The 72,089-nt window shown below is 44.3% G+C and overlaps 1 long non-coding RNA gene across 1 annotated transcript; it reads right to left on the minus strand.

Moving 5' to 3' along the window:
* Positions 1–25,261: 25,261 nt before the first annotated feature.
* Positions 25,262–46,558, minus strand: LOC117347861. The gene is made up of 3 exons (XR_004536858.1): positions 46,510–46,558; positions 27,134–27,229; positions 25,262–25,602 (listed from the first exon to the last, which is right to left on the minus strand). It is a non-coding gene; the product is annotated as an uncharacterized LOC117347861 (long non-coding RNA).
* Positions 46,559–72,089: the final 25,531 nt, after the last annotated feature.

A 72,089-nucleotide genomic window follows, 5' to 3' on the forward strand; every position in this document is an offset into this window, starting at 1 on the left:
AAAGCGTCTTTAAAAAGATAGGTTTTTAAGGATTTTTTAAAGGAAGTAATGTCCTTTTCTTCTCTAATGTATTGAGGTAATGAGTTCCACAGGAAGGGATAGTTAAGAGATTTTGAGAGGTCGACCCCTCCAGCCTACCTCAGGTGCGACCATCCATTGTTTAAGCAACCTAGTAGAGGGGTAGGATTGCAGGAAAGAGTGCTAGTGTCACCTCCCCATCAATTTATGTGCATTTCAGCTGACCTGGGAACAAATTGGAACATCTAGCCTCGCCTCAAACCCTCATCATTAGGAAGTGGGAGCTGCCTATGTCTCGGGTGGCCAGATTTCCTGTTTAAAAAAGAGAGGACACCTGGCTCCACCCTGTTCCGCATTCAGTGCTGCCCCACTCCGCCCCCCACACAAACCTCCGGTCTCCTTCCCCGAGCTCGGGCCCGCGCCTGGAGGGCCTCTGCGCAAGCGTCGATGCCACAATGTCATGCTTATGCGTGCGTGCACATGGTGTCATCGCGTCAACATCCGTGCGTGCGGAGAGGGCCTCATGACTCGGCCCCGAGCTTAGGGATTTCCAAAACCCAGACAAACTGCCGGGTTTTGGAAATCCCTCTGGGCACCTGGACCGTCCTCTAAAAGGAGGCCATGTCCGGGTTTTCCTGGACGCCTGGTAACCCTACCTATGTCCCTTGGGTAATACATTTGTTTTTGAGAAGCAGAGAGGAATGTGGTAGGAGAGAGGATATTGAGCAAGTCCTCGTTTCTTCCTACAGCAAAAGGTTTATAAGCACTGGATCATTAACTCCAGTAATTGTCTACTCCCTCCTCCGACTACCCTGGCCATATGTCTGTTTAACACTCCAGAGAGCCAAGGTTCTTTAACACTAACGAGATCAATGAGAACCTAAGGAAAACTAATGCGGCCCTCTGCTTAATAGTGTTTTTGGAGAAGCAGTTTATGCAGATTATCGTCAACAGGGATGTGAAGATGTTAGATTTTCTCTGGTGATATGCGTCACAGATTTCTTGTGCATGTAAGCTTGGATTTCCAGCTCTATGTATTACAGAGTCAGAGTCAGAGAGATCACAGTCTCTTGACTAAGGGAGTCCTAATTGTTGCTCAGCAGCAACACCTAGTGGCTCAGTTTAGGGCTGCCAATGAAAAGGCATGAGCGGAATATAAATAAATTTTAAAATGGCTGACTGCAATGACTGGGCTGAGTGAGTTGGGAGGGGATATAATCGGATGAAAAAAAATAACCTGGATAGTCATGAATGTGGGTACACAGTGCTGTAGCAGAGTAGAGGCCAGTTCTAATTGAGCTGGAAATCAAAAGGAAAAGGAGAAAATTGCCAGGTTAAAAAAAATATATATATATATTTTTATTGAACCACCAAGTAAGTAGCTTGATCTTTATAAGATAAACATAGAAACATAAAGTATGACGGCAGAAAAGGGCCGACGACCCAACAAGTCTGCCCACTCAAGAACTCTCCCTCCTCAAGAATCCATCTTTTAAGCATTCCTCTGGAGCGACCCCACCAGACAGTCCCATCGTCCCTTGAAGTCGAGCGTGGTACTGGCCTCAACTAGTGACGTGGAAGACCATTCCATCGATCAATTACCCATTCGGTGAAGAAGTATTTCCTGGTGTCCCCATGAAATTTTCCCTTCTGAGTTTTAGCGAGTGCCCTCTTGTCGCCGTGGGACCCGTAGGATAACAGATTTCTTCCTCCACCTCAATGTGGCCCGTGACGTATTTGAATGTTTCTATCATGTCCCCCCTTTCTCTGCGCTCTTCGAGAGAATATAAGCGTAGCCTGTTCAGACGTTCTTTATATGGGAGATCCTTGAGTCCTGAAACCATCCTAGTGGCCATTCGCTGAATCGACTCCATTCTATTCACATCCTTTTGATAATGTGGCCTCCAAAACTGAACACAGTACTCCAGGTGAGGTCTCACCAGGGATCTGTATAACGGCAGTATAACTTCAGGCTTTCAGCTGATAAAGCTTCTTCTAATGCATCCCAGCATTTGTCTAGCCTTTGCTGACGCTTCCTCCACCTGATTGGCAACTTCCATATCAAGATGGCCCCTGTTTTGGCTGTATGGTAGCAGGGAGTGAAAAGAACAAAATCAGCCTTGCCACCAGAAGAGGTAATGCGTCTAGCAGGTTAACAAAAGGCATAAGACGTGGAGTTTTGCTTTGGGATACTATACAGCAGGGGTGTGTAGCCTTCAATTTTTCATTTTGTTTGATGTCCCCTGTTTTTTTATTTTTTTTTTTCAGTCACGTGTATTCTTCTAAATGTGAATGCACTTTTGAGAAATAGAGAACGCTATTTATAACACATTAGCCAATACAAAATTTCAGGTTTTTATGACAGGAAAAAGACATGGGAAATGTTTCAAATGAATCACATCCTATTATGCAGACATTGGTCTCCTTTTCCAAAGCCGCAGTAGCGGGTTTAATACGTGCGACTTTTCATCACGTGCTAACCCCTGCACTGGCCAAAAACTACCGCCTGCTCAAGAGGAGGCGGTAGTGGCTAGCAGAGCCGGCGGTTTAGCGTGCGCTATTACACGCATTAAACCGCTAGCGCGGCTTTGTAAAAGGAGCCCATTGTCTGTCTTGACTAGATGGTAAGCTCTTTTGAGCAGGGACTGTCTCTATGTTTTGATGTTGTACAATGCCGCATATGTCTAGTAGCACTATAGAAATGCTTAGTAGTAAACTGTTCCATTGGGTTTCCTTCAGATATTTGGGTTTTTTATTTGTCTTTTAGAAATTGACTTCATTATCTCCAGGAAGATTTATTTACTTAAAATTATTTATAACTCCACAAATCTAGGCGAATAACAGAATAACATACACAAAATTAAAAACAAACACCACATAATAAAACACCACATATTAAACAGCAGAAATTAAACAACCTTAAAACTGGGACCAAAGAAACGTTCGTACAATAGAGTCTTTAACCCTTTTCTAAACTGCAAGAGGATCTTTAGTTTGACGCAAAAATGAAGGAAGCGCATTGCACAGCATTGGGCCTTGGACTGAAAACATTGACTTGCGATTACAAGGCGCACCACCGCCATTGAGGGAACTTCCAAAGAAATTTTGTCAGAAGACCGCAACTCACGGGAAGGACGATACCAGTGTAACAAAGAGCGGACACTCAATGGACAGCTAAACTGAAGCACTTTGAAGATCAGAGAACTTTAAACTCAACCCATATGTCAATTATCAGAGTATCAGAGTAACATGTTAACCAGAGACATAGCCACGGATGGGCCATGCCCCCACCACCACCACCACCACCATAGACCTGCCAAGTCTCCCACTTATAGGCGTTGGAACATGGAAGGCCACAGGGGCCATGGCCACTCCAAAAACTGGTGCCTGCCTGCCCTCCCGACTCCCAGGGTGTAACTTAAAATGATCGGGCAGCCGCCGCCACGCAAACTTCAAGGACCAAGCCTTCAAGGAGAAGTAGAATGAAGACTTCCGGCGCCAGGCCCTCTTCTTGATGCTGCGCGGCAGCTGCCAGATCATTTAAAATTGAAGCTGCCGCACGATTTCACCGGGGCTAGGGCGGAGCACCTTGGCCCTCCCCCCAAACAAGGCAGCATTCCGCTGCCCCTGCTCCCACTTATAGTGGGAGACTCCCACTTTTCCCACGCACCCGCCGATAAACAGCTATCTCTTGCCGAGTTGTCTCCTGTGCCATGGCAGCAGAAAAGACCTTCTCCTATGACAGCAGGAGATGACCTTTTATGAAGATCTTTCCTGCTGCTGCATCACGGGGTTTTCCTTATGCCTCTGGCTGCCAACTGGCTGTGCCAGGGAAGGAGCAAGGGGCCAAGAAGGGCAGAATAATGAGCCAGGCTGAGCAGAGCGATGGTTGGGGCAGGGCAGGCTCAGGGCGGACCCTGAATCTTCTACTGAGCGGGTCAGCCCCCCCCCCTTGGCAGCTCGGCCACCACTATCTTGGAGTCAGGCAGTAGAATAGACCATTGAAAGTAGAACCAGAGGTGGCATCAACATCTGAACGGCCTAGACCCCACCGAAAAACCCTTCCTGGCTACACTACTGTTGTTAACGCATACTGCTGGCCTGCTGATATGGCTTTCCCTTTCTACAAGAGAAAGGGGTTGTTAGCCAGTTTCTATGCCGATATATATGGTTTCTGCTTATTCTATTTGCATCGAGGACTACAGATACCAAAATGCACCAGAGCAGAAAGGGGTTGGGGATGTCAAAAAGCCAGCATTGACGTATTTATCATTATTTTAATAATTTATATTTTGCATATCCTACAATTCTATGCGGATTACAAATTATTCAGGTAGTCAAGCATTATTCCCTAACTGTCCCAGTGGGCTCCCACTCTATCTAATTGTACCTAGGGCAATGGGGATTAAGTAACTTGCCCAGGGTCACAAGGAGCAGTGCGGGATTTGAACCCACAACCTCAGGGTGCCAAGGCTGTAGCTCTAGCCACTGCACCACACACTCCCAGAAGCTGGTGTGATATCCCTACTACAAAATGATCGAAGAACAGTCATTCAAGCAGTAAACCGTAAGTGGAAGGAGTAGAAGAGACCCAGGCTGGCAAAAACATTAAACATTAATAGCTCCTGAGGAATGAATTACAAATAAGAACAAAACAGAGAGGATCTTTAATTATTCTGTTTGTTGCAAGAGCTGACCGAATTATTTCAAAGGTAGTTTTGTTAGTGTAAATGTTAAATGGAAAGCAATAAAGAGTTATTGTACTTTAAGTAAAGCCTGACCCCAGGGCTCCGGATCAAATCCCGAGGAGAGGGAAAGGTGGAGAAAAAGCCTTTGTTGTAAACAAATCAGACGCAGGGCGCATGTCCTTTGCGGAATCTGCTCAGAAGTGAATGCATCACAAGAAAGATTTAAAGCTGAATTAATGAGCTTTCTACAGAGTTATATTTGCTTATTGTGAATGAGCCACACACCAGTAAAGCTCTGACTCCCCCATGTATAAGCAGTCTGCTGCATAGGAAAGCGATTTATTTTTCTAGATGGTTTTCGTCTGCTAGGCAAGGATTTTCAAGTGGGATCTAGCTACTTAGTTCGACCTGTCAAATCTCGGAAGGGGGGGGGGGAGAGGAAAGGGAAGAATCCATATTGAAAATGGATTGCCCAAGCTAGTTTGGGGAAAATACATGACGAGGATGGCCAAAGAGAGCCTCCGTACTCTAAGGACAGATGGTTATTACATCCTGCTGGAATTATGATGCATGGCACTGAGCTTCCTGGCACATTCATCAAAACCATGGCAATATTTTCTTATAACATACATTACTTCCTTGACAAAGGACATTATAAAAGGCTATAAAAAAAGAAGGTTTGTGAGGAGAGGAGTCAATTAGTTGACTTCAAGTTCAAGTTTTCAAGTTTGTTTATTTTTGATGTACCGTCTATCAAAACAAATGTCTAAACAGTGTACAATATAAAAAAAAAAATGAAGAAAACTCTTAAAATGAGTAAATAAAAACAATATTTTGTCATATATTAAAATACTAGGCAAATTCACATTAACGTACATGAGACAAAAGGGAAGTTGGGAAAGGAGAAGCTGTTTAAAATACATCGAAGTAAAATTAATAAAAAAAAGGGGAGATAAAAGGGGAGTGGCAAGACATTAGGGAGAAGAAGCGTTTGATGTTTCAGAGCTTCACGGAAATGAGAAGATCTTTGCTGGCAACAGGGCTGCCTTTCCCAGTGGAAAAAGGAGGCAACTAGTTCAGGCCAAGCTTAACCGAGGGCCTGTAAATAAAAGCGGCCCTAAGTATAGGGCCTGTTCTAGTCCAGTATCTTCCATTCCTCTCTTCTTCTCCCGGGGAGGGGGAGGGAAGCAGCATAAAAGCACAGAGCCATGGTCAGTCTGTGTTGCTGAGGGGGTCTACTAGTTCTGCCCCTCAGAAACAAGGTCAAGTTAGAAGGTGTGGGAACAGCAGAGCCCTCGGTGGCAGTGACTGACTGTGGCTGCTTTTTTTCTTTGAGAAGTAGCTTGCCTGGTAAGGAGATAAGTTGCACTGCTGGGTTAGGTGGCAAGGGAGAAGAGTGCTACTGGACCATAGGGGGCACCCGTCCACTGATGATTGTCCGGGGGCAACATGGGTCGTTAATGCGTCCCTGGCTGGGAAAGTGTGTGGACACTTAAATTTAGCTGAGGTCAGACATAATCAGGTGAAATATCAGGGCGGTCACCAGGGATGAAATGTGACAAGATGTGCCACATGGAGCCCTAAAATGAGTCCAGCTCCGGGCTGGCAGGACAAGTGCACATATACACCGCAGAGAGAAATCCTGGTCCCTCTGCCCTGTGGCAGTCTGGAAGGCGGTAGGTGGAGCCCCCCCCATGCAGCCCAATCTCTACTTATTCTCCCCAAGGACTGGGAGCAGGGATCAACCAGAGGGTGCCGTCAATGATGTCATCTCAGATAGGGTTGCCATCCAGATAGGGCCCTGCCCATTTCTACCCTGCCCCGTCCAAGTCCCGCCCCATTCTGTCCCAGCCTCCCCCCTCGACCTGTTCTCGTGCTTGGAGCCGCGTCGGGAGGGCATGCGCAGGTGTGACGCGATGATGTCACACTCATGCGTGCGCACGTGTGGCATTACCACGATGGCATCTATGTACGCGCAGATGCCCTCCCAAAGCGGTCCCGAGCTGGAAGTTTTTCGAAAACCCGGACAAAGTGCTGGGTTTTGAAAAGCCATCCGGAGGTGGCGGAGACAGAGGCTGTGTCTGAATTCAAGAAAGCCTGGGATGCCATTATGTTTCTGTGTTTCTAAATACCAATTTGTGACATTAATCCTGGAAGTTCACCTGTTCTATAAACTGGAGTTTGCAACTGGTGCCTGGATTTAGGTATGCTTTATTGAATCGCCCTTATAGGTTTTTGGATGGCAAGTTGTTTTTTAACTGAAGGTGGCTTTTATTATTTTATAGTCTTGAATTGTTTACTTGATATCTTTTTAATCGACCTTGAGCCAGCAGAGTTACGTTGGAATATAAATGCCCATATTAAATTAAATTTAACTTAATTTAATCAGCACTCAGCCTTCTTATTACTAAGGGCATGCAGCACTTCCAAAACTATTGCAAGAGATGGAAGAAAAATGTGATTTAATCAGAGGTCACACATTTATACTTGTTTTCTGCAGAGGATTTAATTTGTACACAAAAGAGAAATGGAACTGTTGGGGGAGGGGGGACAGATATAATCTCCTTTCACCTCCCTCACACGCACTCAAAATTAGTCATTTTTCCTCCATGTCTTCTTTGCACATTCATTTTCTCTCCATCTCCAAAGTGGATAGAAAATGAATGTTCTGAGGAGAGAGTGTGGAAATAGAAAATGAGTGGGGTGTTTCCCCTCCTCCATACCCAGGCGCACACAATTTTCTCCACATCCCTTCTTTCTCCCCACTCCCCATGCTACAGTACTTTTCTCTCCATTTCCCCCTCCCCCCAACCCGAACACTCATTTTCTCTCCATTTCACTTTTCTCTTCCCTCATCCACGTACAGTATACTCATTTTATCTCCATTTTCCTTTTCTCTCTCCTCTACCCACCCACTTCTATCTGTTTCTACCAGTCATGCTGGCATGCTATTGTGATTCATAGTGTCAAAAGCTGCTGAGAAATCCAGCAGTAGTAACATCGAGGCAAATCCCCTGTCACGGTTTCTGTGGAGTTTGTCTAGCAGGGATACAAATATTGTCTCTATTCCATGACGGGGTCCAGAATCCACATTGATATGGATCCATCCAATTATTGTCTTCTCCACCAGACCCGCCCAAAGATATAAACGATCCTTCCCCTCTCTACGCGGTATTCTCTATGCAGGTAAACTGGGAAAATCTCTTCTCTTCAAAATCACAGGTCTTTGGAACGACCTTACTATCCCGCTGCGGAACCTGGGCTCTCTCCAACTTTTCCACAAGCAACTGAAAACTTGGCTCTTCTCCAATATGTAATTCTATTTCCCCCCTTACTCTTCCATTCTATATATCAGCTCATGTAAACCTTTTCCTTTCTCTTCTTATATTTTAAGTTCTTGTAAACCGTGCCGAGCTCCACTTCCGTGGAGAGGATGCGGTATATAAACTTAAGGTTTAGTTTAGTTTAGTTTAGCCAGTCACTGAGCTGAATGCAGATGGTTTGTTCTCTGAATGCAGAAAAAGGATGTTAGATCAGAGGCCCACCCAATTTCGGCTCAGGCCCAGGGCAGGATTAATTCATTGAGGGCTCCCTAGGCACACAAGTACACTGGGCCCCCTGCCCCGCCCCACCCCACCATGCGCCCAGGCGGAAACAGGAAGCTGCATCAGAGGGAAGCTTTGGGCAAGCAGCACCGCTTGCACAATTACAGTTCCCGTTGCCTTTCTTACCCTCGTTACTTGCTTGTCTTACTTTCCGTCGATGGGGGGAGGGGGCCGCGCTGCCAATCGATGCCGGAAGGGCCCATCGCCGTTTGGAAAAAAAAACAATGTTGATACCCTCCTTCATTGGGCCCCCCTGACCATTTCGGGCCCTAGGCACGTGCCTACTTGGCCTATTGGTTAATCCTGCCCTGCTCAGGCCCACCCAGTTTCTCTCGCCGCCAATCTTGCACAGCCACAGTCAGTCTCAGCCACGTGCAAGGCAGCCTTGATTTTAGCAGGCATGGCAGCACCGCGGAGCGAGCACATAGTACTCGGCAATGTCGGGCTTTTGCTGGAGCTGGAGTCGCTCACTCCTGATGCTGACACAGCTACAGTACTCCCTGTGGTTGTTAGCATTTAGCAGGACTCCCCGCAGCCCAGCGCCGGCGGAGCACTCCCCATGGCTAATTTCAATTTTCTGCTTCAGCAGAAGGGCAGTTAACAAAAAAGTGCCCACCCAGCTTTCTCCACTGAGTTGGAGTTGGACTCCGGCTGTGTCCCACCCCCACCAGGCATATGAAGGAGCCAGCTTGGACCACAAGTACACTGCACAGCAGGGCCCACTAACCTTTTTAGACTGAGAAGCAAGCACAGGTTAAAAAAAAATTGTGTAATGCGGATAGGCTTTGGTGGAGATGGACTCTGGACTACCCAGATTAAAAAAAAAAAAAGTTTATATTTAATGTTGGTGGGTTTCTGGGTAGGGGTGGGGCTCTACAGTGCACAAGATGGTTTAAAAAAAAACAAAACATTTTTATATTTAATGCTGGTGTGTTTCTGTGTGTGGTGGGGGCCTGATGCTAAGGGGAGGGAGATGGCATGGCTGACGCTAGGCTACAGGGAGGGGTGGAGGAGTGGAGAAAGGAAAGACTGTTCCTGGGCTACAGGAATGAATGGGAGGTAGGAAGGGAAGGGTATGTACGAATGTTGTTTATATAGATCAGTGGTTCCCAAACCTGTCCCGGGGGACCCCCAGCCAGTCAGGTTTTCAAGATATCCCTAATGAATTTGCATGAGAGAGATTTGCATACCTGTCATTTCCATTATATGCAAATCTCTCTCATGCATATTCATTAGGGATATCTTGAAAACCTGACTGGCTGGGGGTCCCCCGGGACAGGTTTGGGAACCACTGATATAGATGCAGGACAGCTGTTGGGCACTCAACAACCGCACTCTAAGGCGTTATTTAATAGCATACCGAGAAACGCTACTCATACCTTACACCAGGGGTAGGGAACTCCGGTCCTCGAGAGCCGTATTCCAGTCGGGTTTACAGGATTTCCCCAATGAATATGCATGAGATCTATTTGCATGCACTGCTTTCGATGCATATTCGTTGGGGAAATCCTGAAAACTAAGACTGGAATACGGCTCTCGAGGACCGGAGTTCCCTACCCCTTCCCTACACCATTGGCCAAAATTGTGGAAACACTTTGAGTTTTTCTAGATCGCAGAACTTTATTCAACTGTTGCTCCAGTTACTTATTTAATCCTGCAACGTATATTTACAAACATTCTTTCATTGTTTATAAACATTACTGGTAATATTTCTGTAGCGATTTTTGGCTTTTAGTGATTTGACATCAAATAGAGAAGCAATCGGTCGTGTTTCTTTTGATATGTATTGCTTAGATTTTGAACGCATACGGTGGAGTTTTGTTTCGATGCTCTGACGTTGTCACAGCTTGTGGGTGTTGTTGAAAGGCCCGCTGTGCAGTACGAAAAAATTTGAATTGCTGTTTTTCATTCATTGTGATTTAATTAAAGTAAATGAATTTAATTGTCTAAATACGCTAAAATTACAGCTGTATGCTAAATTTTGCAGAAGAGACATGACTGGTCTTCTAAAAAGAGAGCAAAAGCCATAATCTTAAGAAAAGAAGGCTACAATTAGGGGAAGGGGTAAAACGCGGACCTCGCGGATCTAAACCCGCACGTCCTTAAAAATCTGAGGTCCGTGCCGCTTGTAGGTAGTTTCTGGCTCTGACAGACCTCAGTGACAATTTAGCTCTGACGGATCCATCTCAGCATAGGGAGAGAAAAGTATTAGGATCCGTCAGCGCTAAAATGTCACCGAGGTCTGTCAGAGCCAGAGACTAGTTCTGGAACGGCTCTAAAACGAATCCTTTAAACTGGTTTCCTGCAGCCCCAGTAAATTAAAAAATCTGAGGTCCGCGGCTCTAACAGACCTCGGTGACATTGTAGCGCTGACGGATCCTAATACTTTTCCCTCTCTATGCTGAGACGGATTCGTCAGCGCTAAATTGTCACCCAGGTCTGTCAGAGCCAGAAACTAACTACAAGCGGCACGGGCCTCAGATTTTTAAGGACGTGCGGGTTTAGATCCGCGAGGTCCGTCAGGTCCGTGAGGTCCGCGTTTTACCCCTTCCCTACAATTACTGAGAAACCTCAGCCAAAATTGTTGTCACTGAAACTGCAAACACTTTGAAGAGACTAGAAGCATCAAAAACAAGGCCGGAAGGAGCCAGAAAAGGTTACAACACCTCAGACTGATAGAAGGATAATGAGAATGACTCTACAGAATCGGAAATCAATAAGAATCGGAATCAATAAGTCATTGGCCAAAAGAGGGGTGTTGGTATCAGGCCAGATAGAACATAAGAACATAAGAACATAAGAAGTTGCCTCCGCTGAGTCAGACCATAGGTCCATCCTGCCCAGCGGTCCGCTCCCGCGGCAGCCCATCAGGCCCATCGCCTGAGTAGTGGTCTATACCTATCTATACCCTTCAATCCCTTTTTCTTCTAGGAATCTATCCAAACCTTCTTTGAAACCATTTAATGTTTTGTTGTCTACAACAGCCTCTGGAAGCGCGTTCCATGTATCCACCACCCTCTGAGTGAAAAAGAACTTCCTAGCGTTTGTTCTAAACCTGTCCCCTTTCAATTTCTCCAAGTGCCCCCTTGTGCTTGTGGTGCCCCTTAATTTGAAAAATCTGTCCCTGTCTACTTTTTCTATGCCCTTCAGGATCTTGAAGGTTTCTATCATGTCTCCTCTAAGTCTCCGCTTTTCTAGTGAGAAAAGTCCCAACTGCTTCAATCTGTCAGTATATGGCAGATTTTCCATTCCCTTTATCAGTTTAGTTGCTCTTCTCTGTACTCCCTCAAGTACTGCCATGTCCTTCTTGAGGTACGGCGACCAGTACTGGACACAGTACTCCAGATGCGGCCGCACCATTGCACGATACAGCGGCATGATGACTTCCTTCGTCCTGGTCGTAATACCCTTCTTAATGATACCCAACATTCTGTTTGCTTTCTTTGAGGCTGTGGTGCACTGCGCCGATGCCTTCAGTGTTGCGTCTACCATCACTGATAGTTCACCGGAGACAGGTGAAAGCAGGCCTGTGAGCAAGAATTTCCAGGAATAGCCCTTCCTCAACGCAGTTCAACATCATAAACGTTTGAACTGGGCTAAATAGCATGCCAGCTGGAACACAGAGCAGTGGAAGAAGGTGTTGTGGAGCGATGAGACCCAAATCTCCATATTTGGCAATGACAGTGAATTCTGTGTTCATTGGCAACCAGGCAAGGGCTGCTTACCAGAGTGTACTACTGCCACCATGAAGCATCCTCCGAGTGTGAAGGTGTGGGTTTGCATATCCAGAGATGTTGTGGGTCGATTGCAGGTGCTTGAAAGAGTGATAAATGCCGACAAATACAATAGTTGGAACCTAAGAACAGTACCGGACAGAGCTTTAGATTTTTGCCCAGAAATAGCTAAGGAGAAGAAGAAAAAAAACAACAACCAACCAACAAATTTTTAGATTGAATCAGGTTGGGCAGACTAGACCAGTGTTCTTCAACCACCAGTCCACGGACCGGGGCCGGTCTACAGAAATTTCTTGCCGATCCACATGCATCAGGCCCAAAACAGTGTTTATCAACTGCCGGTCCACAGTGCGATCGATGCGGTGTTATCTTTGAGCCAGCTCCCTCTTCCTAACTGATTCGGTGCACAAAGCCACGGGCAGTGGCTCCTATGGGCATCCTGTGCCTGAACCAGAAGCCTTGTTTCTGACGTTGCATCGTCAGAAGGAAGGCTTCCAGATGAGGCACGGGACGTGCAAGGTGCAATTAGTACTATTATGGGGGCGGGGTCTGGGATGGAGATAGGTTAGAGATGGGCGGGGTCTGGCCCACGACTTGGCCCAGTGTTCTTCAACCGCCGGTCCACGGACCGATGCCGGTCCACAGAATAATTTCTGCCGGTCCATAGGTGTAAAAAGGTTGAAAAACACTGGACTAGACCATTCGGCTCTTTATCTGTCGTCATCTACTATGTTACTATAAAGGAGGTCTTTCAGCCCAAGTTCTTGCCCTCAGCCAGAGACATCTTTGGGGTCAGTCAACCATTCATTTTTCAACAGGATGGCCCCCATGTCACACAGGAGGAAAAAAAGTGCCTCACCTGGTTCAAAGAGAACAAAGTTGAGTTGCTGGACTGACCAGGAAACGGCCCAGATCTCAACCCATTGAGAACTCTCGGCCAGATTAAAGAAAGCAGTAGCAGCAAAGTGACTGTCCAACAAATATGAGCTGATAGCAGCAATAATCAACTCTTGTATCCACATAATAACACCTATTGATCTCCAAAGACTTGTGGAAAGCATGCCAAGAAAATATGAGACAGCAATCAAGGCCAAGGGATAGCAAATGCACTACTTGGGAGACTGATGAAATCACCGGATAACTAGACAAATTATCTTTATCAGTTTGGGTAGCTTATGAACACCGTTATTTTTGTGAAGTGTGTCAAATATTATGCTGGTCTTGGTAAGTAATTACAGAGTTTCTGTTATTAGTCGAAAATGTATCCATTAAATACAATTATATGAAAAGGCTGTTTACTTCCTTAGAAATCTGGTCAATAAAGTTAGAATTGTTTCTAAGGTATTTGGCTGTTTGTCTTTCAAATCCAACATCTAGGTTAATTGAGTGATCATAATGTTTGGAAAGCACTTCTTTTTTGTTTTTTCATAAGACCTCAGAACCACCACTCCTCCATCCCACCAAAGAGGTCTACCCACTACCGCGTCTTTGGTGGTCAGTTTCAGTTACAGACTGCTATAGCCTGGCCTTTAAGGTCTCAAGGCAGGTATGCGATGGTTCGAGAACAGTATGGTTTTTACTGCTCTCCCGAAATGTAGCAGGCTATATCTATGGCTCGAAAGTCCGGGGGGAAACTGGTTCCACGGTTTTGTCACACTGTGGGAGAAGGATCGTTTTCGAGCAGTTTCTAGTAGGAGCTGATGAGCCTGTGGGATACATAGTTGGCGTTCCAGCTGCGATCTGAGCGGTCTGGTCGGGTGATAGATGGGGAGTTTTTCTGCCATATAGTCATGTCGTGGAAGCATCCTCTCTGCAAGAAACTCCCCAACCCTTATATGTCCTAAGAACATAAGAACATAAGCAATGCCTCTGCTGGGTCAGACCTGAGATCCATTGTGCCCAGCAGTCCGCTCATGCAGCAGCCCAACAGGTCCAGGACCTGTGCAGTAATCCTCTATCTATACCCCTCTATCCCCTTTTCCAGCAGGAAATTGTCCAATCTTTTCTTGAACCCCAGTACCATACTCTGCCCTATTACACTCTCTGGAAGCGCATTCCAGGTGTCCACCATACGTTGGGTAAAGAAGAACTTCCTAGCATTTATTCTGAATCTGTCCCCTTTCAACTTTTCCGAATGCCCTCTTGTTCTTTTATTTTTTGAAAGTTTGAAGAATCTGTCCCTTTCTACTCTCTCTATGCCCTTCATGATCTTGTAAGTCTCTATCATATCCTCTCTAAGTCTCCTCTTCTCCAGGGAAAAGAGACCCAGTTTCTCCAATCTCTCAGCGTATGAAAGGTTTTCCATCCCCTTTATCAGACCCATCGCTCTCCTCTGAACCCTTTTGAGTAACGCCTGTCTTTCTGTCTAAATTAGATTGTAAGCTCTTCTGATCAGGGACCATGTATTGCATGTTAAATGTACACGTGCAGTGGTGCGTACACCTTTCAGCGCTATAGAAATGATAAATAGTAGTAGTAGTAATTACCACAAACAAACTCTCTGCTCGCATTCTCACTGCGTCATGCCCTATTAGCTTTTGCTCCATTTCCACCAGGGACACTTTCTCAATATAATGTTCTTTATGAGCAGTCTGTCTCATTACTGTTTTAATTAAGAAATAAGAAAGAGCATGGGGGAAGGGCAGCTCCAGGCACGTCCTGAACTACGGAAGAAATATTAAAGTGTTTGAGGTCACCGACCGCATAGCCTTGCAAACCATACCTCCGCTCACACTCAGATTCATACATATGCACACTGATTGTACACAGTGACGTAGTAAGGGTGAGCGGTGCCAGGGGCGGTGGTGCCCCTTCCCCCGCCGCGCACAGGCCCCCCTGCCCTATTTCCATACCTTTGAAACTTCTCGGGCGTGAGAGCGTGCTGTCCATGTCGTTGTCGGCTCCTCTTGATGTCATTTCCTAGGCGTGGGTACCGGAAATGACATCAGAGAGAGAGCGCCATAAAGGTACAGGGGAAGGCAAGGGGCTAAGCACACTTTATAAGCTTTTTATAAATAAACTAGTCTTTAAGCCCGTTACATTAACGGGTGCTAGAATCCCTCTCCCTAACTGTCTCTCCATGGCCCTCTTCTGTCTTCCCCCCCCCGAGCAAAGCTGTCTGTCCCCAGCACACCTCCCCCCAAAGTAGCCCCCTTTACATCTCCCTATCTCTCCATGGCCCCTTCTGTCTCCTCCCAGAGCAAAGCTGTCCCCAGCACACCTCCCCCCCCAAAACAGCTCCCTTTCCCTTTCCCTATCCATGGCCCCTTCTGTCTCCCCCCAGCACACCCCTCCCCCCAAAGCAGCCACCTTTCCCTTTCCCTCTCCCCCTGGCTCCCGGTATTGATCCCCTTCTTACCCTCCCCTCCATCCCGGCGTCTTCTGGCCTGCTCCTCTTCAAAGCAGCCTGCGATCTTGGTGGCCGGCTTTAGCGAACCTCGCAGGCTGCTCTCCAACTCGGTAGCACGTTCCCTCTGACGCGATCCTGTGCGTCAGAGGGAGCGTGCTACTGAGGTTGGAGAGCGGCCTGCGAGGTTCTTTAAAGCCGGCCACGATCGCAGGCTGCTCTGAAGAGGATCGGCGGCGGCGGCGAGTGAGGTGACACGGCGAGGACGCGGGCAGGCAGCGAGTGAGAGGCAGCGGTGAGTGAGGGCGGGCGGTGACGCGCCGAGGCAGGGAGAGAGCACAGTCGCGCGCCTTCAGCCCCCACATGCGCCGTGAGGTTAGAATGTTGACTCCTTTATGGCCCTTTTTCAGATCTTGCATGTATTTGTAAAGTCCGCGGCCTGGCAGGAGACCCAATTTAAAATCCTTCACCGGGCTTACATCACTACTGACCGGGGTGCTCGCTTGGGTTTGTGGGAGGAGTCAGTTTGCACCAAATGCAGAGGGGCCCCGGGAACGCTCCTGCATTCCTTTCTGGAGTGCCCTGAGCTCTCTATATGGAACTCCTCCTTTGCGCAGCTTCGCTTAGTTCTGCAGCGTCCTATAGAATGGGATTACAAAACATTGCTTCTTGGCGATCAGACCCTGTTGGAAGAGCAGGGCCTCACTGTCCCTCAGAGGAGATTTATTTACTTGACCTTGTTAACGGTTAAACGTCTGATCTTACAATTTTGGACTCAAGCAGGGCCTATCCCCTTGGATTGCTGGGTTCGCCAGATGCTTGACTTGGCTCGTTTTGAGCTTGGCTATCATAACAGTTCCTCCAACCCTGAGGTGTTGGCTTATTTGGCCTTGTGGCAGGTGTTCCTACGGTTACATCTGGTCTCCAGAAACGGGGGTAAGGGGGGGGATTGACTGAATGGGGGAGTGTGTGGTGACTGTTTGTAAGTGTGATTGGTTTGCTTCGGGTGGAGTGTGTGTTGCTCTTAGTATAGGGGGCTCTTGGGGTGGCTATGTTGTCTCGAAAATTGGTGGAGCTGCTGAGGGAAATGGGCTGTTCATTTTCTGGAATATTCTTCTGTCTTTTTGCTGTCTTCAGTACTGTTGCACGTGACTATTGTAATATACCATCCGTTGCGGTTTTTGCTATTGTACTTATGTACTCTGCTTGTTTCTCTTGTTGCTTCATTAATAAAAATGATTTAAAAAAAAAAAAAAAAAAAAGAATGTCCGCACAAATTTTCGAGAGCGCATGCACGCTCTAGCATTTTATTATTATGGATGAGGAAAGCTATCTAACTTGATATAAATTAAGAAAATTTTATGTGTATATTAAGAAGTGCACTTTATAAGGAGAATCAGTGAAGAAGTAGCACGTCAAGCTTAAAGCTGTGAACTGTGTGAGCCTTGAGTGGGGTCTCTGAGGTTCTGGGTGGAAATTTCAGAAGCTTAAGATGATAGATGTATATTCTCACTGGATATACATAGTGCAGCGTATCTAAATTTAGGCGTGGATGCCCTTTTTCTATATGCAACAGTCTTATCCCATCTGAATTATTTTGACACTCTTTATGCTGGAATGTCATCTAGATTGCAATATCAACTTTAATTAGTTCAGAACACAGTGAGATTATTTTGTGGAGTGAAAAAATTTGATAGAGTAACATCACTTTTCATAACCTCCATTGGCTTCCAATACACTTTTGTGGGACTTTCAAAATAGCATGTTTGGTATTCAAAATAGCTCATAGTTCTTTTCATTCATATGTCCACTTCATTTCTATACTGATTTCTGTGAGATCTTTCAGGTCTCAGAATAGAATGACACTGTATTTTCCATACTGCAGAAGCTAGAGATCTAATATCCTTAATTTCATCCTTTTCTTCTTAGGCCACAAAGATTTGGAATAAACATCCTTATAGTTTATTCATCATTTTGACAATATTTGAAAACCTACCTTTTTACACGATTTGCAGAGAGCTCTAACTGCTTACATTGATTTAGGAGTAATCGAAAGGGAATATATGGGAATTACTACTGTATAACTCACTAGTTATGTCTAGTTTAACTCTTTTGTATTCCACTCTGAACCAAAAGGGATTCAGTGGAATATAAATGAAGAACAAAGATTAGATTAGATTAGATTGGATTAGACTAGTCTCGTACTAAAGCATAGACCGGAGCTGAATTTTTTTGTGTTCAGACACTGAATAAAATCTCAGGAGATTAAAAGGTTGAAAGCACAAAACCCTGGATTCTCTCAACGGCGTCCATGTCGGCAGCCGCCGATCGAGTGTCAGTCACATGACAGCACTGGTTAGAAAATTGCATCCGATTCACGCAAAGATAGGTGGCTGAAATGTAAGACGGAAAATCCTGGCCTACATTTCAGCCACCTATCTTTGCCGGGGGATCCAGAAACTAGACTGCAGCTTGCCATCAGCTGATCATGGCAAGGGAATTTCCCCTCGGAGCGATATAGAGGCATTATAGCATTCTTAGTCTTGTTTACCATCCCTTTTTAAATAATTCCTAGAAGCATTTTCTTATTTGGCTGCTGCCACACATTGGGTGGAAGGTTTCAGTGTATTGTCTACAATGACAGATATTTTTCTTGGGCACTGACCTCCAAGCTGGACCCTAGCATCTTTCTCCAGTATTCAAAATTACTCAAAGGGAAGGGATTACTATTATTCTGGGCTAAGCAGCAGTGCTAGATCATAGCAATATTAATCAGATTATTAATAATAATAATAATAATAATAACTTTATTTTTATATACCGCCAACAATCTTGCGACTTCTAGGCGGTTTACAATAAAAGAAACTGCAGAGTTACTGCAGCATATTTGCAACCTGTCCTTGAAAACAGGGGTAATCCCGGAGGACTGGAAGATAGCGAATGTTACACCGATCTTCAAGAAGGGATCGAGAGGCGACCCGGGAAACTACAGACCGGTGAGCTTAACCTCCGTTCCAGGGAAGATGGTCGAATCAATGATCAGGGAAGGTATCAATGAGCATATAGAAAAAAATAATCTGATGAGATCGAGCCAGCATGGTTTCTGTAAAGGCCGATCATGCCAGACAAATCTACTGCATTTCTTTGAGGGGATAAGTAAGCAATTGGACCAAGGTGACCCAGTAGACATTATATATCTAGATTTCCAAAAAGCCTTTGACAAGGTGCCCCATGAACGATTACTGAAGAAACTGTGGAGTCACGGGGTGGAAGGGGACGTGTACAGATGGATCAAAAATTGGCTGGCAGACAGGAAACAGAGGGTAGGAGTAAAGGGGCACTACTCTGACTGGATAGGGGTCACAAGTGGTGTTCCGCAAGGGTCGGTGCTGGGACCATTGCTGTTCAATATATTTATTAATGATCTAGAAACGGGGACAAAGTGCGAAGTTATCAAGTTCGCGGATGACACAAAACTCTCCAGCAGGGCCAGAACTGTTGAGGAATGCAAAGAATTGCAAAGCGACCTGAACAAGCTGAGTGAGTGGGCAAAAAAATGGCAGATGAGCTTCAATGTGGAGAAATGTAAGGTCTTGCACATAGGGAAGGGGAACTCCATGTACAGCTATACGATGGGAGGGAGGGTACTCGGGAAAGGCAGCCAGGAAAAAGATCTGGGGGTATTGGTGGATAACACAATGAAGCCGGCGGCACAATGTGCAGCGGCCTCAAAAAAAGCGAACAGAATGTTGGGCATTATCAAAAAAGGTATCACTACCAGAACAAAAGAAGTTATCCTGCCACTGTATCGAGCAATGGTGCGCCCACATCTGGAATACTGCGTCCAATACTGGTCGCCATACCTCAAGAAGGACATGGCAGTACTCGAAAGGGTCCAGAGGAGGGCAACGAGGATGATAAAGGGTATGGAGAACCTTTCATATGCCGAACGGTTAGACAGGCTGGGGCTCTTTACCCTGGAGAAGCGGAGACTGAGAGGGGACATGATAGAAACTTATAAAATCATGAAAGGCATAGAGAAGGTGGAGAGGGACAGATTCTTTAGACTAGCAGGGACAACTAAAACAAGAGGTCATTCAGAAAAACTGAGAGGAGACAGATTCATAACGAATGCAAGGAGGTTCTTCTTCACTCAGAGGGTGGTGGACACCTGGAACGCGCTTCCCGGAGAGGTAATAAGACAGAGTACAATTCTGGGGTTCAAAAAGGGACTGGATGACTTCCTGGAAGCGAAGGGGATAACAGGGTACAGATAGAGGTTTACCGTACAGGACATTGAGCGAATAGGGTATGGATATTTCAGGTTAGGTAGGGAACACTTTCAGGTCATGGACCTGGGGGGCCGCCGCGGGAGCGGACTGCCGGGCACGATGGACCCCTGGTCTGACCCGGCAGAGGCAACGCTTATGTTCTTATGTTCTTATGTTTACAATAAAAGAAACTGTATACAATAAACTGTTTACAATAAAAGACTCTGCATGGTACGGAGTTCCCCATTATTAGAGCATTTTCCACCTTTGGGAGCTGATGTGCGACTCTTCGCCCTCTCTCAGTTTTCAGTTCCCATGAGCATTGTCTTATCACCAGTCAAAGGACCAGCAGTTGTTCTTGCTGTATCAGCCATCAGAGGATTACCAGAAATTTATCAGTTTAACAGGAACAAAAGACAGATCAGTGTAGGGTTGATGAGAGAGTGTGGAGAGGTCTGATAAGAACTCTTCAGTGTAGCAGTCAGCATAAGTGATTGGCCTCCAAAAACATCAGTTATTTTTCATCCTTCAGAGCCTCACACTTCCCGCCAAAAGTTTAAGGTTCAGTTATATTGGTCTACCTTCTCAGAATGGACCAACCCCTCCTCAGATCTGAATGATACCTTTTTTAAAGCAGGGGCCTAGAATATTCTTTATCACCTACACAGACAAAAAAAATTTAATATTCTGTGCAAATCAATTCTAATTTCTGTGCATGGATATTAAAAATTCTGCACATTTTGGGGTCCTTTTACTAAGGCGCGTTAGCCGTTTTAGCGCACGCTAAACGCTAACATCCATAGAATATAACGGACGCGAAAGCGTTTAGCGAGCACTAAAATGGCTGGCATGCCTTAGTTATAGGACCCCTTTGTTTGTCAATATAATGAAGCCTAATTATTGCTAAATTTTAAATTTTTTTCATGCAATTTTCCTGGGACTACTGTAAGACTACATCATAAGACTTGAAGGGGCATTTTTCAATATGATATCTAAATCAGAGTTTAGACGTTTTTGGAAGTGTATCCAAAAATCAGGTAGAGAAATGGCCATTTTTGGAACAATAAGACGTCTTTATCTTTTTTTTTTTTTTTTTTTTTTTTTAATATAATGACCATTTCTAGATGTGTCCTCCCTTAGTGTATCTATCTTTTTTGACCATTTTCAAAAAAAGCACATCCAAATGAAAAATGCACAGAAATAGCCATTGGGATGTTGGATGGGCCAGCAATTTTAGAAAACTGGCCACACTGACATCCCGGCAGAGCAGTGGGGCACCCTAAGGGGGCAGTTCAGTGACCTTCACAAAAAAAAAAAGACGCAGATACACATCTCACCATGACTCCCTTATGGTGTATGAGGAGCCCTCCATAACCCAGATCCACAAAAGGTTCATCAAAAATAGAGAGAAAAAAAAAACCATATAAATAAATGATTTAATTACTACCAAAGAGTGTGGCGCAGTGGTTAAAGCTAGCCTCAGCACCCTGAGGTTGTGGGTTCAAACCCATGCTGCTCCTTGTGACTCTGGGCAAGTCACTTAATCCCCCCATTGCCCTGGGTACATTAGAGAGACTGTGAGCCCACCGGGACAGACAGGGAAAAATGCTTGAGTACCTGAATAAATTCATGTACTGAGCTCCCCTGGGAGAAAATTGAATAAATAAAATGAAGGAAAGAATCTCGGAATTGCCACTCCAAGGATCATAATACTATCATCCATATAAGGAATTGTGGCTAGGATTTCTTTCCTTATATGGATGATAGTATTATGATCCTTGGAGTGGCAATTCTGAGATTCTTTCCTTCATTTTGGTAGTAATTAAATGATTTATTTGTATGGCTTTTTTTCTCTCTATTTTTGATTAACCTTTTGTGGATCTGTTTATTTGTGGTTAATTTTTCTTTTTTATTATCTTTTTGATTGACCCTCCATAACCCACCCAAAACTTACTGGACCCAACTGATGTAATACTGCAATAAACTGTAATCAATTCTTGAAAGAACAAAGGCGGGGACAAAAGTATGTAATTCCCAAAAAAATCTAAAACAGAACCGATTGATCTGATTTGCCGAAGCCAATAATAACCTTTTTTAATCACTTGCAAACTTTGGGAATCGAAAAAAAGGGCAGGATCAAAGTGGACTCCCGAATAGCGAAAGGATTTCACAGGGATCAAGTTAGTTTCAAACAAATGAATGCCAATCTTTGGTAATGGCAAAAGTCCTGTAACCCAACAAACAGTCATTTTAGATGGATTCATAATCATAGCGGGAGCCTTAAACCATTTTGGAAATTGCAAAAGTACAATGCTGAACTGGTGTTAAGTCTAAGGAAGCTCAACTTGTAGCACAGAGTCCCATGTACTACAAAGGACTAGGAAAAGCAGCATCAAATCTGTTTTACTCCTTGGGACAACATAACATAATATAACATAGATTCCTATATACCGCAATACCTCACGGTCCTGTGCAGTTCACAAACCAATCAAGATATTTGCCAAACAAGTATGTTTTTCAACATTTTTCTGAAAGTCAAATAGGAACTGGAAAATGATATGTGAGTGTTGACTTGTTTCTCCCAAATAGCCGCCTGGTACTTGTGATCTGAGTTGGCCACTGTTGGAAACAGGATACTGGGCTTGATGGACCTTTGGTCTGTCCCAGTGCATCAATTGTTATGTGAGCTAATTATAGGACAATCAAGCCATTGTGACATCACTGATGAGGCTGGCTCTTAGGCATTGGTGGAATGAGGCATTATGACATCATAATCTCAGCTTTGGAATGTTGCTACTCTGGGTTTCTGGGTCACTGTTGGAAACAGGATACTGGGCTTGATGGACCTTTGGTCTGTCCCAGTGCATCAATTGTTATGTGAGCTAATTATAGGACAATCAAGCCATTGTGACATCACTGATGAGGCTGGCTCTTAGGCATTGGTGGAATGAGGCATTATGACATCATAATCTCAGCTTTGGAATGTTGCTACTCTGGGTTTCTGGGTCACTGTTGGAAACAGGATACTGGGCTTGATGGACCTTTGGTCTGTTCCAGTTTCTATGTCAATTCTTATGTACTTAGATGCATTACCCTTATAGATAAATACACACCAGCACCAGCACGTAGCACACAGGCAGCAGTAGTGCAAGCATCCCTTATAGAACCAGATAGTACTGTCAAAAATGACCCATTAGCACCTAAAGCAAAACCTGATAATTTGGGGGGCTTTCTGGAGATGGAGTTGGCACTTGGCCAGCTAAGTGCCAATATTCAGCGCTTAACTGGCCAAAGTAACCATATAAATAGGATGCATAAAAGTCAGTCCTATCTTTATGTGATACTTCAAAACTGGTTAAGTGCTGAATATTTCACATAACCGGCTGTGCATTACCTGGCTCTAGAAACCTGGAAATTCAATGCCAGAGCACAGATGTGGCCCAGCATTGAATTTCCAGGTATAATGCCAGCAGCTGCCAGCAAAACACTGAGCACTGCCGGCTGAATATCGACCCCTACATATTGACTAAAGTAATTTGCCCAAAACTGATCCAAACAAAACAGGGCTACATCCCTCTATCTCATATTTACAGGACTAGGGACACTCATAAACTGTCACAATGCGCCAGCAGTAAGGACTGAGATGAAAGGATTATTTCCTCACAGCACTCAGACATCCATTTGACTCCTGGTGCTATCTGAGTCCAATTCTTGTTTTAAAGAAACAAAGCAGGTAGTTTCTTTTAAAAAAAAATGTGTATACTACAATCTGTTGGTTCTTTGAAAGTTATCTCCTGTATAAATACAGTGTCAAGCTACCCAAGAGGGAGACTTTAGACCATGGGTGCCCAACCTTTTGGCTTCCCTGGGCCCCACTGGCCCCCAAAAAAATTTTCTAGGGCCGCGCAAACGCAGAAGCAAGACAGAAGAGGGAGCCAGCAAGACGGTAAACACCCGGGGGGCAGCAGTGGAAAACACTGCATCGCCCTCGACCGGGGCCACACAAAATACTTCACGGGGCCACATGCGGCCCTCAGGCCGCAGGTTGGACACCCCCATTCCAGGATTTCTGACAGCTCTATGATCCTGATATAATTATGGAACAGATAGCCGGAAGCCAGAGGTCATTATGCCGCTGTACAGAAGCATGGTGAGACCTCATCTGGAATACTGTGTGCAATTCTGGAGACCGCACTACCGTAAGGATGTGCTAAGAGTTGAGTCGGTTCAGCGAATGGCCACCAGGATGATCCTGGGGCTCAAGGATGTCTCGTATGAAGACAGGCTGCACAAGTTGCGGCTATACTCTCTCGAGGAACGTAGGGAGAGGGGAGATATGATAGAGACGTTTAAGTACATCACTGGTCGAATAGAGGTGGAAGACAACATTTTCCTTCTAAAAGGGCCCTCGTCCACAAGGGGACATCCGTTGAAAATCAGGGGGGGGGGAAATTTCATGGGGATACCAGGAAGTACTTCTTCACTGAAAGAGTGGTGGACCATTGGAACGAGCTCCCGGAGCAGGTGATCATAGCCAGCAGCATACAAGATTTTAAGAATAAATGGGATGCCCACGTCGGATCCCTACGAGGGTAGCATAGAGGAGGGCAGATTGGGGGACGAGTGATAGAGTGTAGATTAGGGGAGGGTTTTTGGAGTGGGCAGACTTGATGGGCTATGGCCCTTTTCTGCCGTCATTTTCTATGTTTCTATGTTTCTATAGCATTAATGTCAGTGGATAGAATCGCTGCTCTTGGGATGTAAGTTCAAAATCAGGGCTGGCTAAAGTCTCCTTCCTAGAAATGGCAGCCCTGTAAATACCAAAATACATGAACTGGATTAGGCCCTATCCTTCAAACCCAAGTCCATCTTTATTTTGATATACTGCCCACCAGAATTCTGACTAAATGGTGTAACCTATCCATCAATTGCGGGTGTGTTACAGATTACGATCCGTTTGAATCCAATACGAGGCCCATTTACTAAGCTGCCTAGGTGCTAATGCGCTGAATGCAGCAAAAATGTCCTAATGCAGACGCGGTAAAGTGTTAGTTTTGCTATCTGTGCTCCCTAAGCATGCGCTTTTTACTTTATTGAATTGGGGGGAGATGCGCGTCGGGGAAGAGAATGGACATGGAATGTGCTAATCAGCTACTGTGCCAACATTACCGCTGCACCCTAATTAAGGCTGCCTAGCGACGCCTAACTTCGGAATACGTCAGCCACTTTAAAAAAAAAAAAATTGGCTTAATTGGCGTGGTAATTGACTGTGCCAGTTTTCATCCAATCAAAAAAAAAAAAAAAATTTAAATTAACAATTAAGAGTTTGGCGCCAAACTCTTAGGATGCCTAAATTGAGCTGCCCTTCGATACCTAACGATGCCTACCTGAAACGTAGGCATGGTTAAAGGTGAAGAATAGGCGTGGTTGACTTAGGCATCACTAGGCATCCTTGTTATGCATCGGTAAATTAGGCCATGTAATACCTGGCCTAATATACCAGAATAGTAACAAATACCACTTCCAGAGAGAATGCATCCACAATATATTCTCTTATAATTCTAACTACTCAGGAAAAGGCCTCAGAATAGGAGTCTACGTGCAGTCCTATCACAGACTGGAACTTCCTTGCTCCAATCATTGGCCAAAAAAACCTGAGAATTTATTCAGTTCGCTTTAGATATTTTTTAATAATTTTTTAACATTTTTTAATAAATATATATAATTTTTAAAACTTTTTTCAAATTATTCATAAACTCATGGATACATCTCTCTAATGGTTTGAGAAAGAGTTTGACAACTGAATACTTATCTCAGCATTGTCATTGCTAGTTCATGTATTGCCTGTTTACTGCCAATAAATTGCCGACGTGGCCAGCGTTTCGTGGACATAACACTCGGTCCACTGCTTCAGGGCCAGAGGCAGAGACATTTAGGCATCTGAAATATAATCAAATAGTAACATGAGAATACTGCCGTTCAAAATATTTTTATAATCAAAAGTAGTCAGACTTACTTCTCCGTTGTTAACTGCCAAAAGCTCGCAAACAGAGGAAATATGGCACCGGCAATAAACTAAACTAAACTAAACTAAATCTTGGGTTTATATACCGCAACATCTCCACAGGTGGAGCTCGACACGGTTTACATGGTTAGTGAAGGAACGGAACTCCAGTAGATACAATACTCTTTATACTTGTGCCTCAGTGTGCACATACCTCCAGGATGCCTAGCGATCCCTAAGCAAGCCTAGGTGCTGCTAGGCGGGATTCTATAAGCGTCGCCTAGTGGTTTATTGACAACTGCGCTGAGCGGTGCCTACAATGTAGAGCAGAGGTGCCCAAACTTTTTGAGCTTGTGAGCTACTTTAAAATGACCAAGTCAAAATGATCTACCAACAATAAAATTAAAAAACACAAAGCACACTATACGCTGAGCAAATGTTAATTATCATTCCTATTCTGGGTTTTTTTCAAAGAGGTCAAGGCAGATGACTCTATGCATTGTCACCTCAGTAACAACCATACAAAAATAGACAAATATACCCTCTATCCTTTTTATTAAACCACAATAGCAGTTTTTAGCGCAGGGAGCTGCGCCGAATGCCCAGCGTTGCTCTTGATGCTCATAGGCTCCCTGTGCTAAAAACCACTATTGCGGTTTAGTAAAAGGGGACCATATTGTAAAATATAGACAACAGATATAAATTCAGAACTGTGCAGAGTAAGTGAAGGGAAGTTTTCATCTCTGGGAATTTACCCAGTTAACTATTAAGTTATTTGGGCAATTCCTTTGAAAACTGTGGTAATACTGCCTCCACTTTGCTAAATTTAAAATAAAATCATTTTCCTACCTTGCCTGGTGATTTCATGAGTCTCTGGTTGCACTTTCTTCTTCTGACTGTGCATCCAATCTTTCTTCCCTTCTTTCAGCCTGTATGCTTCCTCTCCTCCACACCTCATTCCCTCCCCCAACTTTTTCTTCCTCTCTTCATGCCCCCTTCTTTTTTTCTGTTTCTCTTCTTTCCTTCTGTTTCCCTGCCTGCCCCCTTTCTTTCTTTCTCCCTGCCGTTCCCAAGCCACTGCCACTGCCGCTGCCATCGGGGAACAGGACCTACCAATGGATAACAGGCCCCAAAGCCGACGCCAACGCAGACGCATGCTCTCCCTGCTTCCCCTCCCCGACGTCAATTCTCCCGTCGGAGAGGAAGTTCCGCCCAGCCATGCAGCGATTGGCTGGCCCGAACTTCCTCTCCGACTGCAGAATTAACGTCAGGGAGAGGAAGACTAATCGGCCCGATAGATCACCAAAGCAAAGTGAGTCCTGGGTGATCGACTCACTTTACCTTGGCGAGCTACTGGCGCCCCTGCCTTAGAAGACTGCCTAGGATCCTGGGGGAGCCCGGGCCCCCTGTCAGCTCCGGGCCCCTGAATGACTGGTGGTACTGCCCTGATGGCGGCCCTGCCCTTACCTTTACATACGTTTCATCTCTCTGCTTCGTTCACTCTTCCAATTATTCCCATTACTGTCTTCTCCTGGATTCACAGATATGCTGCTTGATCCCACCCTAATTGTAAAGACATAAGACAGGTTGTGCTGGGTCCATCAAACTTAGCATCCTAGCTCGAATCAAAATTACATAGGATTTGAAGCTTAATATGGAACACGCATATCTATACTACTTTTTGCAAGGCAGGAATGAGGTGCATTGGCAGAGCTGTGTTGTGTGTGTGGGGGGGGGGAGAGTGAGGAGTTCTCAGTACTGGGGTAACAGAAGGTTGGCAGAACTGGGGGTGTGTGAGATGGGGAGGGAGGGTGTTTGTGAGTACTGTGGTACCAGAAGGCACTGCGAGGAAGGAACGGGGTATATTAGTAGATCTGTGTGTGATGGAGGGCACTAGGATAACAGAGGGCCAGCAGGAGTGAGGTACATAGTTAGAGCTGTAGATGGAGGAGAAGGAGGGTGTCTTAGCACTGGAGTACCTATTGCAAGGGAGGAGTGAGGTGTATTGGTGGGGCTGTGCTGTAAGTCCCTTTCCTTTTCTCTACTTTTAAACGTATTCTTCAGTCCTAAAGGTTACTGGTTCACATTTTCTGGCTTTGGCTGCCTTCACTTGCCTTTCAGTGGTTTTGTTCCCTCTTCATGCGGCTGGGTAACAAAGCTGGCCTTGCCCCCTGACCCTGCACGCTGTCTGATTCGGCTGCTGTTGAACATTTTATGGGCGAATGTAACTCGGAGTGCGTGCCGGAAGTCATGGTGTAATCCTTCTCAGGCTGAGTGGAATTTGGGTTACGAGCTGCAGTTTGGATCCAAAAAGGAGGGAGCAGGTTCTGGCAGTGGTTGTGAATTTGAAGTTCTTGGATTCTGCAACTCTGCTTCAGAGGGACAGGTTTCCTCGGGACTCACTGTGGCTTTCTCTACGGGTGGACGCGCACGTAGACGTCCACCCGTAGACGTCCACGGGCGGACGTCCACGGGCGGACGTCTACGGGCGGACGTCCACGTGCGGACGTCTACGGGTGGACGTCTACGGGCGGACGTCCACGTGCAGACGTCTACGGGCGGACGTCTACGTGCGGACGTCTACGGGCGGACGTCCACTTGCGGACGTCTACGGGCGGACGTCCACGTGCGGACGTCTACGGGCGGACGTCTACGGGTGGACGTCTATGGGCGGACGTCTACGGGCGGACGTCCACGGGCGGACGTCCACGTGCGGACGTCTACGGGTGGAATGATTTTTGAATGATTTGATGTGTAGTAGAAGTGCCCCCCCCCTCCATTTTTGCCCTGGGGGGGGGGTGACTTGGCAGCTCTGATGGCTACAGTGAGATGTTTATTATGTCTTGAGGGGCTGGATTTTTACCATTTCCAGTTCGGGCTGTGGCTTCTCCTTTGCAGGGGATGGCGAGAAAGGAGGCCGAATTTGGGGGGAATCCCGCCTTCCGATTGGCTGCGAGCTGGGCTCCGGGGGGCGTGGCCGGCCTCCCCTCCGCCTCCCTCGGCCCGCACGAGCGCAGTGAGACGTAGCGCGAGGCCGGGGCGAGTCATGCAGTGGGAGCTGGTGTGGCTGAGCCTGGTCTTGGAGGGGATCCGGAGGGTCTGCAGCATGCGGCATGCCGTGTACTGGAACTCCAGCAACCCCAGGTGAGCTCCGTGGGTGCCGGGGCAGAAAGAGAACAGGGACCCCCCCCCCCCCCAAAACTCTTGTAAGAGGCTTTGCAGGCGGAAAACCTGCTCCCCCCCCAGTTTATTCGCTGTTAAACTTCAACATTTAAGCATTGCAAAAGTTTTAAAGCCCCCCCGCTTCAACATTTAAGTGTTGCAAAAGTTTTAAAGCCCCCCCAGCTTCAACATTTAAGTGTTGCAAAAGTTTTAAAGCCCCCCAGCTTCTAAATTTAAGTGTTGAAAAAGCTTTAAAGTCCCCTCCAAGCTTCAACATTTAAGCATTGCAAAAGCTTTAAAGTCCCCCCCCAGCTTCAACATTTAAGCATTGCAAAAGCTTTGAAGCCCCTCCTTCCCTTTCCCCTTCCCCATTTTTCAGTCTGTCCTGAATTTATTAGTTTGGGAGTTCGGTGATCTTTTAAAATCAACAAATTGAGCAGCCCAAGTCCAACATAGTTTCGGCCGCAAAAGAGAGAAACCTAAGGTGAGGCGACTTCTTTCAATGAAAGGTTTCCACTGATGGAGTGGGAGGGGGCTTTTGCCCTTTGAAACCGCGGGCTGTCTCTCATTTATTCCTAAGAAGCGAAACCAAAATATTTTCCCCCCAAGCTTCCGACGATGGAAAAAACATGTTTAGTCTGCTGGAGATGCTAAGTAATCTGCAGGAAAGACCTGGGAATGCAAGGGACACTTCAAAACTTAACTTACTACTCCCACCCCCCCCAAAAAAAAAAAAAAAAATCTTTTGATTCACTTTTATAAATTACAGATTTTCTATGAGCTGGAAGATTTTTAAACTTTCACTGTGGAAAAAAAACCTTCCTCTGTGCATTTTTTTTTTTCTCTTTTATAGAAGTACTTGAAATTTATCTTAATCTTCTACCATTCTGGGCCTTTGATTTACCCCGATTTTCCTTATTGATAAGTAAAACAAAATATCTTAAAATCCGGAGACCCTGAAAGTGTTTCAAAATGGGGGTTCTCCCCCCCCCCCCCCAGAAAATAGTACTCGAGGATTAGGGCCCAAATATATCCCTTATTAACTCAAAACAAGCCCCACACGGACAAACGATACACACACCCAACCGCACTACAAGGCCTGAAACATACAGTTCATAAACAAAACCGCCGAAGACAAAGGCGCGCCAACAACTGAGCGTTTTTAGGGGCTCTGACGGGGGGGTTTGTTGGGGAAACCCCCCCCCCCACTTTACTTAATACAGATCGCGGCAGCGTTGTGGGGGGATTGGGGGGTTATAACCCCCCTCACTATACTGGAAACTTAACTGTTTCCCTGTTTTTTAGGGAAAAAGTGAAGTTTTCAGTAAAATGGGGGGGTTACAACCCCCCAAACCCCCCACAACGCGGCACAATCTGTATAAAGTAAAGTGGGGGGGTTCCCCCCCACACCCCCTGTCGGAGCCCTTTAAAACAGTCATTTTCTTCAGCGCGCGCCTCTGCACTGCACTCAGTTGTCTGCGCGCGCCTTTGTCCCGGCGCACTTTTGACCTGACAATACAGTGGTGCCTCACACAACGAACTTAATTGGTTCCAGGAGCAAGTTTGTTATGCGAAAAGTTCGTTATGTGAAACGCGTTTTCCCATAACAATACATGTTAAAAAAAATTATTCGTTCTGCAGCATAAAATATGCTAAGATGACATAAAAAAAGATAAATTTGTCAAAATGGTGAAAATGGTGGTCTTGCTGAGGCCAAACTCTTTGACGAGGTCACACTGTTTTACCCCACATTCACTCCTCCTAATTATTTCCCGTTTCATTTCAACAGAAATCACCTTCCTGCTTTTTTTAGAAGCCATGATATATAAAAAATATTGAGTTTATCTTAAAAGGACGACTGTATACAGTGAGAGAGGGCAGTTAAGCGCAATCACTAACGACTGCCTGCAGTGCCTGCGCGGAAGGATGCAATACATCGGCAGCTCGGGCGACTTCGTTGTGTGAAACGAAGTTCGTTGTGTGAAACGAAGTTCGTTGTGTGAAGTTCGTTGTGTGAAACGAAGTTCGTTGTGTGAATCAAGACATGAAGTTCGTTGTGTGCAGCGTTCGTTGTGTGAGGCGTTCGTTATGCGAGGCACCACTGTACAACCAACAGCATTCACACTCCCGTTTTCTTTTGGGGAGTGTGAATGCTGTTGGTTGTATGTTTTAAGGCCTTGTAGTGTTGGGGGGGTGTATCGTTTGTCCGTGTGGGGCTTGTTTTGAGTTAATAAGGTTTTTTTTCCGCCCCCCTTGCTAAAAGCTGAACATCTTATTGCCCACGCCATACAAGGTGCACACGGAAATTCCAATTAAAAGTGATCAGTAGTGCATACATGCACAATTCCCAGCATGAACGTGCGAGTTACTGCTCTCTTATGTGTGCTGTTAAGAAGCCTTGCTGCCTGCCAGGTGAGGTTCCCCCCCCCCACACACACACGTGAAATGCTGCGGTGCAGGGCTGAAAGGTGATGCTGATGTAATGAATCTATCTGAACTTCCCGTATTCTCTTCCCCCACCCCCCCACGCCTTCTGGGAGCTGAGCATACAGTGACTCACTGGTGAAGAATTAGCGGTGCCGATGCCGTGCCAAGGAAGCCGTACTGGAGTTAAGTGGGCATGGTCAGTCACGCACCTACCTGTACAGGAGCAGCCTGAGAGGAACTTAGCTTCCTTGTCAGCGAACTGTGGGCCTCTCATCTTCCCCTTTCTCACTTTAAATTTGAGGACGCTAACGCTGTTTGTGAAAGCTGTGACCAGGCTTGGGCCCGAGGAGGCTTGGGCCTCAACACCCTGGGGTTATGGATTCACACCCACACTGGTCCTCGTGACCCTGGGCAAGTCACTTAAGCCCTCCATTGCCCCAGGTAAATTAGATAAATTGTGAGCCCACCAAGACAGATAAGGCAAAATGCTCCAGTACCTGAATAAATGAATGGAAACCATTCTGAGTTCCCCAGTATAGAAAATTGAATAACTAAATAGCGTGACAAGTTCCAGCCCTTGATAACCAGAGCTGATATTGTGACATCATAATGCCTCATTCCACCAGTAAGAGCCAACCTCATCAGTGATGTCACAATGGCTTCATTGACCTTTATTTGGCTCACTTATACTGCATTTTTTGATTTCTAGAGTGGCACAGTGGTTAAAGCTACAGCCTCAGCACCCTGGGGTTGTGGGTTCAAACCCCCGCTGCTCCTTGTGACCCTGAGCAAGTCACTTAATCCCCCCATTGCCCCAGGTACGTTAGATAGATTGTTAGTCCAGCAGGACAGAAAGGGAAAAATGCTTGAGTACCTGAATAAATTCATATAGACTGTTCTGAGCTCCCCTGGGAGAATGCTATAAAAAGCTGAATGAATAGCGTGACAAGTTTCAGCCTCTGATAACCAGAGCTGATATTGTGACATCATAATGCCTCATTCCACCAGTAAGAGCCAACCTCATCAGTGATGTCACAATGGCTTCATTGACCTTTATTTGGCTCACTTATACTGCATTTTTTTGATTTCTAGAGTGGCGCAGTGGTTAAAGCTACAGCCTCGGCACCCTGGGGTTGTGGGTTCAAACCCCCGCTGCTCCTTGTGATCCTGGGCAAGTCACTTAATCCCCCCATTGCCCCAGGTACATTAGATAGATTGTGAGCCTGCAGGGCTTCTTCCGCTTCTTGCTCTCTGGGGGAGGCCCGCTGGCTACATTACTGCGGTTGCTCGGAGCGCTTGACTGAGGCCCGCCTGGACGGCTCCGTCGAGATCTTCAACCTGGCCACCAACTGGGAAAACGCAGGCAAACTCGGCAGGCCAGATTAGAAAACTGCCCTAACGCGTACACTTGCATACATGGCTTCTGCCTCCTGCTCTGCTAAGGCTCCCAGGCCTCATCCTCCCCTTTCCCACCGAGCCCAGGATTTCCTGAATTCTGTAAGTATTTTTGAGGCTGTTCAGGAGCCCTCTATAGTTTTTTTTTTTTTTTTTTGCACGTGAGCTTTCTGAAGACTTGAACTCATCTCTCCACTGGGGATGGGAGCAAAGGCTGCAGGTGTTCACTGGATTTGAATTCAGCGGGTTTCTTTTCTCTTTGGAGTGCGGTGTCTGGCACCCTCTTCTTGCCTCTGTCAAACAGAAAGCGAGAATCTTGTCCCTTTCTCCTCTTCAGGAGCTGAAGGAGAGGTGCGGTAATGATATATTCAAATAACACTGGGGCAAAAAATGTAAAAAAAACCATATCAATTAAAGCTCAGTTAAAAGAATTAATAATTAAAAACGACATCACAAATGAATAGACCGCGTTTTCAAGACTCGGCTGTGCGCCAGCTAAAGTAGTCTGACTGAGCCCGGCGGCGTCCTATGCGTTGAGAGCTGGGTATGAACCACTTACTGCTCTCCTGGCCATGTCGTAATCTTTTCTAGCCCCAGTCCACAGAAAAAGCCTTCTGCCCTAAATCTTACCCCACCTTCCCTTTCATTTGGTTAGTAGAGACTTTGATGTTTCCTCCGCTTGGTTATGTGAAATATAAATATTCCTAAGCCGGTCATAGGTGAGGCTGTAAATTTTCTGTAGAAATTTGTTTGGGGGAGAGGACGAAGTGGCATAAAAATACATCTCTTCTTTATTTTAGTTAGAAGAAACTTGTTTTGTAACTATTTAAAACCGAGGTGGAGGGGAATAAACGAACCCTCTCAACCCTCTGGGCACCCACGGACAAGACTTCTTTGTGAATCAATGTTTTATTGTTTCTAATACCCAAGGACCTGTGACTCTCGAGCGTACGGAATCCCTCTCAATGCCAGGCCTAGCCTCTAACACGCCGGCCACTTAGCCTGTTAGGAGTCCATAAGATGATTAGGTTAATTTAGTTTCCAGCTTGATTTTACCCTTAGGCCAAGGTTTCACTCTGCTGTGCCTCTCGGAGCTGGCCTGGAGTCTTTCTTCTAACCTGTTCCTTTCCCACTGCTATCTCAGTTTTGTGGTGATATGGGGTGGGGACTATATTCTCTTTCTTATAGCCTACAGTATCGACCAGGATTCTTTGCGGATAACAGACAAATATCCCATGGTTTGGAAAAGTTAGTCATATAAATGTCGTAGTTATTTACTAAATCCCATTAAAAAGATATGTTTTCAGTTCCTTGTAAAACTGAAAATGAGAACTAGTTTGCCTCAAATGAAAAGGCAGATCGTTCCAAATCTTAGGCCCTAAATAGACAAAAGATAACTCAAAGAGGCGACAACACTAAACGTTTACCACCAGGGGTGTCCAACCTGCGGCCCCGTGAAGTATTTTGTGCGTGTGTGTATTTTGAGGGCGATGCAGTGTTTTCCTCTGCTGCTCCCGGGTGTTTACCGTCTTGCCGGCTCCCTCCTGGGTCTTGCTGCAGCGTTTGCGCGGCCCCAGAACCATTTTTTTCGGCCGATGCGGCCCAGGGAAGCCAAAAGGTTGGACACCCCTAAAGGGAAATTTAACCCGTTTCATTCATGCTCGCAAATCACAATGTTACCGCTAGAAATATTCAACATGAATTAACCCAGATGAACTGTAATGACATTTGGCCTTATGAATTAAACATGCCTTTTAAATAATACTTTTTTGTTTACCGCTGGAAGCCAGTGAAGAGTCTGCAATAATGGAGTCATCCTGTCAAACCCATTTCCACAAAAAATGAACCTTGCATCTACATTCTGCAACGGCCTAAATCTGTTAGCTTTAACCACTGCACCACTCTAGAAATCAAAATAAAAGTGGGCCAAGTAAAGGACAATCGAGCCATTGTGACATCACTGGTTAAGTTGGCTCTTGGGCATTGATGGAATGAGGCATTATGATGTCATAATACCAGCTCTGGTTATCAGATGTCAACCTTTAATTTTCTATAATATGGCTTACATGAATGTATTCAGGTACTCGAGCATTTCTCCCTGTCTGTACTGGTGGGCTCACACTCTTATCTAATGTACCAGGTGCATTGGGGTGGGGGGAATTAAGTGACTTGCCCAGGGTCACAGGGAGAAGTGTGGGATTTGAACCCACAACCTCAGGGTGTAGCTCTAACTCTCCAAATACTCCTTAATAAAGAGAATTACATTAGTCTAAGCAAGGCCTGAACAATAATACAAAAACTATCTGAAGACAATGCAGATCTTATTACTCTTAAGTTGTATCGTACTTTTTTTTTTTAAACCAAAGCAGTAATCTAATGTTCTAAGGACGCAGCCGAGACTCTTGAGCTTGGAATCTTCCTGAGGAAAGATGTGGTCCATATAAAACCATGAAAAAAACATCACCACAGACACAAATATGCAACAACCAGAGTGGAATTGTCCAAAAGAGAATGATGTGCACTAAAAAAGTGTCCTTCAATCCGTCTGGTGAAATGACGATATTTATTGTTCAAACATCAAATTGACTCGACATGGCCATGTTTCGGCCAACAGGCCTGCCTCAGGAGTCTTAAAAGTCACTAAAGATGATATACATCAGGTATCATTAGAGTGACCATTTATTTTTTTTTCCATCAAAACGGGACATCTATTAATTTTCAGTCCCGCCCCCAATCCCACCTCAGCCCCGCCCCCAATTTCTTCCATTCATTTTTCATGTACACACAATATCTTAATTCATAATGGTAACCATAAAATTTAAAAAAGCACACTATATGCAGAGTAAATGTATTATGGTAATGTGGTATATCTAGGTTCACTATCAAAGCAAAATATTGAAAAATGTATATCAACACAAAATATAACGTACTACACCAAGTTGATATATAGAATATTACCTACCAGGAGGAAAAGATCTCAGATTTTACCACATAGGGAACATGTATGTTTTCTCCCTATATTAGAGTGGTATATGGTTGTCTTTCATCGATCAAAAACCTCCTTCCACACAAAATTTATATTTTAGTATAATAAATATTTTAAATCTTTTTAAATCTTTTTGTCTTTTTATCTTATCTTTTTATACCATATACCACTCTAATATAGGGAGAAAACATACATGTTCCCTATGTGGTAAAATCTGAGATCTTTTCCTCCTGGTAGGTAATATTCTATATATCTAGGTTCACCTCAGTCCTCTATTAAGCCTGCAGACCTTACAATAAGGCTCCTAGGGAATGTCCAGTTATTTGACCATGTAACCCCATTATATCTAAGAAATCGATGGTTGCCTATATCATTTAGAACATTAGAACATAAGAATAGCCTTATAGGTCAGACCAATGGTCTATCAGGCCCAGTAGCCCGTTCTCACAGTGGCCAATCCAGTTCCCTAGTGCCTGGCCAAAACCCAAGGAATAGAAGTAGGTTTAAACTACTCTGCATTACACAAAAGTTATTGTGGGAGCAAGAACTCATATATATATATATATATACAGTGGAACCTCGGTTTGCGAGTGTTTTGTAAGACGAGCAAAACACTCAGCAAACTTTTGACTCGCCAACCGAGCACTGCCCCGATAAACGAGCACTTACAGCCCAGGAAGCGCCGCTTCGGGGGATTCCTCTTCCGTCTTCCGGCCAGCCTTCCACATCGGGTGCCTTCCACAGGTTGGAGGGCCTCTGTTTGGGCCTGCGCGGCCAGGTGCCGTCCCGCCTGCGCGTTGCATGTGACGCACACAGCATCAATCAATGGCGTGGTGCGTGTCGTGTGCTGCGTGCAGGTGGGGCGGCGCTCGGCTGCGTGGGCTCGGGTGGGGGGCTCTCCAGCATGCGGGGGCATCCGACGTGGAGGGCTGGCCGGCGGATGTAGGAGGCAATCCCTCTGAAGCGGCACTGCGGGGTTCTCCGGCGGCTGGCGGACATTAGATGCATCCCCCCCGAAGCAGCACTGTGGGGTTCTTCTTTGGATGACAGACGGAGGAGGCGGACAGAGGAGCCGGCGCTGCAGTACCCGGCACCCGACAGGTACAGACTCCGGGTTCTGGAACGAATCGTCGGTGTTGCTACTATTTTCTATGGGGAACTTTGCTTTGATAAACGAGCGTTTTGGATTACGAGCATGCTCCTGGAACGGATTATGCTCGTAATCCAAGTTTTATATTCCATCCTCCCCTGAGAGCTCAGAATGGGTTACAAGGTAACGTACATAATATTTGGACAAATGAGTTACATAATGATAATTAGTCAAATGGGTTACAGTGACAATTATATAGTACAGTTTAACTTCCTAAATTAACACTTGCATTTCCAGAATTTACATTCATATCCTAAATGAACATTCACAGATGACATAGTTTGATCATTCTAGATTAACATTACAGTTACATAATAATTAGTTGATAGGTGCCTGATATTTATATAATAAAGTTTGTTAATCCCAACATTCACAGATATGATTTGTTCATTCCAAATTTACATTAGATGGACATCCTTATATACACCCGCAAGGTGTCTAAGATTGATACAGGATTATAGAATGTCAGCATCTATGAGACAAACTTGGTTTTTTTCTGTTGCACAGAGCATTGTGGATCCCTGTTAGGTTACAAAAATTAGATAGTTCTTTGTCTAATAGATGTTGGCATTGTCATCTAGAAGCAGGAACTTTAGATCATTTATTGTTTCATTGCCCATTTATTATGAATTTTTGGAAATCAATTTGGGACCAAATTAATAATTTATTAGATAACCCAGTGGCATTATCCTATGATACTGTGATATTTGGTATGGAACTGAGAGCAAAAAGTCAGATTTCTGCGAATAACAATAAATTACTACTTATAATGACTGGTGTTGCCATTCAGCAAATCACATTTAATTGGAAAGATTGGAGGAGATTAAATTACAACTTCTGGTGGAATTCTTTATGCCATATCTATAAAATGGAAAGGTTTATTGCATTACAACGGGGATATTTTAAGAAATTTCAGGATGTGTGGAAACCATTAACGAAGTATTGTAAAAGATTAATTTAAAATTGTTTCCCTTATATTTATCAATTTAAGGTGCAGGGAGGGGGGATTTTATTATTACATGTTTTATATGATAATGGGATATATGGGAAGGAGGGGTGGGATAGGGAAGGGGATAAGAATTTATGAAATGTATCAATGATTGTTTGTAAGTGATGTATTTATTGTTAATGTGAATGAATATATTATAACACTTAATGTAATCTTGAAAATGAATAAAGAATATTAAAAAAAAGAAAAAAGGATTATAGAATGTTGACACCACATTTTTCTAAAGTACATTGGGCAGTTACAAGAGAGAGGCCATTCTTTTGGTTGACACCCGTATTACGGAATGATCTACCAAAGGAAATTTGGACAGAGATCTCCTATAAAAAAAATTTAAGACCTTATTGAAGACATATTTTTTAAAATTGGCCTTTGGCTTATAATCCTCAGTGCAGGGGGGGGGGGGGAAGATGTCCTCTAAGAAAGCTTATGATATGGTACAGACAGAGATTTGAAGGGGCCTTTGGAAATGTCATCTGGGAAAAGAGTGGATGTATTAGAGAGATCATGTGTATAAGGATAAATGGTATTTCTGGGGTGAATGCATTAGGGAAAGGGAATAGGACTTTCATTGCAGTTGGCGAATCTCGACGTTGCTAACATTTTGCTGCTACTCTACAATTTTTGTGACTTTCTTTGTTATCCTTTTTTACCATGGACCCCTGACGAAGGTTGGTCCGAAACACGGACCGTGTCGGGTCCCTTGATTGGTAAAAGGGTTTACATATATTTATTTTGTCACAATAAATTTTGCCTACGTCTTGTACAGATCTGCAGTTTTGTTTTGTTACAAAATATACAGGCACTTCTGGAGGCTTAGTTGACTTGCTAGGAATTTATCTCACAACCATTAGACCACTCCTCACCCTGTCCTATGTTTTTTATGGAGTTCTTTTCCAGTCTTAATTGTTTAAATTGTAACTTTGACCCTCTTTTATGAAGCTGCGTTAGGCTTTTATATCGCTGGCCGCAGCGGTATTAGCTCCGACACTCATGGAAGTCCTATGAGTGTCAGAGCTAATGCCGCTGCGGCCAGCGATATAAAAGCCTTAACGTAGCTTTGTAAAAGGAGGGGTGAGGGGTGGTGAACTGCTCTGAACTGATGAGAGTGGGCGGAATTTCAAATTTTAAAATAAACATAAAGATATATATAAGCATTTATAAGTCAAAAGACTTTAGGCAATGCAATGGTCTACAATATCAGATATACACTTCACATCATTCCCACCGTTCTTCATGACATTTTGAGTTTCTCATTCAGGAACAAATATAATATTCTGGAGGGTTTCCTCTTATATTTTTATATCTAATCTTAACTTGTCTATTACATCCTTTAACCGATCATAAAAATTTCATTTCTGCAGCATGAATTCTAAAGTTAACCTGTTTATTATGCATATAAATGTGTCGATGCTGTTATAACTTTATAAAATTTAAGTTTCTTATCTAGTTTTCTCCTTAATGTTCTGTGGATCGAGCCACGACTTCACTGGAAAGAATGTATTTCATTTGTTATATCATTGTCACAGCTAATGGTAATGTCACAGCCAAGTAATTAAAATGCAGATACTTGTTCAAGAACAGAGTTGTCAATGACAATCTGAAATATAATACACTTCTCCCTCCGTATTCGCTGTGATAGGGGATTAACAGAACCGCAAATACAGAAAAACCACAAATAACTTTTTCATATGTTATTCGCTGTTTTCTATTGAAAACTACCGTGAATATGGTGAAACCGCGAATAACATGGTGGGAGACCTGGCCTGTTATGTATGGAACGAGGGGCAAAACACAGTGAAGAAAGTGCTGGGAATCAGCAATTTTCTCTGTAAGCTGATGTAATTTGGGTGGAGGAGCCAGCAAGCTAAAAAACTGTGAATAATCAAAACCGTGAATGCTGAAACCGCAAATATGGAGGGAGAAGTGTAGTCCATTTTCCTTTCAATGCCATTATCTTTGCTTTCTTGAACATAAGAACATAAGCAATGCCTCCCCTGGGTCAGACCTGAGGTCCATTGTGCCCAGCAGTCCACTCACGCGGCAGCCCAACAGGTCCAGGACCTGTGCAGTAATCCTCTGTCTTTACCCCTCTATCTTCTTTTCCAGCAGGAAATTGTCCAATCCTTTCTTGAACCTCAGTACCATACTCTACCCCAGTGTTTTTCAACCTTTTTTGGGCAAAGGCACACTTGTTTAATGAAAAAAATCACGAGGCACACCACCATAAGAAAATGTTAAAAAATTTAACTCTCTGCCTATATTGACTATATATAAAGTAATTCTCTTGAATAGGAATCAAATAAACACAAAGAAAGTATTTTATAATTACTTTATTATGAAATAAAAATTATAAAATACTTTATTCAGTGCGAAACCTGGGCCTGTTTGGCTGAACACAAAGCTGATATTCTGGCTGGAATCGAAGAAAGACACACACGTAGCTCTTCGTCAACAGCTCTCAGTCTCTCTCTGTATTTGGTTTTTATAGCATACAAAAATAGACAAATATACCCTCCATCCTTTTTATTAAACCACAATAGCAGTTTTTAGCGCAGGGAGCTGCGCTGAATGCCCAGCGCTGCTCTTGACGCTCATAGGCTCCCTGCGCTAAAAACCACTATTGCGGTTTAGTAAAAGGTGACCATATTGTAAAATATAGACAGCAGATATAAATTCAGAACTGTGCATAGTAAGTGAAGGGAAGTTTTCATCTCTGGGAATTTACCCAGTTAACTATTAAGTTATTTGGGCAAATTCCTTTGAAAACTGTGGTAATACTGCCTCCACTTTGCTAAATTTAAAATAAAATCATTTTTCCTACCTTGTCTGGTGATTTCTGGTTGCACTTTCTTCTTCTGACTGTGCATCCAATCTTTCTTCCCTTCTATCAGCCTGTATGCTTTCTCTCCTCCACACCTCATTCCCTCCCCCAACTTTTTCTTCCTCTCTCCCTGACCTTTCTTTCTTTTTTTCTGTTTCTCTTCTTTCCTTCTGTTTCCCTGCCTGCCCCCTTTCTTTCTTTCTCCCTGCCGTTCCCCAAGCCACTGCCATCGGGGAACAGGACCCACCAATGGATAACAGGCCCCAAAGCCGACGCCGACGCATGCTCTCCCTGACGTCAATTCTACAATCGGAGAGGAAGTTCCGCCCAGCCAGGCAGCGATTGGCTGGCCCGAACCAGGCAGCGATTGGCTGGCCCGAACTTCCTCTCCGACTGTATAATTGATAATTGACGTCGGGGAGAAGAAGACTTATCGGCTCCATAGATTAGATCGCCAAGACAAAGTGAGTCCTGGGTGATCGACTCACTTTGCCTTGGCGAACTACTGGCGCCCCTGCCTCGGGCCCCCTGTCAGCTCCGGGCCCGGCGGCCCTGCGGCACACCAGGCAACATCTCGCGGCACACTAGTGTGCCGCGGAACAGCGGTTGAAAAACACTGCTCTACCCTATTACGTCCTCTGGAAGAGCATTCCAGGTGTCCACCACACGTTGGGTAAAGAAGAACTTCTTAGCATTCATTTTGAATCTGTCCCTTTCAACTTCTCCGAATGCCATCTTGTTCTTTTATTATTCGAAAGTTGAAGAATCTGTCCCTCTCTATTCTCTCTATGCCCTTCATGATCTTGTAAGTCTCTATCATAGCCCCTCTAAGTCTCCTCTTCTCCAGGGAAAAGAGACCCAGTTTCTCCAATCTCTCAGCGTATGAAAGGTTTTCCATCCCTTTGATCAGACGTGTCGCTCTCCTCTGAACCCTCTCGAGTAACGCCATATCCTTCTTAAGGTACGGCGACCAATATTGGACGCAGTATTCCAGATGCGGGGACACCATCGCCCGATACAACAGCAGGATAACTTCTTTCGTTCTGGTTGTAATACCCTTCTTGATTATACCTAGCATTCTATTCGCTCTCTTAGCGGCCGCTGCACACTGTGCCGTCGGCTTCATTGTCATGCCCACCATTACCCCCAAGTCCTTTTCTTGGGTACTCTCATTCAGTAACATCCCTCCCATCGTATAGTTGTACCTCGAGTTTCTGTTTCCCACATGCAATACTTTACATTTCTCAACGTTGAACTTCATCTGCCATCTCGTCGCCCAATCCCCTAGTTTGTTCAAGTCCCTTTGCAATTCTTCGCAGTCCTCTATAGTCCGAGCTCCACTAAATAGTTTGGTGTCGTCCACAAATTTTATGATCTCACACTTCATCCCTGTTTCTAGATCATTTATGAATATATTAAATAGCAGCGGCCAGAGCACCGAGCCCTGCGGAACACCACTCGTGACCCTCCTCCAGTCCGAGTAGTGGCCCTTCACTCCTACCCTCTGTTTCCCACCCGCCAACAGTTTCTGATCCATCTATGTACGTCTATATTTTGAAAGTATAGCAGACAATTGTGAAACTACATAAGAACATAAGAATTGTCGATGCTGGGTCAGACCAGTGGTCCATCATGCCTAGCAGTCCGCTCACGCGGTGGCCTTCTGGTCATAGACCAGCGCCCTAATTGAGACTAGCCCTACTTGCGTACGTTCCAGTTCAGCAGGAACTTGTCTAACTTTGTCTTGAATCCCTGGAGGGTGTTCTCCCCTATGGCAGACTCCGGAAGAGCATTCCAGTTTTCTACCACTCTCTGGGTGAAGAAGAACTTCCTTATGTCATTAGCTTGCAGACCCTTGGGCAAATTCCCTTCAAAAATTTGGGCCTGTAGGCGAACGTGGGTACAAAAGCCCCTGTGTGCTCTGCATCGGCTTTGCACTCTCTGAAGCAGGTGCAAAGTGTATGTGTGAAAATACATGCAGGGAATTTAAAATGAGATTCCAGTGCAGCCTTGCCTGTTAGGTGCCATCGACTCATGTTCGAGTCCTGGCGACTTGATGATATCATCAAGTTTTCGTAGCAGAATACAGGAGTGGATTGCCGGGCCTCTCTTCTGCGCAGTATGAATTTGATGCTATCACCATTGTCGCATCAAATGCGATCCTCCGCCTCCAACACTGCCCATCTGCTGCTGCCCAGATGGGTGGCCCATACTTAATCTGACATCTCTGCTAAGACCTGTCCACCTTGGGAGGCCTTGCTGGTAGCGGAACTACCGATAACATAGCTTTCAACTTCACAGAGGCACGCAAGCCCCAGTGGCACGACAAGCCCATGTACCATGACAGGAGGCAGCAGCCTTACCTACCCCAACCTAATTCTGCTACTAGTGAGTTCTCCCCTTGGGAAAGGGTCAATAATGGAGTGCCCCAACAGTCTGCCTGTCAACAGGGCAGGATTAACCAATAGGCCAAGTGGGCACATGCCTAGGGCCCGAAATGGTCAGCGGGGCCCGATGAAGGAGGGCATCAATATTGTTTTTTCCAAACGGCAATGGGCCCCTCCAGTATTGATCGGCAACGCAGGCCCCACCCCGATCGGCAACACCCCCCCCCCCCCCATCAACGGAAAGTAAGACAAGCAAGCAACGCAGGTAAGAAAGGCAACGGGAACTGTAATTTTGCAAGCGGTGCTGCTTGCCCAAAACTTCCCTCTGACACAGTTTCCTGTTTCTGCCTGGGTGAATGGTGGGGTGGAGTGGGACAGGGGGCCCAGTGTACTTCTGTGCCTTGGGGCCCTCGACAAATTAATCCTGCCCTGCCTGTCAACAAGGGTTTGGACAAGTTCCTCGAGGAAAGGACCACAAAGAATTACTAGAATCATTGTTCATCCGTAGACATGAGGTACAAGAAATAAATCGGTTTGGAATCTGATGGGTGCTTGTGACCCAGACAGGCCACAGTCTCAGATAGGATGCTGGGCTCGGTTGACCTCCGTTTGCCAAAGCCTGGCTTTTCTTCTGCTCTTTTTTCCTTCAGGGAGGTGAAGAATCTGCTTGCTGTTCACAGGACATTTATAAGGACTATTAATGAGATCTCTACATGTTCAGTCTCCACTGTATGCAAATATACATCTTCCATATTCATTGTGGCTATCCAGAAACCCTCTAGCTTGGCGCTCCCCAAAGATAAACCACTGTAAGATGAGCTGTCAGTCTGCATCTCAGATTCTAACCTCTTGCTCTCCTACGCACAGCCCTTGAATTTATGAGACAGGAACAGGATAGCGCATCACACCCCGTTCAATATGAATAGGATGAGTCTCTCATGGATTTATCTTATTGCATCCATGGAGATGTATTCCTACACTTACAGAGGAATCAGAACTACAACTCCTTTATACAGGGGTGCAAACAGAGCAGTGCATGCCATTAGGCAAGGCTAGGCAGTTGCCTAGGGCAGCAGCTTCTTGGGGGCAGCAAAGAGCAGCGGCAGTTAAAGTAAAACAAATAGATCCCGACAGTCACACAAATTCAAAGAATCATCAGCACATTCTTTACCCAAATTTTTCCCCGTCTCCATGGGAACTCATTTTCCCATCCTGGCGAGTTCTTTTCCTGTCCCTGCCCCATTCTTGCATGCTCCGTCCTAATCTGCACAAGCCTCAAACATTTTAAAATCATAAGTAGCAACATTCTAGAGCTCAGGTTGTGATGTCATAATGCCTCATTCCACCAATGCCTAAACTCTGTCCTCATCTGCACAAGCCTCAAAACACTTTAAAATCATAAGGAGCAACATTCTAGAGCTCAGATTGTGATGTCATAATGCCTCATTCCACCAATGCCTAAGCTCTGTCCTCATCTGCACAATCCTCAAACACTTTAAAATCATAAGTAGCAACATTCTAGAGCTCCGATTATGATGTCATAATGCCTCATTCCACCAATGCCTAAGCTCCGTCCTCATCTGCACAAGCCTCATACACTTTAAAATCATAAGTGTTCGAGGCTTGTGCCGTTAAGGCTGAGCTTACAGGAATGGGGCATGAACAGCGACAAAACTTGCGGGAACAGGACAGGGAAATTGAGTTCCTGCGGGGACTGGGAAAAATTAGTCCCCGTTGTCATTCTCCAATTGTGAGCCTGCCAGGACAGATAGAGAAAATACTTAAGAGTACCTATTACTATTCAATTAGTTTTTGGTGAATTTCGTCATGAAAATTAATGAAGAAATCTGAAATAACATAGAAACATGATGGCAGATACCACCCTACAGGCGCCTAGCTTAAAAGGAAAATGCAGTTTAAAACAATATTGTTGTTTTTTTTTTAAAAAAAGCATCTGCGTTGCAGCTACAGAGGCTCTTTACACACATACTTTTCTGCTAATGCTCCACCTAAGCCAGTCCCTTAAAATCTTCTCACGACCATTGGGTGATTTGGCATAGAGGAGATATTCATTAAAAGAACGTCCATCAAGATCTTTACTCATAGACTGTGCCATTTGCTTTAAATCATCTTCCATCATTAATCCAAATTGCACAATTCTTTCTCTGTCTTTGTCCTGAATGACATCTGGCCACATTGCTGGATCCTTCCAGTCAACAAATTTATGAGCAGGCGCGGAGAACGCATTTTTAAACAAATGTAGTTTATCCTTGTACTCCTTATGTAATTTTAATCATCTATGGATATGTTTGTATGTTTATTGTTCAAATGGTTTTATTTATTTCCCAAAATTTATTTTTGTTATACGCATTGAAAATATTTGATATTGCGTTTAAATCAAAATCTCAATAAACTTGAAACTTGAAACGAGTGCCCGTGAGATTGTGGGAGGGTTAAATACTCAAAACTTAGAAGAATAACAATTTACTTAAAGTTTTTGCTACGCCAGCTTTCTGGTATCTTTACATACAGTGGCGTACGTAGCATATGTAACACCCGGGGCCCATCATTTTTTGGCACCCCCCCATCTGTAAGAAAAACATGATTTTTAGTAACAAACCACACGTCACACATGAGTACCTAGGAAAAGGCAGCATCTTACATATTGCAATGAGCAGTACATCAATACACCCATTGTAAAACTAAACAAGCCAGACCAGCACAGATCAATCCTAACAGAAAACCATGTCTTTCGAACACACAGAACACAGAAAACACCTTCGCCTAGTATGGAATATTGACAAACTAACCCCTCACTCTTTTACAAAACTGTAGTGTGGATTTTAGCCACAGTGGTAACAGCCCTGACGCTCATAGAATTCTGAGCATCAGAGCTGCTACCACCACGGCTGGCGCTAAAAAACGCTCCACAGTTTTGTAAAAGGGGGGATAAAATAAAAATACACAGTTTCAACGCTCTAGCTCAGAGGTGCCCAAACTTTTTGAGCTTGTGAGCTACTTTAAAATGACCAAGTCAAAATGATCTACCAACAATAAAATTAAAAAACACAAAGCACACTATACGCTGAGCAAATGTTAATTATCATTCCTATTCTGGGTTTTTTTCAAAGAGGTCAAGGCAGATGACTCTATGCATTGTCACCTCAGTAACAACCATACAAAAATAGACAAATATACCCTCTATCCTTTTTATTAAACCACAATAGCAGTTTTTAGCGCAGGGAGCTGCACCGAATGCCCAGCGTTGCTCTTGACGCTCATAGGCTCCCTGTGCTAAAAACCACTATTGCGGTTTAGTAAAAGGGGACCATATTGTAAAATATAGACAACAGATATAAATTCAGAACTGTGCAGAGTAAGTGAAGGGAAGTTTTCATCTCTGGGAATTTACCCAGTTAACTATTAAGTTATTTGGGCAATTCCTTTGAAAACTGTGGTAATACTGCCTCCACTTTGCTAAATTTAAAATAAAATCAATTTCCTACCTTGCCTGGTGATTTCATGAGTCTCTGGTTGCACTTTCTTCTTCTGACTGTGCATCCAATCTTTCTTCCCTTCTTTCAGCCTGTATGCTTCCTCTCCTCCACACCTCATTCCCTCCCCCAACTTTTTCTTCCTCTCTTCATGCCCCCTTCTTTTTTTCTGTTTCTCTTCTTTCCTTCTGTTTCCCTGCCTGCCCCCTTTCTTTCTTTCTCCCTGCCGTTCCCAAGCCACTGCCACTGCCGCTGCCATCGGGGAACAGGACCTACCAATGGATAACAGGCCCCAAAGCCGACGCCAACGCAGACGCATGCTCTTCCTGCTTCCTCTCCCCGACGTCAATTCTCCCGTCGGAGAGGAAGTTCCGCCCAGCCATGCAGCGATTGGCTGGCCCGAACTTCCTCTCCGACTGCAGAATTAACGTCAGGGAGAGGAAGACTAATCGGCCCGATAGATCACCAAAGCAAAGTGAGTCCTGGGTGATCGACTCACTTTACCTTGGCGAGCTACTGGCGCCCCTGCCTTAGAAGACTGCCTAGGATCCTGGGGGAGCCCTGCCCTGATGGCGGCCCTGCCCTTACCTTTACATACGTTTCATCTCTCTGCTTCGTTCACTCTTCCAATTATTCCCATTACTGTCTTCTCCTGGATTCACAGATATGCTAATTGTAAAGACATAAGACAGGTTGTGCTGGGTCCATCAAACTTAGCATCCTAGCTCGAATCAAAATTACATAGGATTTGGAACACGCATATCTATACTACTTTTTGCAAGGCAGGAATGAGGTGCATTGGCAGAGCTGTGTTGTGTGTGTGGGGGGGGAGAGTGAGGAGTTCTCAGTACTGGGGTAACAGAAGGTTGGCAGAACTGGGGGTGTGTGAGATGGGGAGGGAGGGTGTTTGTGAGTACTGTGGTACCAGAAGGCACTGCGAGGAAGGAACGGGGTATATTAGTAGATCTGTGTGTGATGGAGGGCACTAGGATAACAGAGGGCCAGCAGGAGTGAGGTACATAGTTAGAGCTGTAGATGGAGGAGAAGGAGAGTGTCTTAGCACTGGAGTACCTATTGCAAGGGAGGAGTGAGGTGTATTGGTGGGGCTGTGCTGTAAGTCCCTTTCCTTTTCTCTACTTTTAAACGTATTCTTCAGTCCTAAAGGTTACTGGTTCACATTTTCTGGCTTTGGCTGCCTTCACTTGCCTTTCAGTGGTTTTGTAACAAAGCTGGCCTTGCCCCCTGACCCTGCACGCTGTCTGATTCGGCTGCTGTTGAACATTTTATGGGCGAATGTAACTCGGAGTGCGTGCCGGAAGTCATGGTGTAACCCTTCTCAGGCTGAGTGGAATTTGGGTTACGAGCTGCAGTTTGGATCCAAAAAGGAGGGAGCAGGTTCTGGCAGTGGTTGTGAATTTGAAGTTCTTGGATTCTGCAACTCTGCTTCAGAGGGACAGGTTTCCTCGGGACTCACTGTGGCTTTCTCCATGTCCACGTGCGGACGTCTACGGGCGGACGTCCACGTGCGGACGTCTACGGTGGACGTCTACAGTGGACGTCTACGGTGGACGTCTACGGTGGACGTCTACAGTGGACGTCTACGGTGGACGTCTACAGTGGACGTCTACGGTGGACGTCTAAAGTGGACGTCTACAGTGGACGTCTACGGTGGACGTCTAAAGTGGACGTCTACAGTGGACGTCTAAAGTGGACGTCCACTTTAGACGTCTATAGTGGACGTCTAAAGTGGACGTCTACAGTGGACGTCTAAAGTGGACGTCCACTTTAGACGTCTATAGTGGACGTCTACGGTGGACGTCTAAAGTGGACGTCTACGGAGGACGTCTAAAGTGGACGTCTACGGTGGACGTCTATGGAGGACGTCTACGGTGGACGTCTAAAGTGGACGTCTACGGAGGACGTCTAAAGTGGACGTCTACGGAGGACGTCTAAGGTGGACGTCTACGGTGGACGTCTATGGAGGACGTCTACGGTGGACGTCTACGGGCGGACGTCTACGGTGGACGTCTACGTGCGGACGTCTACGGGCGGACGTCCACTTGCGGATTTTTGAATGATTTGATGTGTAGTAGAAGTGGCAAATCAGGACATAGGAGTTGCCCCCCCCCCTCCATTTTTGCCCTGGGGGGGTGACTTGGCAGCTCTGATGGCTACAGTGAGATGTTTATTATGTCTTGAGGGGCTGGATTTTAACCATTTCCAGTTCGGGCTGTGGCTTCTCCTTTGCAGGGGATGGCGAGAAAGGAGGCCGAATTTGGGGGGAGTGCTGCTCCCGCCTTCCGATTGGCTGCGAGCTGGGCTCCGGGGGGCGTGGCCGGCCTCCCCTCCGCCTCCCTCGGCCCGCACGAGCGCAGTGAGACGTAGCGCGAGGCCGGGGCGAGTCATGCAGTGGGAGCTGGTGTGGCTGAGCCTGGTCTTGGAGGGGATCCGGAGGGTCTGCAGCATGCCGTGTACTGGAACTCCAGCAACCCCAGGTGAGCTCCGTGGGTGCCGGGGCAGAAAGAGAACAGGGACCCCCCCCCCCCAAAACTCTTGTAAGAGGCTTTGCAGGCGGAAAACCTGCTCCCCCCCAGTTTATTCGCTGTTAAACTTCAACATTTAAGCATTGCAAAAGTTTTAAAGCCCCCCCCGCTTCAACATTTAAGTGTTGCAAAAGCTTTAAAGCCCCCCCAGCTTCAAAATTTAAGTGTTGCAAAAGCTTTAAAGTCCCCCCCAGCTTCAACATTTAAGTGTTGCAAAAGTTTTGAAGCCCCCCAGCTTCTAAATTTAAGTGTTGAAAAAGCTTTAAAGTCCCCTCCAAGCTTCAACATTTAAGCATTGCAAAAGCTTTAAAGTCCCCCCCAGCTTCAACATTTAAGCATTGCAAAAGCTTTGAAGCCCCTCCTTCCCTTTCCCCTTCCCCATTTTTCAGTCTGTCCTGAATTTATTAGTTTGGGAGTTCGGTGATGTTTTAAAATCAACAAATTGAGCAGCCCAAGTCCAACATAGTTTCGGCCGCAAAAGAGAGAAACCTAAGGTGAGGCGACTTCTTTCAATGAAAGGTTTCCACTGATGGAGTGGGAGGGGGCTTTTGCCCTTTGAAACCGCGGGCTGTCTCTCATTTATTCCTAAGAAGCGAAACCAAAATATTTTCCCCCCAAGCTTCCGACGATGGAAAAAACATGTTTAGTCTGCTGGAGATGCTAAGTAATCTGCAGGAAAGACCTGGGAATGCAAGGGACACTTCAAAACTTAACTTACTACTCCCACCCCCCCCAAAAAAAAAAAAAAAAATACCCTGAAAGATAAAATCTAAGCGGTCTTTTGATTCACTTTTATAAATTACAGATTTTCTATGAGCTGGAAGATTTTTAAACTTTCACTGTGGAAAAAAAACCTTCCTCTGTGCATTTTTTTTTTCTCTTTTATAGAAGTACTTGAAATTTATCTTAATCTTCTACCATTCTGGGCCTTTGATTTACCCCGATTTTCCTTATTGATAAGTAAAACAAAATATCTTAAAATCCGGAGACCCTGAAAGTGTTTCAAAATGGGGGTTCTCCCCCCCCCCAGAAAATAGTACTCGAGGATTAGGGCCCAAATATATCCCTTATTAACTCAAAACAAGCCCCACACGGACAAACGATACACACACCCAACCGCACTACAAGGCCTGAAACATACAGTTCATAAACAAAACCGCCGAAGACAAAGGCGCGCCAACAACTGAGCGTTTTTAGGGGCTCTGACGGGGGGTTTTGTTGGGGAAACCCCCCCCCCCACTTTACTTAATACAGATCGCGGCAGCGTTGTGGGGGGATTGGGGGGTTATAACCCCCCTCACTATACTGGAAACTTAACTGTTTCCCTGTTTTTTAGGGAAAAAGTGAAGTTTTCAGTAAAATGGGGGGGTTACAACCCCCCAAACCCCCCACAACGCGGCACAATCTGTATAAAGTAAAGTGGGGGGGTTCCCCCCCACACCCCCTGTCGGAGCCCTTTAAAACAGTCATTTTCTTCAGCGTGCGCCTCTGCACTGCACTCAGTTGTCTGCGCGCGCCTTTGTCCCGGCGCACTTTTGACCTGACAATACAACCAACAGCATTCACACTCCCGTTTTCTTTTGGGGAGTGTGAATGCTGTTGGTTGTATGTTTTAAGGCCTTGTAGTGTTGGGGGGGTGTATCGTTTGTCCGTGTGGGGCTTGTTTTGAGTTAATAAGGTTTTTTTTCCGCCCCCCTTGCTAAAAGCTGAACATCTTATTGCCCACGCCATACAAGGTGCGCACGGAAATTCCAATTAAAAGTGATCAGTAGTGCATACATGCACAATTCCCAGCATGAACGTGCGAGTTACTGCTCTCTTGTGTGTGCTGTTAAGAAGCCTTGCTGCCTGCCAGGTGAGGTTCCCCCCCCCCCCACACACACACGTGAAATGCTGCGGTGCAGGGCTGAAAGGTGATGCTGATGTAATGAATCTATCTGAACTTCCCGTATTCTCTTCCCCCACCCCCCCACGCCTTCTGGGAGCTGAGCATACAGTGACTCACTGGTGAAGAATTAGCGGTGCCGATGCCGTGCCAAGGAAGCCGTACTGGAGTTAAGTGGGCATGGTCAGTCACGCACCTACCTGTACAGGAGCAGCCTGAGAGGAACTTAGCTTCCTTGTCAGCGAACTGTGGGCCTCTCATCTTCCCCTTTCTCACTTTAAATTTGAGGACGCTAACGCTGTTTGTGAAAGCTGTGACCAGGCTTGGGCCCGAGGAGGCTTGGGCCTCAACACCCTGGGGTTATGGATTCACACCCACACTGGTCCTCGTGACCCTGGGCAAGTCACTTAAGCCCTCCATTGCCCCAGGTAAATTAGATAAATTGTGAGCCCACCAAGACAGATAAGGCAAAATGCTCCAGTACCTGAATAAATGAATGGAAACCATTCTGAGTTCCCCAGTATAGAAAATTGAATAACTAAATAGCGTGACAAGTTCCAGCCCTTGATAACCAGAGCTGATATTGTGACATCATAATGCCTCATTCCACCAGTAAGAGCCAACCTCATCAGTGATGTCACAATGGCTTCATTGACCTTTATTTGGCTCACTTATACTGCATTTTTTGATTTCTAGAGTGGCACAGTGGTTAAAGCTACAGCCTCAGCACCCTGGGGTTGTGGGTTCAAACCCCCGCTGCTCCTTGTGACCCTGAGCAAGTCACTTAATCCCCCCATTGCCCCAGGTACGTTAGATAGATTGTTAGTCCAGCAGGACAGAAAGGGAAAAATGCTTGAGTACCTGAATAAATTCATATAGACTGTTCTGAGCTCCCCTGGGAGAATGCTATAAAAAGCTGAATGAATAGCGTGACAAGTTTCAGCCTCTGATAACCAGAGCTGATATTGTGACATCATAATGCCTCATTCCACCAGTAAGAGCCAACCTCATCAGTGATGTCACAATGGCTTCATTGACCTTTATTTGGCTCACTTATACTGCATTTTTTTGATTTCTAGAGTGGCGCAGTGGTTAAAGCTACAGCCTCGGCACCCTGGGGTTGTGGGTTCAAACCCCCGCTGCTCCTTGTGATCCTGGGCAAGTCACTTAATCCCCCCATTGCCCCAGGTACATTAGATAGATTGTGAGCCTGCAGGGCTTCTTCCGCTTCTTGCTCTCTGGGGGAGGCCCGCTGTCTACATTACTGCGGTTGCTCGGAGCGCTTGACTGAGGCCCGCCTGGACGGCTCCGTCGAGATCTTCAACCTGGCCACCAACTGGGAAAACGCAGGCAAACTCGGCAGGCCAGATTAGAAAACTGCCCTAACGCATACACTTGCATACATGGCTTCTGCCTCCTGCTCTGCTAAGGCTCCCAGGCCTCATCCTGCCCTTTCCCACCGAGCCCAGGATTTCCTGAATTCTGTAAGTATTTTTGAGGCTGTTCAGGAGCCCTCTATAGTTTTGTTTTTTTTTTGCACGTGAGCTTTCTGAAGACTTGAACTCATCTCTCCACTGGGGATGGGAGCAAAGGCTGCAGGTGTTCACTGGATTTGAATTCAGCGGGTTTCTTTTCTCTTTGGAGTGCGGTGTCTGGCACCCTCTTCTTGCCTCTGTCAAACAGAAAGCGAGAATCTTGTCCCTTTCTCTTCAGGAGCTGAAGGAGAGGTGCGGTAATGATATATTCAAATAACACTGGGGCAAAAAATGTAAAAAAAACCATATCAATTAAAGCTCAGTTAAAAGAATTAATAATTAAAAACGACATCACAAATGAATAGACCGCGTTTTCAAGACTCGGCTGTGCGCCAGTTAAAGTAGTCTGACTGAGCCCGGCGGCGTCCTATGCGTTGAGAGCTGGGTATGAACCACTTACTGCTCTCCTGGCCATGTCGTAATCTTTTCTAGCCCCAGTCCACAGAAAAAGCCTTCTGCCCTAAATCTTACCCCACCTTCCCTTTCATTTGGTTAGTAGAGACTTTGATGTTTCCTCCGCTTGGTTATGTGAAATATAAATATTCCTAAGCCGGTCATAGGTGAGGCTGTAAATTTTCTGTAGAAATTTGTTTGGGGGAGAGGACGAAGTGGCATAAAAATACATCTCTTCTTTATTTTAGTTAGAAGAAACTTGTTTTGTAACTATTTAAAACCGAGGTGGAGGGGAATAAACGAACCCTCTCAACCCTCTGGGCACCCACGGACAAGACTTCTTTGTGAATCAATGTTTTATTGTTTCTAATACCCAAGGACCTGTGACTCTCGAGCGTACGGAATCCCTCTCAATGCCAGGCCTAGCCTCTAACACGCCGGCCACTTAGCCTGTTAGGAGTCCATAAGATGATTAGGTTAATTTAGTTTCCAGCTTGATTTTACCCTTAGGCCAAGGTTTCACTCTGCTGTGCCTCTCGGAGCTGGCCTGGAATCTTTCTTCTAACCTGTTCCTTTCCCACTGCTATCTCAGTTTTGTGGTGATATGGGGTGGGGACTATATTCTCTTTCTTATAGCCTACAGTATCGACCAGGATTCTTTGCGGATAACAGACAAATATCCCATGGTTTGGAAAAGTTAGTCATATAAATGTCGCAGTTATTTACTAAATCCCATTAAAAAGATATGTTTTCAGTTCCTTGTAAAACTGAAAATGAGAACTAGTTTGCCTCAAATGAAAAGGCAGATCGTTCCAAATCTTAGGCCCTAAATAGACAAAAGATAACTCAAAGAGGCGACAACACTAAACGTTTACCACCAGGGGTGTCCAACCTGCGGCCCCGTGAAGTATTTTGTGCGGCCCCGGTCGAGGGCGATGCAGTGTTTTCCTCTGCTGCTCCCGGGTGTTTACCGTCTTGCCGGCTCCCTCCTGGGTCTTGCTGCAGCGTTTGCGCGGCCCCAGAACCATTTTTTTCGGCCGATGCGGCCCAGGGAAGCCAAAAGGTTGGACACCCCTAAAGGGAAATTTAACCCGTTTCATTCATGCTCGCAAATCACAATGTTACCGCTAGAAATATTCAACATGAATTAACCCAGATGAACTGTAATGACATTTGGCCTTATGAATTAAACATGCCTTTTAAATAATACTTTTTTGTTTACCGCTGGAAGCCAGTGAAGAGTCTGCAATAATGGAGTCATCCTGTCAAACCCATTTCCACAAAAAATGAACCTTGCATCTACATTCTGCAACGGCCTAAATCTGTTAGCTTTAACCACTGCACCACTCAAGAAATCAAAATAAAAGTGGGCCAAGTAAAGGACAATCGAGCCATTGTGACATCACTGGTTAAGTTGGCTCTTGGGCATTGATGGAATGAGGCATTATGATGTCATAATACCAGCTCTGGTTATCAGATGTCAACCTTTAATTTTCTATAATATGGCTTACATGAATGTATTCAGGTACTCGAGCATTTCTCCCTGTCTGTACCGGTGGGCTCACACTCTTATCTAATGTACCAGGTGCATTGGGGTGGGGGGAATTAAGTGACTTGCCCAGGGTCACAGGGAAAAGTGTGGGATTTGAACCCACAACCTCAGGGTGTAGCTCTAACTCTCCAAATACTCCTTAATAAAGAGAATTACATTAGTCTAAGCAAGGCCTGAACAATAATACAAAAACTATCTGAAGACAATGCAGATCTTATTACTCTTAAGTTGTATCGTACTTTTTTTTTTTAAACCAAAGCAGTAATCTAATGTTCTAAGGATGCAGCCGAGACTCTTGAGCTTGGAATCTTCCTGAGGAAAGATGTGGTCCATATAAAACCATGAAAAAAAACATCACCACAGACACAAATATACAACAACCAGAGTGGAATTGTCCAAAAGAGAATGATGTGCACTAAAAAAGTGTCCTTCAATCCGTCTGGTGAAATGACGATATTTATTGTTCAAACATCAAATTGACTCGACATGGCCATGTTTCGGCCAACAGGCCTGCCTCAGGAGTCTTAAAAGTCACTAAAGATGATATACATCAGGTATCATTAGAGTGACCATTTATTTTTTTTTCCATCAAAACGGGACATCTATTAATTTTCAGTCCCGCCCCCAATCCCACCTCAGCCCCGCCCCCAATTTCTTCCATTCATTTTTCATGTACACACAATATCTTAATTCATAATGGTAACCATAAAATTTAAAAAAGCACACTATATGCAGAGTAAATGTATTATGGTAATGTGGTATATCTAGGTTCACTATCAAAGCAAAATATTGAAAAATGTATATCAACACAAAATATAACGTACTACACCAAGTTGATATATAGAATATTACCTACCAGGAGGAAAAGATCTCAGATTTTACCACATAGGGAACATGTATGTTTTCTCCCTATATTAGAGTGGTATATGGTTGTCTTTCATCGATCAAAAACCTCCTTCCACACAAAATTTATATTTTAGTATAATAAATATTTTAAATATTTTTAAATCTTTTTGTCTTTTTATCTTATCTTTTTATACCATATACCACTCTAATATAGGGAGAAAACATACATGTTCCCTATGTGGTAAAATCTGAGATCTTTTCCTCCTGGTAGGTAATATTCTATATATCTAGGTTCACCTCAGTCCTCTATTAAGCCTGCAGACCTTACAATAAGGCTCCTAGGGAATGTCCAGTTATTTGACCATGTAACCCCATTATATCTAAGAAATCGATGGTTGCCTATATCATTTAGAACATTAGAACATAAGAATAGCCTTATAGGTCAGACCAATGGTCTATCAGGCCCAGTAGCCCGTTCTCACAGTGGCCAATCCAGTTCCCTAGTGCCTGGCCAAAACCCAAGGAATAGAAGTAGGTTTAAACTACTCTGCATTACACAAAAGTTATTGTGGGAGCAAGAACTTATATATATATATATATATATATATATATATATATATATATATATATACAGTGGAACCTCGGTTTGCGAGTATTTTGTAAGACGAGCAAAACACTCAGCAAACTTTTGACTCGCCAACCGAGCACTGCCCCGATAAACGAGCACTTACAGCCCAGGAAGCGCCGCTTCGGGGGATTCCTCTTCCGTCTTCCGGCCAGCCTTCCACATCGGGTGCCTTCCACAGGTTGGAGGGCCTCTGTTTGGGCCTGCGCGGCCAGGTGCCGTCCCGCCTGCGCGTTGCATGTGACGCGCACAGCATCAATCAATGGCGTGGTGCGTGTCGTGTGCTGCGTGCAGGTGGGGCGGCGCTCGGCTGCGTGGGCTCGGGTGGGGGGCTCTCCAGCATGCGGGGGCATCCGACGTGGAGGGCTGGCCGGCGGATGTAGGAGGCAATCCCTCTGAAGCGGCACTGCGGGGTTCTCCGGCGGCTGGCGGACATTAGATGCATCCCCCCCGAAGCAGCACTGTGGGGTTCTTCTTTGGATGACAGACGGAGGAGGCGGACAGAGGAGCCGGCGCTGCAGTACCCGGCACCCGACAGGTACAGACTCCGGGTTCTGGAACGAATCGTCGGTGTTGCTACTATTTTCTATGGGGAACTTTGCTTTGATAAACGAGCGTTTTGGATTACGAGCATGCTCCTGGAACGGATTATGCTCGTAATCCAAGTTTTATATTCCATCCTCCCCTGAGAGCTCAGAATGGGTTACAAGGTAACGTACATAATATTTGGACAAATGAGTTACATAATGATAATTAGTCAAATGGGTTACAGTGACAATTATATAGTACAGTTTAACTTCCTAAATTAACACTTGCATTTCCAGAATTTACATTCATATCCTAAATGAACATTCACAGATGACATAGTTTGATCATTCTAGATTAACATTACAGTTACATAATAATTAGTTGATAGGTGCCTGATATTTATATAATAAAGTTTGTTAATCCCAACATTCACAGATATGATTTGTTCATTCCAAATTTACATTAGATGGACATCCTTATATACACCCGCAAGGTGTCTAAGATTGATACAGGATTATAGAATGTCAGCATCTATGAGACAAACTTGGTTTTTTTCTGTTGCACAGAGCATTGTGGATCCCTGTTAGGTTACAAAAATTAGATAGTTCTTTGTCTAATAGATGTTGGCATTGTCATCTAGAAGCAGGAACTTTAGATCATTTATTGTTTCATTGCCCATTTATTATGAATTTTTGGAAATCAATTTGGGACCAAATTAATAATTTATTAGATAACCCAGTGGCATTATCCTATGATACTGTGATATTTGGTATGGAACTGAGAGCAAAAAGTCAGATTTCTGCGAATAACAATAAATTACTACTTATAATGACTGGTGTTGCCATTCAGCAAATCACATTTAATTGGAAAGATTGGAGGAGATTAAATTACAACTTCTGGTGGAATTCTTTATGCCATATCTATAAAATGGAAAGGTTTATTGCATTACAACGGGGATATTTTAAGAAATTTCAGGATGTGTGGAAACCATTAACGAAGTATTGTAAAAGATTAATTTAAAATTGTTTCCCTTATATTTATCAATTTAAGGTGCAGGGAGGGGGGATTTTATTATTACATGTTTTATATGATAATGGGATATATGGGAAGGAGGGGTGGGATAGGGAAGGGGATAAGAATTTATGAAATGTATCAATGATTGTTTGTAAGTGATGTATTTATTGTTAATGTGAATGAATATATTATAACACTTAATGTAATCTTGAAAATGAATAAAGAATATTAAAAAAAAGAAAAAAGGATTATAGAATGTTGACACCACATTTTTCTAAAGTACATTGGGCAGTTACAAGAGAGAGGCCATTCTTTTGGTTGACACCCGTATTACGGAATGATCTACCAAAGGAAATTTGGACAGAGATCTCCTATAAAAAAAATTTAAGACCTTATTGAAGACATATTTTTTAAAATTGGCCTTTGGCTTATAATCCTCAGTGCAGGGGGGGGGGGGAAGATGTCCTCTAAGAAAGCTTATGATATGGTACAGACAGAGATTTGAAGGGGCCTTTGGAAATGTCATCTGGGAAAAGAGTGGATGTATGTAGAGGCTCAAACTCACGGAAATGGCAAATATTCACCTTAGAAAGTCAACAAAAAGCTATCCGCTTTAAATTCTAAGGTACTGTTCCCCTATTTCATTCTCTTCCGCATACATTCATTTTTTATTGTTTTTTTATGTATCTTTAAGACCTCAGAACCAACACTCTCCGTCCCACTTCAAGTGTATTTAACAGGGAGAATCATGTGGTGAACTCCTCACCGGTCTTACTTTTGAATAATTTAAATTAATATTTCAACTTTAAATATTTTAATTTCATTACTTAACTTTGGTAATGGTGTAACATCAGTGTCTCGCATTGAATTGAGCGGTAGGACCCGACATGTTTCACCGAAGTTTCGTCAGGGATCCACACATAACCGCTGCGTCCAATCTACTCTTTTAATTCTTAAGATAACACATAATAGTGAAGCCCCCCCCCCCCAACTGGCAGCAGTGCAGCTGGAGGACCCCTGCTCAGCTTAGAGGAGCTACCAGTGAATATCAAACAAATCCATTGCTCTTCATTCCTGCCGACTGAATAAATGCATTATATGTACAACATAAATTGTACTGTAAGTAATGCACTATCACTTCCTGAGATGTTAGACCCCTTGAGAGAAATCTTGTGTGAACAGAGCTTGTCATCATAAATAAATTAAATGGTTTCCCTTATGGTTTTTTACATTAATCCCATAAAAAGGTATCAGAGCCTGGAAAGAATCCAGCTTTTTCCAGCCCAATAGCAAGATCTATGCACTGCAATTATTACCATCAAAATTAATACACTACTTTCAAACTAGTTTGAGGATATCTAAAGGGAATAAAACTTAATTTGAGAACACATTTGAATATATTTATAGGAGTTTGTGGTTCAGAGATCAAATGGATCCTAGGAGTATTTGCAGTATAACTGCAAATGAAAAATTTGAGAGACTGGTTATTAGGGTGTGTCAATTCTAGGGGAAGATTTTTATTTTTTCAAACTTTACAAACTACTAGTGACCAAATTATGCAGCTTTGCATATTGAATTTAAAGCTGTCTTCAGAAACTGCTTAGTGTGAGTCTTACCGACATCTGTAGCCACATACTGTATTTCCCCATGTATAGGCTGCCCCTATGTATAGGCCGCAGGAAACGCCAATTTAAGTTTTAAAACTCTTAGATAAGCCGCCCCACGTTAGTAGCCACGGCTAATCTAAGAGATTTAAAAAGTAAATCGGCCTATACAATGGGGTGGCCTATACATCACCCCCCCTTAAATACCTCCCTCGCCGGTAGTAAGATCGGGCATGTTTACATGTGCAGGCCTTGTTGAGTGGAACAAACATCCTGGATGGCTGTTGGCTGCCTCCTCCACACTGTACAGGGCAGGAGCAATGTTTTCTATCTCAAGCCTCTGTCCTGCACAGATTCCTGATTGGCTGCCGTCGAGAGGAAAAGGAAGGAGATGCCAGACCTCCAGGAGAAGAAAGGGAAGGGGCAAATGGAGATGCTGAACCACGGGCGGGAGGAAGGAAAGAAGAGACCACTGGATGGGAAGGAGGACAGCGATGTCAGACCAGGAAAAGGAAGGAAGAGAGAGGGATTCCAGACTAAGGCAGAGGGAGGGGACAGGAAAGACAGAGACCACAAAGGCGAGAGGAGGGATGTCAGAGATGTCCCAAATAGTTGTGTGCATAGTTATAGAATACTGCCTCAGCGCACCCAACTCAGGCCCCAGCATTTACACTAGGTTTCATCAGGCATGTCTGGCGCTTAAAGTTTGAGCACGGGAACTGGTGCAAAGCACAATTCTGAAAAGGGTGTATGCTCTTTGTAGAACTACATTTAGCGCTGATCTTTTCCAACACCCATGTTTTAGCGTAATTTGTTGAATCCTGCCTAAAATAAACAGAGGCAGATGGCATCTTATAGACCAACCAATTTATTGAGGCATGAGTTTTCAAGTTTTCATCAGATGTCTCAACAAATTGGTTAGTCTATAAAGTGTCACTCGGCTTCCATTAATTTTACCTTTGAGAACAAATTCTTAGAATTTCATGAACTGTTCGTGTGACTGGACCGAGCCAGCTTGGAGTCCGAGGCTTTCACAGTTGCCAGTTATCCCCTAACTAATCTATGTTGGATTAATAGGAAATGTTTCTCTCAGCTGTGCTGAAATTAGACCTTTTTCAATTGGTCTCTTGGTATTTGGGCTTTTCAATTTGCTTCTTCACGTTTCAGCAGTTTTCATGGCCATGTCCTCGTGGAATCTGGGATGCCACCTCCCTTACGAGGGGGTGCTGAAAAGTTCTCAGCCCAACCAACCCACTTCCTGAATTCTCAGCGTTATTTTGCCACTGTCGCTGTGATCTTATTTCGTTAAGTGCCCATTTGCAGAAACAAAATTCTCTGTTTTGACGTCGTTTCAGATCACTGATTGAACTAAATCCACGTCATTCTCTTCTTGGTTGGGCTGAGAACCTTTCAGCACCCCCTCATATGTGTGCGGTCTTCCTTTAGAGTTTTCCCTAACCCCCAGTCCACACCATCCGATGCTCAACTGGACGTCCAGCAAAGGAGGAGCAGGAAAAGGATGCAGAGCCAGCAACGGAGGGAAGTTATCGAGCTCTTCACAACGGCTAATCAATGCAGATGAGAAGCCTGCCTGAATGCACTCTCCTGTGACAAGTGTGTTCTCTTCTTCTTAACACATCCACCAATAGAGTCCTACAGAATATAAGAACATAAGATTTGCCGCTTCTGGGATAGAACAGTGGTTATCATGCCCAACAGTCCGCTCATACGGCGGCCCTTAGGTCAAAGACCAGTGCCGTACTAGAGTCTAGCCCAGGGGTGGGCAACTCCGGTCCTCAAGGGCCGGAATCCAGTTGGGTTTTCAGGATTTCCCCAGTGAATATGCATTGAAAGCAGTGAATGCAAATAGATCTCATGCATATTCATTGAGGAAATACTGAAAACCCGACTGGATTCTGGCCCTCGAGGACCGGAGTTGCCCACCCCTGGTCTAGCCTTACCTGCGTATGTTCTGTTCCAGTAGGAACTTATCCAACCTTGTCTTGAATCCACGAAGGGCATAGTAAGGGGGGGGCAGTCCTCCACAGGCGGGGGCACTGGCACCCCTCTTCCTCTCCACCCCCCGGCTCTTCTATGGGAGGAGCGGAAAGAAGAAGATGGATGCCAGACCAATTTGGAAGGGGGGAGAAAGGGATAGGCACAGTAACAGAGCAAATGGAAGATGCAGAGAGAAGAGAGACAGTGGATGGAAGGAAGAGAGTAACAAGAAGATGAGGAAAGCAAAAACCAGAGAAGACAAAGGTAGAACAAAAATTATTTATTTATTGCTTTAGGAGACATGTGTCACTGTTTCTATGGTGTTGGATTGTATGCAGAGTCTAGCTTCTTGCTGGTTCAATTTAACCTTTGTCTATTTTATCCCCCCTTTTACAAAACTGTGAAGTTTTGTAAAAGGGGGAGGGGTTAGTTTGTGATGACATATTCCATACTAGGCGAAGGTGTTTTCGGTGTTCTGTGGGTTCAAAAGACATGGTTTTCTGTTAGGATTGACGGTGTAGGATTGATCTGTACTAGTCTGGCTTGTTTAGTTTTACAATGGGTCTATTGATGTTGTACTGCTCACTGCATATGTAAGATGCTGCTCTTTCCTAGGTACTCATGTGTGACGTGTGGCTTGTTACTAAAAATCATGTTTTTCGTACAGATGGGGGGGGGGGGGGTTGCCAAAAAAAATGATGGGCCCCAGGTGTCACATATGCTAGGTACGCCACTGGGGGCATCCACCCAGAAGGAAACATCTTTTGATTTTTCTAGTGCTGTATACGACTTGTCATGCTATGCCAAAGTGTTCCCTGAGACTGAAAAAGAAGCTTCAATTAGCTCCTGTTCTCATTTCTTTGGCATTTACCTCAGTCTGGGTTGCTTTTGTTATAAGGCTTTTATATGGAGCAGTCCCTACCTACTTGGTTAATAGTTTCTCCATAGCTACTCACAAGCACAGTAGAAGAACCCAAGCTTTGTTTAATTTTCCTTCAGTAAAGGGTTGGAAAAGTAAGAAATTTCTAATCTAATCTAATCTTTGGTTTATATACCAGGTCATCTCCCAGTGGAGCTCGACTCGGTTCACATATAATTAAGACTAGAGTACATAGCAGATAACATAAGAGAAGAAAGAACTAATTAAAAACTAAAGTACATAAGAAAAATAACTATAATATCATTTCGTTGAGGCTGTAGTTAAACCATTTAAAAATTGCGAGAACAACAAAGTATTCAGGAATATACAAAATAATTGCAGCTGGCCTAAAAGCCTAATGGAGTCAGGAAGTTCATTCCAGATCTCTACAAACTTGAAAACACAAGATCGACTGAGCTTCCCAGCAGATTTAATTCCCTTAAAGGAAGGGAAGGCTAACTTATATCTTTGTGTGTTTCTCAAATGGCAGAGTCTAAGGGTATTCCAACATAAGGGGACAAAAGGATCAAATATTCCATAGAGAAGCTTGAAGATTATGCATGCGCATTTAAACTGGATCCTAAAGCGAACTGGGAGCCAGTAAAGCTTTATCAACAAAGGAGGAACATGATCATAATTTTGTTTCCCAAAAATGAGCTTAGCTGCAGTATTCTGTATTAACTGAAGTCGTTTTCGACTGCTCTGCTTAATGCCCAGATAAACTGAGTTACAATAATCTAGCTGAGAAAGCCCAGTGGATTGTACCAATACTGAAAAATGTTCTTGATGGAATAGTGATCTGACCTTCCTCAACATGCTCAGACTGTTCATGAAATGTAAGTGATGAGTCCAAGATGACATCCAGGACTCTAGATGGAAAATTTCTTAACCATTCTTTGGCATCCCAGGCAGCTTTTCATGAAAATAAATTTTGATCACTGTTGCTCTCAGTGGATTCTTATAGACATTTCAGAAAACAGCTGAAAACTTATCTTTTCACAAAATATCTCACTGCTTAATTCATTCATCCTTGATTAGGTTTTTTTGGGTTAACCGCATAGAACTTTTAGGTAACGCGGTCTAAAAGCACAATGTTATGTTATGTCTGCCACCAAAGTCAGTTCTAGCTACACTGCTAAACAGTAAAAAGCATAAGAGACTCACAAGTTTCTGCCTCACTTATAACATAGTAACATAGTAGATGACGGCAGATAAAGACCCGAATGGTCCATCCAGTCTGCCCAACCTGATTCAATTTAAATTTTTTTTTTTTCTTCTTCTTATCTATTTCTGGGCGAGAATCCAAAGCTTTACCCGGTACTGTGCTTGGGTTCCAACTGCCGAAATCTCTGTTAAGACTTACTCCAGCCCATCTACACCCTCCCAGCCATTGAAGCCCTCCCCTGCCCATCCTCCTCCAAACGGCCATACACAGACGCAGGCAGGTCATTGGCTCAGTCCAGCCACATGAAGACTTGTTTATTTATTCGATTTTTATTTATTTATTCGATTTTTAGCCCGTCCTCCCAAAAGAGCCCAGAACGGGTTACAAAGTACATCCATAATAATCCAGACAGAGCAGAGATGACATTTTACATAAATTACAATATAGACATGACAATAAAACATAGGTACTAAGTAGCAACTGGTGAAATTAAGTGACAAAGGTGAGTTGACTGGGTGGCATTTCAGGGTGAATGACTTTAAGGCGCTGGGTTAGTAAAGAGGAAGGTTTTCACGGCCTTCCTGAAGTTCCAGAGTCCTTCTCAAAGTTAAAATTAACAGAAGCAAGTAGCACTTGAGAAGCTTTTTGTTGAGGCATCTGACGTATTGGACTCTAGTTCTTGAGAACCCATGCTTCAGTAAAGTGATTAGTCTAAACTTCCTTATGGGCCATCATCTTGCCAGGTACTTCTGACTTATGCTGGCCATTGTTGGAAACAGGAGACTGGGCTTGATGGACCTTCAGTCTGTCCCAGTATGGCAACTCTTATGTTTTTAAGTGTCTGCTAAAAGTAAATAGCATATGCCAACACAAGCTATCATATGCTAACATGAAATAAGTTATTGGCTCTGTTCCTTGCATGCTAATCAAAGCAGTGCACACTAGAGAATGACACAGGGACAAATATGTTCCCGCCCCACAGGAACTCAATTTCTCCGTCCCATCCCCTCGAGTTTTGTCACTGTCCCTGCCCTATTCCTGTAAGCTCTGCCTTAAGTTTCAAGTTTTATTTATATTTGATTAATCGCTTAATTAAAATTGTTTTTAAGCGAATTACAATATATAAAAGTGACATAAAATTAAACATAATACTAAAAGAAGAACTAACATATAAGATACTATAAAACTAGCAATTTATACAAAGAATACAATTTAAATTTTTTTAAAAAAGAGGATTTACATAGCAAATGTATATAATGGATTAATAAATTTATACAATGATGAAAAAGATATCAATATAAAAAGAAAAAAAAAAGAATTAGGAAAAGAAGTGTGGAAAAGAAGAAGAAAGGGAAAGAGGAAGAGCTCAAAGTAATTTATACGTTAAAGGCATCCTTGAATAAAAAGCATTTTAAATTCTTTTTAAAATCGCTTAAGTTATTTTCATCTCTTAACTGTAATGGTAATGAGTTCCAGAGTTGCGGTGCTGATACAGAGAACAGATCTTGTCGGCGGGTTCCAATAACCTTTAAGGAGGGAATCGTTAAAAGTTTATGGTTGGTTGATCGTAGAGAACGTGAGGTACTATATGGAATAAGTACTTTATTTATGAATTGAGGCTCATTAGTATCAAGAGTTTTGAATGTTAGTAATAAGATTTTATAAGTAATACGATGATTAATGGGGAGCCAGTGAGATTTAATCAGAAAGGGAGTGACATGATCATACTTTTTACCTTTATAAATGAGCTTAACGGCAGTGTTTTGTATAATTTGTAAGCGTTTCTTTTCTTTTTGTGTAATATTTAACAATAAAGAATTGCAATAGTCAAGTTTAGAGATGATTAATGAGTGAAGTAGGATATTTAGAGATTTTGGTTCTAAAAACTTTGAAATTGAATGAATTAAACGAAGTCTAAAGAAGCATGATTTAACAGTATTATTTATATGATCATGGTAGGAAAGGTTATTGTCAATAATGACACCAAGGATTTTTAAAGATGATACAATCTCAATAGACGTATTGTCGAGAATGAAAGGAGCACACAGATTAATTCCTTGTTTCCAAGTGAATAGTAAAGCCTTGGTCTTTTGTACATTTAAGGCTAACATGTGAGAGGTAAGCCATTGTTGAACTTTTTCTAATTTTAAATTAATTTGTTGTAATTCTTCTTTATTTTCTGGATCTATTGGATGAATGATTTGTATGTCATCTGCATAACTAAAAGTGGTAAATCCTATAGATTGACATAAAGTTAGTAGAGGAGATAAGAAAATGTTGAATAGTAATGGTGATAAAATGGATCCTTGAGGGATACCATAATTAAGAGTGTAAGGCTTAGAAGTAGAATTATTAAAAGTAACTATTATTAACCGCACAAGCCTCAGACACTTATGATTTTAAAGTGTTTGAGGCTTGTGCAGATGAGGATAAAGTTTGCAGGAACGGGGCAGGGGCAGGAAAAGAACTTACCGGGACAAGAAAAATTTGTCCTCATGTCATTCTCTACATGGGAGAAAATGATAGAAAAATGAATAAATAAATAGTGTGAAAAGTTTCAGCCTCTGATAACCAGAGCCGGTATTGTGACATCATAATGCCTCATTCCACCAATGGCTAAGAGCCAGCCTCATCAGTGATGTCACAATGCCTTGATTGTCCTATACTAGGCTCACTTTTACCACATTTTGATTTCTAGAGTGGTGCAGTGTAAAGAATGACATAGGGACAAATTTGGCCCGTCCTTCAGGAACTCAATTTCCCCGTCCTGTCCCCGTGAATTTTGTCGCTATCCCTGTCTCTGCCCCATTTCTGAAAAAAACTCTGTCTTAACCGCACAAGCCTCAAATACTTATGATTTTAAAGTGTTTGAGGCTTGAGTTTGCAGGATTGGGGCAGGAAAAAAATTTGGGGGGACAGGATGGGAAAATGAGTTTCCGCGGGGACAGGGAAAAATTTGTCCCCGTGTCATTCTCTAGTGCACCCTATAGAAATGGAAGTGCACATCCGTACTGCCTCAGTAGCTCTTGACAACTCTTCAGCTGGAGCTCATATCTGCAAGCCAGACTCCTTAATTACAACCAGCCAGTACAAGGCAGAAAAAAAATAAACAGTGACATGATGAGAGCTTTCAGAAAATGCAAACGAGGCCCTTGTTACATGATTTGAATGCCTCAGAAGGAGAAACATTGAAAAAAGTATCCCTAAAATGTTGGCAGCCGCTCTGCTTCATTTTCTGCTTTTGAATGTGTTGGGATTAAGCAACTCATCCTGTCACATATGTCTCCGCGTTTCACATTCTCTTCCGAGGTCTTCCGAGGAAAGAGACGTTAGTGAGAGCAGGTGCGGCGGCTGTTCAGTGCTCCCCCTTCCCCGTTTACTGCTTAGCCATCCTTTGACACAAACAGTCACACAGATGCACAAACACACCCCAGCTTGCCTTACAACAGCTCTCCAGCTTCTGAGGGACAGCGTGACATTACAGCTGCTAAAAGAATCCTTAATAAATCTGATGGTATATCACCTTCATCTTACCTAAGCAGGCACAAAAGTGCCTTGGCTGAGGATTTTAGCTCTAGGTTCTTAAAAAAAAAACGATTTAAAAAATTGATTCTAAGAGAATTAGGCCTTCCGCACACAGTGTACTCAACTGACATTATAACATGACTATGAACACCAGCTGTAGGAGCCGAAACGTTTGATCAAATGACCCCCCCCCCCCCATTACTGCGCCAAGAACACTGTTTAGCAGTTCACCATAAGATCACATTTTTCCTCCTACAGAATTCTTAACACAGGTTTTCCAGAATACTGGCCACACCTAATCCCCTAAGTTCCTACAAAAACTCTGTGTTCCCTCCAGCAAAATGTTCTTATCGTTCCTTCTTTCCACATCATTGGCTTAAATACTATTAGAGCAAATATTTTTAATGTTTCTGGGTCTTCCCTGTGGAATGCCCTCCTGAAGTCTCTAAATATGGAACAATCATTAGCTATATTTAAAAAGAACCTAAAAACATTCTTATTTAAGGATGCATTTGAGCAGTTCTAAGATACTTTCCCTTAGGTTCCTGTTGTGGCGCGTCTTCGGGTAGCGGCGGAACATAAGAATAGCCTTACTGGGTCAGACCAATGGTCCATCAAGCTCAGTAGCCCGTTCTCATGGTGGCCAATCCAGGTCACTAGTACCTGGCAAAAACTCAAAGAGTAGAAACACTCCATGCTACCGATCCAGAGCAAGCAGTGGCTTCCCCCATGTCTTTCTCAATAACAGACTATGGACTTTTCCTCCAGGAAATTGTCCAAACCTTTCTTAAAACCAACTACGCTATCTGCTCTTAACACAACCTCTGGCAAAGCATTCCAGAGCTTAACTATTCTCTGAGTGAAAAAAAATTTCCTCCTAATGGTTTTAAAAGTATTTCCCTGTACCTTCATCGCGTGTCCCCTAGTTTTTGTAATCTTTATAAGAACTTAATCTTAAAACTATCAATCTTCCACATCGCCAGTTTTTCTCCACAAACACTCACTCTGCCTCAATTCCTGTCTCAACTGTATTAGTAGAGTCAATCTTCAAGGGCAAGGCTTATATCAACACCTCACAGTCAAAGTTTGCAAAGGAGTGACAACATCTAATGACTTCTGTAAAGACAAATGCCACTCATCAACCATTTCAACTGTTAAGTTTTCATCCAACCTAGGTATCCACTCTCTTCCACAATTCAAATTGAGGCCTTACCTATATCCTCCTCAACTGTTGCCCAGTATCAAAACCATCAACAAAAATCTGAGCATCAAATGATCAGACCAATCTACTACTTTCACACTTGTAGACTGACACAACCTCACCTGTACAAAAAAAGAAAAAAAAAGATCTAAAACACTACCTGCCCAATGTGTACTAAAAGTAATAATCTGTTTAAAAGAACAGGCCACCAGCGCCTGTAACAACACATGATTTTGATACAAAAAAAGAAAAACAACCCAATTCAGACGGATCACATGGAATATTTAAATCCCCTAAAATACATATATTTTGCAAATCTAATGACAAACTCAAATACATTCCAAAAAAGAGGAACAAATCAGTCTGCATTTAACCTAGAGGGCTATAAGCAAGACATAAATCCAATTTTTTTTTCCAGACAAAATTAAGGGCTCCTTTTACGAAGGTGCGCTAGGGTTTTTAGCGCACACACCGGATTCCAGCATCTCAAAGAATAGCAGGATTCCGGAACCCCAACGGGAGCAACATTCCAGAGCTAAGATTGTGATGTCATAATGCCTCATTGCACAGTGCCTCAGAGCCAACCTCATCAGTGAAGTTATAATGGCTCACGTAAGAACATAACAATAGCCATAGTGGATCCATCAAGCCCAGTAGCCCATTCTCACAGTGGCCAATCCAGGTCCCTAGTACCTGGCCAAAACCCAAGGAGTAGCAACATTCCAGTATCTCAAAGAATAGCCAGATTCTGGAACCCCAATGAGAGCAACATTCCAGAGCAGAGATTGTGATGTCATAATGCCTCATTGCACAGTGCCTCAGAGCCAACCTCATCAGTGAAGTTATAATGGCTCACGTAAGAACATAACAATAGCCATAGTGGATCCATCAAGCCCAGTAGCCCATTCTCACAGTGGCCAATCCAGGTCCCTAGTACCTGGCCAAAACTCAAGGAGTAGCAACATTCCAGCATCTCAAAGAATAGCAAGATTCTGGAACCCCAATGAGAGCAACATTCCAGAGCTGAGATTGTGATGTCATAATGCCTCATTCCACAGTGCCTCAGAGCCAACCTCATCAGTGATGTTGCAATGGCTTAAATGTCCTATACTTGGCTCATGTAAGAACATAAGAATAGCCATACTGGGTCAGTCCAATGGAGTATCAAGCCCAGTAGCCTGTTCTCACAGTGGCCAATCCAGGTCCCTAGTACGTGGCCAAAATCCAAGGAGTAGCAACATTCCATGCTAATGATCCAGGACAAGCAGAGGCTTTCCCCATGTATTCATATGTATTTGTATAGCACTGCATATGTCTAGCAACACTGAAGAAATAATAGGTAGCAGAAGCAGTAGTTATACACATTGCTCAGTGGTTGAGCTTATCTTAATTCCTTCTTTTAGTGTTTGCATCAGGTTTAAGGTTAGGACAGTCTAGACTGCATTCATTAGGACTAACATATTATAGGGTTGCTGTGTTTTCTCACCAATCACCTTCTATCAAATAAGTGAATATGGGATCTGGGGATTTTGGTTCAGATGTTAACATGGTTATTTCAATTTAATGTTACTTGAAAACTGTGAAATGATTTTCTTGTGATATATGTAACATCTGGGTACTGCTTTAACTGCAGAATTGTGTGCAATTTTGGTCACTGCATCTCAAAAAAGATATAGTGGAATGGAAAAGATACAAAGAAGAGTGAAGAAAATGATAAAGGGGATAGAATGACTTTCATATGAGGAAAGGCTAAAGAGGTTAGATCTGAACCAGCGGTCTCATACACGCGGCCCGTGGGCTGCATGTGGCTCTCCAGATTTTATTTGCGGCCCGTGGTCTGGACTGGATCATTATCTTCCTTTTGGAGCAGCAGCGTGTCTGGCCGGCTCGTTCCGTTCAAAGCCACGGGTTGGCGGCTCCTTGCGCTATCCACGGAAGAGCCGGCCAGACACGCTGCTGCTCCAGTGGCGTACCAAGGAGGGGGTGGTCCACTGTTCTCCCTAGAGTGCGGCTCGTCTAGAGCAGTGGTGCCCAACCTGCTTCATTTCCCTTCTCAGGCCGGCACCGTGTTATTTGATCTCCCTGCTTCTCTTCGGGGCCGACCAACTCTCGCCGCCCGTCGTCAATTCTGACGTCGAGAGGACGTTCTGGCTAGCCAATCGCTGCCTGGCTGCTCGGAACGTCCTTTCCGACGTTAGAATTGACGTTGGGTGGCGAGAGTTGGTCGGCCCCGAAGAGAAAGAGGGAGATCTCGGCCTGTTCCCGATGGCAGCAGTGGCAGCAGCCTATTCCCTGGCGGCGGTGACGTGGGGGAGGGCAGGAAGGAAGGAAGAAAGAAAGAAAAAAGGGAGGGGGGGACAGGGAGCCAAAAACAAAGCAAAAAATGGGACATGGAATCAAAGAAAGACAGACATAGAGAAAGAAAGAAAAAGTTGGGGGAGGGAATGAGGTCTGGAGGAGAGGAAGCATACAGGAGGCTGAAAGAAGAGAAGAAATATTGGATGCATAGTCCGAGACTGATGAAATTACCAAACAAAGGTAGGAAAATGATTTTATTTTCAATTTAGTGATTGAAATGTGCCAGTTTTGAGAAAGAAAAGATATTAAACTTTAAATGTGAGGGCTGCAGAAAAAATAGAGCACTTGGAGGGCCGCAGAAAAAATAGTTAATGTCTTATTAAAGAAATGACAATTTTGCATGAGGTAAAACTCTTTATAGTTTATATAACTTTCCTTTTAACTGTTAAAGGAAAGTTTTATAAACTATAAAGAGTTTAACCTCATGCAAAATTGTCATTTCTTTAATAAGACATTAACTATTTTTTCTGCGGCCCTCCAAGTACCTACAAATCCAAAATGTGGCCCCGCAAAGGGTTTGAGTTTGAAACCACTGATCTGAACGGAGTGGAACGGGTAAATATGGATTGATCAAAAGTACAAAGACTAGGGGACACTAGAACAGAAACGTACGAATAGCCATACTGGGTCAGACCAATCCTCTTTCTGCAGTCCAGAACACTAATACCTGGCAGCGGTGAATGGCCTTGTCCCCGCAGTTAAGGGAGGGAAGGTGCGCGGTCACCTCCCTCCTTCCCTACCTACCCATGGCCAGATCTATCTCCCTCCCTCCCTCTTACCTTCGTGGCACTTTAAAAAAGAAACTTACTGAAGCCGGCGAAGCCTGCCTGCCTTCGCATGTGTGTGGGCTGAAGCTTCTCCTCTGACGTAACTTCCGGTTGTGTTAGAGGAGAAGCTTCCGCCCACGCACACGCAACTGCAGGCACAGGCAGGCTTTGCTGGCTTCAGTAAGTTTCTTTACTAAAGCGCCGTAAAGGTAAGGGGGAGGGAAGGAGGGAGATAGATTTGGCCATAGGTAGGTAGGGAAGGAGGGGGCCGCACGCCTTCCCTCCCTTAAGTTTCTTTACTAACGCGTCGTGAAAGTAAGGGGGAGGGAGGAAGATTCTTGGGCCACTGAAGGGCGGTGAAGTGGCGAGAGGTAAGGGTGGATGCTGCGGGGATGGGGATGGGGCGGTGAAGGGGACGACAGGGACGTGGTGATGAAGGGGATGGTGGTCCGGTGACGGAGCAGTGACGTGGACAGATTTTTTTTCCCCATGTCATTCTCTAGCAGAAACCCAAATAGTAGCAGAATTCCAAGCTAGCAATCCCAGGGCATGCAGTGGCTTCCCTATGTCTGTCTCAATAGCAGGCTATGGACTTTTCCAGGAGCTTAACCAAACCTTTTTTTAACCCCAGCTACGCTAACTTGCTCTTACCACATCTTCTGGCAATGAGTTCCAGAGCTTAAGTATTCTATGGTTGAAAAAATATTTCCCCTATTTCTTTTAAAGATATTTCCACATAACTTCATCGAGTGTCCCCTTCACTGAGTCTTTGTAATTTTTACAATCAATTTACTTTTCTACACCACTCAGGATTTTGTAGACCTCAATCATATCTCTCCTCAGCCGCCTCTTTTCCAAATGGTAGAGCCCTAACCTCTTTAGCCTTTCCTCATACAAGAGGAGTTCCAACCCCTTTATCATTTTGGTTGTTCTTCTTTGAAGCTTTTCTATATAATTCTGCTATATCTTTTTTGAGATATAGCAACCAGAATTGAAACCAGTGAGGTCACACAATGTAGCGATAAAGAGGCATTATAATATTCTTAGTCTTATTTACTATCCCTTTCTTGCAAGGTACTCTTATGTACTTTCCCTGTCTGTACTGGCAGGCTCACAATCTGTGGTACCTGGGGC

This window comes from Geotrypetes seraphini, chromosome 13 (assembly GCF_902459505.1).
Source record: "Geotrypetes seraphini chromosome 13, aGeoSer1.1, whole genome shotgun sequence".
Taxonomy (NCBI): Eukaryota; Metazoa; Chordata; class Amphibia; order Gymnophiona; family Dermophiidae; genus Geotrypetes; species Geotrypetes seraphini.